Here is a 72,089-nt window from a genome sequence, read left to right on the forward strand (position 1 = left end):
ATATTGATCCAGAAAGTGTTTGGTTCCTCTCTGTATATTAGAGCCCTCCTTGTATATTATTTGATGCAATTTGAATTTTAGAAATCTCTATATCCAGATAATTTTTGCTCTTTTTCATAAGAAAAAACGATTAAAGTGTAAAGATGTGCAGAAAAAAAAGGATCTTTCACATAATGAACCATAAGTGTCCCTCTTTAAATGTCCAAAAACTTGTGAGGTATGCATAGGAGGTATCAAAGACTGAAGGTTAGCTGCATTGTGTATAGGAGGTCCTGTCTCCATATAAACTAGGTCTGCTGTTCTGTATCTTCCTCTTGCTTTACACTGCAGCACTGCCTATTCAATTTTGCTGCTGTGTGTAAGTGGAAGGTCAGTACGTGGAGAGATGATTAGGTTACAGTAAGGATAGAAGATTATAAACTACAGGGACCCAAACCCTCAGAGAGAAGAGGACTATCAGGAAACTGCTGCATGGAGGGGAGGAGCATTAATAAGGGGGAGGGGCCCTGGGGAGCTGCTTTCATCAGCCATTGATTAGTAATGGCTGAACGGTGCAGGACTCGCCGCGGGAGGAGAGGTTTTGGAGAAGTTGCTTGTGGTGTTTCCAAATTTTGCGCCTAGTTATGCCCTTGGCTACAGTAAGGCCCCATAGACTACTTTGGGGACTGTATTATGGCTGCGTACCACTTGCATATTACAATGGTGTCAATGGGTGGCTGAAATTAAATGGACTTTACAATTTGGACAACCCCTTCTTAATCACCAGTGTGGGCACAACACAAAAATACACATCTCATATACTGCAGACCTTCTTAGCTGCAGACCTTATCTAAGCAATCAACGGTGGACAGGAATCTCACTTTTCAGAAAAGAGGTTCTGCAGCATCTGCATCTCAAATTCTGTAATTTTATTTAATGGATTAGAGTGTTTTATATCATAAAAAGATCTGACCCGTACGTTTTGGAACTACTGTAAAGGTAAAAATCAATGCAATTTCGAAAACTGAAAATCTGCATCCACTAAACAAACAATATCTATATATCTTAGTTCATTAACATATTAGGGTACTTTCACACTTGCGGCAGGACGGATCCGACAGGCTGTTCACCCTGTTGTATCCGTCCTTCCGCTGTTTCGCCGTGCTGCCGGACCAGTACGGCAGTGCACGGCGAAAGGCCAATGGACTAAAAGTCCTGCATGTCCGACTTTTTAGTCCGACGGCCTCTGACCGCGAACTGCCGTACTGCGTCGGAGCGCCGCCCCGTCCCCATTATAGTCAATGGGGACAGAGGGCGGGCCGGCGGCACGGCGAAACAGTGGAAGGACGGATCCGACAGGGTGAACAGCTTGTCGGATCCGTCCTGCCGCAAGTGTGAAAGTAGCCTTAGATGCTCTGGTCATTAAGTGGTTAAAATAATCTGGCCTTCATCCTGAGTATTGTGATGTCACCACATTTGCATAGAATGTTCTAGAACTGGGCCTACAGCTGTGAAGTCACTGGATGACATCACAATGATGAATTTGTGAAGGTGTGACTCCATGTTGGATGCACACAACTTCAGAAAGAAGATTGGACGCCATCATGAGGATTCATAGGCGTCGGCGCTATGTTGATCGGCGGCTGCTGGTCAACTCTCTCTCATCCTGCATGTCGATTGGCTCATTCTTTCTGACCCGATTCAGGAAATTGAATCAAAAATGGAGAACTCTGATCAGGAACTCCAGCTTCCTGGCCAAGAAATCAACCATCATGACACAGGCCAGGAGCTTCTTCAGGTCAGTTGTCTTAAGACGTAAAAACCATGTCATCCGCCATGACACAGCTGAGAAGACACCAACCAATTTTATTGCTGATCCAAAAGTTGCACATGAGGGGCCCGTAATACCACAAGGCATGTCCCTGGGAGAAATACCAGAAAGGGGGGAACCCCCACAAAAAAGACCCCGGGACACTGATGCTGTGGAGCCATTCCTTGTCCACAAAGCACCACCTGCTAAAAAAACACCAAAGAGCTGTAAGCGACGATGTAATAGAAAGACTCGTCAAAAACAGGACAAGAAAATGGCTGAGTCTGCTGAAGACCTTTTGAAGGCATCTTGTGAAGCTTCCAAAGCCAGTCTTAAAAGGAAAGCACCAACCTCCAATGACAGTCAGTCCGGGACATTTCCACCAGCCAAAAGAGCTGCGGCAGAAAACATGTCCGCTCCATCTACCAATGATGTAGGAAGCCCGGAGCTGGGAACACCACAAGTGGAGATGGCCTATACCTGGAGAGCACTGAACAACTTGTCTCTAGAGCACTTATCAATCCTGAAGAGCAGCGGCCAGGAAGGCATGCTGGTTGATGACATCATTAACAAGGCCCAGGATCTCCTGCAGAATCAGTTTGGAGACGTTGATGGCCTGCAACCCGCAGCTGCTATTCTCTTTCCAGGATACAGTGTGCTAAAGAAGGCCGTACAAATCCACTACGACGAGGACAGGGTGCACTGGCTGACTACCTGCTTCAAAAATGGCGACATCCTAGTTGCCGACAGCATCAAGACCAGCAATTTGCCTCTATCTGTTTGCCAGCAGATTAATAACATCTACAGTGTAGTGGTCCATGAGCCCCTGAAACATCTAAAATTTCTCAACGTGGATCAGCAGAGAAACACCTATGACTGTGGGGTGTTCGCCATAGCATTTGCCTTTGAGTTTCTGGCAGATGACGGTGAACCCACGGCGATCTTCCAGCACAACGTGATGAGAGACCATCTAATATCCTGCCTGCAGAATGGCAGGATCACAGGCTTTCCCAAAAAGGTCAATTAGCGACTCCATGTCTTTCATGACATGTCGAGTCTATGATGGGCCAAGAGATCGCCCTGACCAGAAGCCTGATATTACTGAAACAGACCTGGATCCTCTACGTCACCAAAGCTGCAGTCTCTACCTGACCCCAGATTACAACCGCTGATCCATGGTACAGGTCTAGAACCCACAGACTTGTTGCCATCGGTAAGAAACCAGTGACTTTTCTAAGTTTATTCATATGCATCAGGGATGCTCAACCTGCAGCCCTCCAGCTGTTGTAAAACTACAACTCCCACCATGCCTTGCTGTAGGCTGATAGCTGTATGCTGTCTGGGAATGCTGGGAGTTGTAGTTTTGCCACACCTGCAGGGCCGCAAGTTGAGCATGCCTGATCTACATGTATTGATTGTAATAATGTCTTCTCATGTGATAATATATGTATGTGTAGTAAGTACTTAGACAACCACCAAAGGTCCTGGATAATCACACCCCAAAAACAATGGCCTTTTAACCTATGGGCCCCATAACTTTGCTTTGTCTGTAGTTATACCTATATTAATGAGGGGGGCATCCTAATTTATTATTTTAATTCGGTCATAGAGACCTGATTATCAGGCAGTTGTGTCCCGGGAATATACGTCAGACTATCAGATGATACGGACTGCATCCATGAGAAGACCTTGTATCTTTATTGGGTATATTGATGATTTGTGATTTTTCTGCTTCTTGATATTTATGGTGTTTTCTGTATAATTTGGACACAGCGGTATTCACTGGTCACCACTGGGGTTAAGAAGGCAATTGCAGCAGATCGGATCACCAGAGGTCTGAGACACAATGAAGTGCAGACTAAACCATCTCCTGATCTTCACCAGTGACCCCTGCTGGAAGGTATTGGTCTTAAGAACCAAAAAAAGCCATAAATAAGGTAAGATCCTTGTTACAGGAGTCATAAAATGTAATGTGATTTATGACAGGAGCTCATAATAATAACAAACATGATGCTAAGTTCTGGAGGCACTAGAGTTAGGGTTTAGATGCTCCACATAGATGAGCAGAGCAGGGGCCATTAGTGGAAAACCATCCAAATTGCCTGATACATGGCATATAAGTATAATAAAATTCTTTCTGCAGTCACCACTAGGGAGTGTAAGAAAGCAGGGGTTTCGGCTCCCAACCCTATAAAGATATATGAAAATAAATCAGCCCACAATTATAAGGTGTATTCTGTTTATGTTGGATACAGCAGTGGTTCCCAGAACAAGAATAACAGCTATAACAGTCAATGAAAATGATAAGCGTTGGTATCGCTGTTAGAAACACGGACCCAAGTTTAATACAGTTAACACAGAACATGGAGCAGCAGAAAAGTACATGTAATTTATTTCCGGTCACTGTCATAATTAGTTATATTTTTTGCATCTGCAGATCACTGTACCAGAGCGGGGGTCTCGCTGTGTCCTGGCAATGAATATTAGATACAGCTGTAGGTGATGACTCTACCACAAGTCAACGACATGGTGGCCACCATGTCAGGATCAGATGACCTGCGCTTCAGCAAGAGGCAGATTCCGGGCTCGGTCTCTGCACTCACCCACCGGACTTTCTGCAGTCAGATGTATTCACTAAATTAGTGAGTTTCCTGCTGCATCAAAGGCAGATTCCAGGCTTGGTCTCTGCAATAACCACTGGACTTGACATTCACTGGACTTTCCGCAGACAGATGTATTCACCAAAGAAGTGAGTTTCCTGCTGCATTAAGAGGCAGATTCCGGGCTCGGTCTCTGCATTCACCACTGGACTTGTCATTCACCGGACTTTCCGCAGACAGATGTATTCACCGAAGAAGTGAGTTTCCTGCTGCATTTAGAGGCAGATTCCGGGCTCGGTCTCTGCATTCACCACTGGACTTGTCATTCACCGGACTTTTCGCAGTCAGATGTATTCACAGAAGAAGTGAGTTTCCTGCTGCATCAAAAGGCAGATTCCAGGCTTGGTCTCTGCAGAAGTCAACATGCTTGACATTCACCATTGATTCAAGGAAAAATCTACCGTCCTTGTCATGTCACATAATTTTTCTCCACCGCCTAGGGGAAGGGCAGTCCTTCAGCCATGGTTCCCTAGAGGTTTCCTTCACTGGGGGTTTTTCCTCTCCTGAGTGCTGAAGGCCCGACTCTTCATGAGTCAAAGCCCCATCATCAACAGGGCCACATTGAAGAACAGTGCCCTGACTTCTAATGAGAACATCTATTACTGTACATTTGATACCTTGCAGTTAATAAAGAAGTCAGTGTATATTAAGTAGTGGTGTGTCTGAGCCTCTATATGAATCTTTATAGTCGACTGGATGGGGGTGCAGGGTGTCGGACCCTGCTGATCAGATAGTGATGGCCTTTCTTGGTTTTACAGCTCAGCCTATTTTTTTTTTTATCCCTACCGACAGGCTAGGGGATAAGTATCTGATCGCTAGGTACTGGTAGGTCAACCATGTTCCCTTCTGCTTCATTTAATGTCTATGGGACTTCTGTAAATAGCTGAGCATTGTACTCGGCAGTCCCAATAGTCCAATCTCCAGCAGTCCCATAGAGAGTGAACAGAGTAGCTATGTGCACGCTCGACCTGCCACTTCATTCATCAGGGGACACAGGATCCAGTTCTCATGATCAGTGGTGGTCCCAGATATTCTGTGGATAGGGGAAAGTTTTGTATTGACAAAAACTGTCTCTGGACCATATACACATTTGCAGACCTTAAAATGGATATGGTTGTTTGCATGGGGCCATATACAGATTCTACAGAAGAAAAAAAGTAAATTAATTAAGAGGTACAGTCAGCGGTGTACCTCCAATAGAGGCAGACCACACAGTTGCTATGTGGCCCCTGGAGGAGGGAGGCCCAGTCTTAGACAAATGGCCCCGCCTCCTAATTACACTTAATTCTCGCTCCTGTCTTAAGTCTCTGTCCGGGGCTCAGGCTCTGCTTCCCAACTCCCTGCTTCCTTTGTCCTGTCCTCGGGGCCTCCCTTTACTCAGCACATCATCAGTGGCTAGCGCTGCACCCGCAAGAGTCCCGACTAGCGCTCTATGTTGTCTCACTGCTGGGTGCTGGGCTGGCCAATCAGCATTAGCGGTGCTTGCAGAGCCTGCTGCTGATTGGCTTGCCTAACACCCATCAGATAAACTTTAGTGTCCTGTGCCACGGAACTCGGGATTTCATTCCTCTGTAAGCAACTTGCAAGTGACAGTGTAGAGGATGATGAGAGTGACTTCTGCGGAAACTATCACTTTAGGTGAGAAGTGACTGTGCTGTCAGTAATATGTGTTTTAGGTGTGAAGTGAACCCATAATTTCCAGTTTCCAGTTCTGAACCCCCAGTTCAGCTCTGCAGATAACCCTTAATCTTCACCCTCTCAGTCACTGACACAGTGTAACGCCGCCATGCTCTGCTCTGTGCACTCAGGTACAGTAAGTGTCTCTGTGTCAGCTTCATGCACTGATGTACAGAAACATTGTATGTCCTGCTTCACACCGCAGCTTCGCTCCTTAAGGGTATTACTGCCATCCTATGTTGGTGGCTGGAAGCTGGCACCACCTCCTCATTATTAGCATGCAGTGCAGCAAGTATAATGTCAATATATCTGATCTGGAGCAGTTTAGGCGGAAATATCAGCAGCTCCAGAGCAGTGAATGGACTAATATAATTAGTGGTCTAAGGGGTTGATTACAACATACCAGGTGGTCTAGGGCAGTGAGGGGGGTTAACTCAAGTGCCTCTGGTGGTCTAGGGCAGTGAATGGGGTCAATGTAAGAATCTCCGGTCATGCAGTAGAAAAGTTAATGTTAATATAGCTGGTGGAGGGCAGTGGAAGGGTTAATGCTGCATATTTAAGGTCCAGTGGTTCGTACAGGATCCAGCATTGCCCTGGCTGTAACTTCCTGTTCTGACCATAGAGATGAGTGCAAGGAGGAGATAAAGAGGCGCAGTTGTAAATGTATAGCTGCTCAGTGCTCTATATGATCAGGTAGAGTGATTCAGGAGAATGAGGGTAACAGGGGCCTGTGAGTCCCCTGACGATTGCAACTGCTGAAACCCCTATAGCTATGTTGCAGCGTCCCACTCGTATACGTGGGCACTGCATAGTTTGTCATATTATATGTTATATCATGCTGTATTTCACCCTTATGTAAAATCCCAGTTAACAGGCTGTCAGGTGCACTACACTTATTCCACAACTAGATGGGGATAGCACCATAGTCTATACATACCAGAGTTCAGGCCTAGTTACTGTAGGTTGTTGTTGGTTGAGGAGATGGAGTGAGGAGCAGGGGGAAGGAGAGGACCCCCTCCTCTCAGCTTTCTCTTGGGCTCCAAGGCCCAGAGGAGCCAATTTGTTGTCTCAGTTGTCAAGCCAAGAAACAGGCAGAGGTGAGACCCTTCTTCTACCGTCTACAAGTGCAAGATAATGCACCTGGGACGTAAAAACCCAAGAGCAGAATATAAAGTCAGTGATACAGTCCTAACCTCAGTATCTGAGGAAAGGGATTTAGGGGTCATTATTTCAGAAGACTTAAAGGCAGGCAGACAATGTCATAGAGCAGCAGGAAATGCTAGCAGAATGCTTGGGTGTATAGGGAGAGGCATTACCAGTAGAAATAGGGAGGTGCTCATGCCGCTCTACAGACCACTGGTGAGACCTCATTTGGAGTGTGCTCAGTACTGGAGACCATATCTCCAGAAGGATATTGATACTTTGGAGAGAGTTCAGAGAAGAGCTACTAAACTGGTACATGGATTGCAGGATAAAACTTACCAGGAAAGATTAAAGGACCTTAACATGTAGAGCTTGGAAGAAAGACGAGACAGAGGGGATATGATAGAAACTTTTAAATACATAAAGGGAATCAACAAGGTAAAAGAGGAAAGAATATTTAAAAGAAGAAAAACTGCTACAAGAGGACATAGTTTTAAATTAGAGGGGCAAAGGTTTAACAGTAATATCAGGAAGTATTACTTTACTGAGAGAGTAGTGGATGCATGGAATAGCCTCCCTGCAGAAGTGGCAGCTGCAAATACAGTGGAGGAGTTTAAGCGTGCATGGGATAGGCATAAGGCCATCCTTCATATAAGATAGGGCCAGGGGCTATCCATAGTATTTTGTATATTGGGCAGACTAGATGGGCCAAATGGTTCTTATCTGCCGACACATTCTATGTTTCTATGTTTTCTATGTTACTCTTCTGGAGTGCCAAGTGGATTTAATCATTTTCTATGCAAAAGACAAAGGAAGAACAATAGCCATTATACTATACTTTTAGGTGCCTTTGTACCAAGGTTAAGGTTTATTAGCTTCCGGCAGCCTCACCAATACTTCAAAGACAGATAGGCCATCTGTTGTAGCATTTGTGTGTAGAAGATAAGGACTTTAACTGTTACTGAGATTAGAACCAAGCAAAGAGCTAAGTACCAGTGAGAAGATACTTTTCATACTCTAAGAATACTTTAGCCTGATACAGGACCACATATAAAGCCTTTTATAATGGGATTTACAGTATTCAAGTTCCATAAACATGAGAGACTGTTTATATCTGGATGTAAATTGCTGTCAAGACCCTGCTTACAGTAAAGTTCTTAGTTGGATTCGAACCCTGTCTCATTCTTTCATTTCCATACTACAACCACTCTCATCATTTTGCACCACCAGGGTGCTGGCGTCACGATATGACCTAATTCAGGGGCCCAGCCGCACAAGCACTCAGAAATCCAATCACCATCAAGGGCACCTTAATCTCCACCTGGCCGATGTCCCCTGTAATAGAGCGTGCCCTGGAGAATTTGGTGCTATTCTCCCCTTCACTGCACTGCTGACCCAGGGAGGCAACTGCTAACCGTGAGTGCATGATCTATTGCTCCCATCGGCCCACCGTGAACATCACGTGTTTTCCCCTCCAATGTCACTGCACGTGAACATGCCAATAATGGTTGGATTATAATATAGATGATGGGATGTCAGAACTTCTAATGACCTACCTGCCCTGACTGAGTATGCTATTACCCACCACCAATGCACCATGGGCATCAGCAATCTGTGGACACAGAGGAATAAAATATGCACAGTTGGGAGTATATTTTTTAGTACTACTTCTAGTACAATACAACCAGTTTACATTTGATATATATAATATGAAATGTGCCTGTATCTGGGGTCTACTTTTGCAGACAAGGTCATCCAGGGATATGTTCTAGGCTTTAGAGGACTGGCCACCATCCTATCTTGCAGACGTCATTTGCATAAATGGTGTCAGTTCCTTGTTTTTAATACTGTAAAAGATTTATATTTCTTCTCCTTTTAAGATGAAAGGAATTCAATGTTCTCCCAAAAATCCCAAATCTGAACTTCACGTCAGCTCTGTGCAATAAAGCAAATGCAACATTGGCCAATTTCCCCTGGGAACGCCATATCTATAAGGAAATTTGCCAGGCAAAACTGCTAGTTTCAAGTTATGAAGATACCTCTGCTGCTTTCCAAGCATACAATGTTTCAGTAGTGGTGAGGGCATAAAAACAACCAGACCCATAGGCTTCTGGGGCTTAGGCAGGCCAGAGTGGCCAGAGACATTGGTGGCTTATTGCTTGTATAGGCCACCAATGTCTGAACATCTAGTTTGTAGAACTGGTGTTTTCCTGGGTGACCATGTTGACAGCCATTTACTTTAATAGTCCAACCCTGCAGGCTCTGAAGAAAGCAAAGCAGATATAAACAGGTACGGTGCTTTCCTAGTACTGCTACAACATCATTCTAGTGATTAGTCACAGTGGTTGGGCCCTGGTCACTGGTGGCATATCATAGACATAGGCGACCAATATCTACCCTGAGGTAATCTTCTAAGTTCTTGAGATTTCTATACCTTTTATTCATATGATGGAACTACTACAAATATGCCTTTGCACATAACTGCTGCAGCTAATGGCGGGCAACAACGGTGACTGTAGGTGGCCAGCTAAGACCCGTCCTAGGTTGCTACTATGGCTTATTTATGTATACACAGCTAGACCTGCCAATAACTTTAATAGAGTTTCTATGTTAAAGACAAAAGCAGAGTTATTTACTGTGACTTCATGTTTTGGATGTCATGTAACAGTTATATATTGTGTTCACAGAAGCAGAAAAGATAATATGCCTTTAAGATTCATTATATGAATGTAAGGTAAGCTCAATGACACAGCAGACACAACAGAAAGCATAGAGTTAAACTGTTGTTACTGAGCAGAAGTCTTGACCAATCACAGCAAGCCTCACAAACAGCCCGTGTGGGAAATCCCCTAGCTGGAATCATTATTCACCAAGAGAGGAGCTAAACACAGTTCCAATCAGAGATCAGTCTTATGGGAACAAGAGGCCAAAATAGGTATTTAGAACAGTTATATAAGTTCCTGTTGTTAATGTAGGGATTAGAACTGTATACTGAACTAGTTATGTGTTTACTTACAGTTCCACCAAATTGCAAATTACGAACTGCTCATGCCAGATTATACTGAGCCATAGAAAGCAAATTGCAACCAAATTGCATAAAAGCAATCTGCAAACTGCTCAAGCAATTGTATAGAGCAAACTGCAAACCAAGTAGAGCAAGTAGAACTATTAGTTGAACCTCAGATATACCTCTCAGAGAGATCATAAAGTGCTTAAATAACTTAAAGTGAGAGTACAGATACTGAAGAGAGAAATATATCCATTTTATGTTGAATGACAAGATTGAACAGTTGAACCACCATCTTATGCATACTGCCATTTTGTGATACTGTATTCAACACGTGTTATGTACATGGACTATCTGCGGAGGTGGCAGTGTTATATGAAGAAAAGTTGAAGTTAATAAAGAAGTTATTTCAAGCATTTGGTGTGCGCTTTAAACCTACTGTTTCCATAGAACGGAGCTAGAAGAATTACAGAGTAACAAACAGTCTGGTTGGATTAAAAAGTTAGAGATATCAAAATTCTTCTAATGCCACAGCGCAAAAACAGTTCATAGTGCTGCGCCTGCCACAGTGACCTACTCCCAATATGTTATGGGACTACTTGTCCCGACACAGGGGTCATCGCTGAAGCTCCCTTGTCAACAGGATGTTGAAATCAGCCCACTAGGGAGATGAAGCGCCGGCCAGTGAGCAATAGATGCGGAACCCAGAGGTGGGAACCAGGTAAGTATGATCACCACTGCAGACCGGCTACTCTGATAACATTTTGAATAACCCCTGTAATGCAAAAGCTAATGCATTTCCTATCTAATGCGGGTTAGTTATGTAGGGGCAAATTCCATATGACAAAGAGGAGCCAACACCTCTTCTGACATGTCTGTTTTAGGAATTACTTAAATTTCCCATGTAATAATAATTCTGGAACATCTATTCTTATGACTATTCTGTGTCATTCTTTCATTGTTCCTGCTAGACGTTTATGAATGAAGTGCAAGGAATCTGTTATAAAGATCCAACTAGATGTTACCAGTTGGGGGGGTGTCCCTGCACAGTCTGCTACTGGCAGTGCTGATTGGATAGTGTCAGACAATTGGTAACCCCCAACTGGTAACACCCAGTTGGACCTTTACTGCAGTCTGCTATCATGGTACAACATAGAGTTATAGGAATAGATGCTCCAGCATTGTTAATACATGGGAAAAGTACAGTAATTACTAAAACAGACATGTCAGTATTGGTGTCCGATCCCCTTACTAAGCCTCATTTCCTTCAATATATCTGTGTCACTTACCTAATAATCTCCCATTTCCCACATGTGGTGTAGTAATCATTCTGCCTTTTGTATAATGGAAATCAGTAGAGATGAGCAAAGTATTGGACAATTCTATTCGGCTGCATCACCGAATTTTGCAAAAAAAATCCGCTTTGTGACGAATTACTTCGTCACGAATCGCATTTCTTTGTAAGCAGTAGGTGCTAAGACGGGGAGCGGCTGGCATGGTGATGTCATACGTCACCGCACACGGGATCTTCAAGCAAGATGGTGGCGGCTGGCCCGTTGCGAACATTTCAGGTTAAATCAATTCGCTACCACGAGGCACTAGGAAATTCGGCTTTGTGGCAAATAACATTGATCCTGTAAGTCCATAGCACTTAGTAATAGGTAACCATGTCACTCAAGTGGATGTGATGCAAGAGGGAATTGCTTGATTAGAAAGCTCCCAATATGACCATAGTGTAGGCTGACCCTAGTGTTTCGGTCTGTCCCAGACCTTGGTTATGGCCAAAGATAAAAGCAGAAAGCACATGTATAGAGCGGGGAGAGCACACTATACACATTATACACATACTTTCTGCTTTCATCCTTGGCTGCGACCAAGGTCCGGGACAAACCGAAACACTAGGGTCATATTGGGAGCTTTCTAATCAAGGAATTCCCTCTTGCATCACATCTACATGGTTACCTATTAGGCTACTTTCACACTTGCGTTCGGGGTTCCGCTTGTGAGTTCCGTTTGAAGGCTCTCACAAGCGGGCCCGAACGGATCTGTACGGCCCCAATGCATTCTGAGTGGATGCGGATCCGCTCAGAATGCCTCAGTCTGGCACCGTTTGACCTCCGTTCCGCTCAGCAGGCGGACACCCGAACGCAGCTTGCAGCGTTCGGGTGTCCGCTTGGCCGCGCGGAGCCAAACGGATCCGTCCAGACTTACAATGTAAGTCAATGGGGACGGATCCGTTTGAAGTTGACACAATATGGTGCAATTTCAAATGGATCCGTCCCCCATTGACTTTCAATGTAAAGTCTGGACGGATCCGTCTGACTAACTTTCAGACTTAGAATTTTTTCTAAAAGATAATGCAGACGGATCCGTTCTGAACGGATCCCATTGTTTGCATTATAGGAGCGGATCCGTCTGTGCAGACACCAGACGGATACGCTCCGAACGCAATGTGAAAGTAGTCTTACTAAGTGCTATGGATCAGTCACCAGAATCAAAAGCAATGCTTTATTCTAAGAGCTGAGATATATTACCAAGGACCAATTATTACTTTTTTCTGTTCTTCCATGCTTTCCCACCTTCAGTGAAGTATTTTACCCAAAAAGTCTTCCTATCACACTTACCAAGTGCTGCCTGGCAAAATTGGGACTCAACATGTGCCATGAAACGTTAGCTATAAAAATGCATTCATTTTCCAGATTCCTGACAATACAAACAACTGGCAGAGCTAAATGAATTCAGACAGAAAACACAAAACAATAAAAGTCATCAGAATCCACATTTAAAATATAATTGTCGGACCACTTGGGTCTTTATTACTGTACCACTCCTACTTCTCCTCCAGTTAAGACACATAAACCAGCATGTTAATCTGAGAAGGGTGCATACCAGTGGTGGGATTGTGCAGATGCACAGACAGAGGGTTCTGTAATAAAAAAGCTAAAGGGGTCTTCTTGGATGAGGAGGGGTCACTAACTTTCAGTGCTTATACACAGTGTCCTCACAAGTGCAGAGTCATTGTTTGGATCTGTAGCATGGAAGATCTATGAAACCAGCTCATTCCTTCCATTATAAATCGATTTCTTTTGGTGTCACTGTGATGGCAATATCCTCATTCCCGCGGCGTACGACCAAACGTAGCGGTCCTTCCTGCTTAATGGCTTCACTGACATCACTGCTGGAAGTCACAGTCTGACTGCCGATGCTGATTATGACGTCACTTTCCTTCAGACCAGCCCTGAAATAAAAAAAAAAGGCCATGATGAAATGGCTTCATGGATGCTCCGACCGTCTGCCACGCTCGAGTTCAATGTAGCTGAGTGTAGCATGAAGGATGCATTCATGTATAATGGCGGTATTAAAGAGTAAACGTGTTGACATGCAATGACTGCCGTGGTGACACTGGACCATGTGTCGTCCCCTCCTATAATACTTCTGTGTCTTTATACAGCATCAGAAAAGGAAAGAGCGAGAGAACAAAAGATGTTGCTCCACAGGAGATCACCTGTATAAGACTACATGTCTACAATATGCCTCATGCACATAACAAAATCGTGGATCCGCAAAATATGGATGCAGTCCGTGTGCCGTCCGCTGACTTTAATGGTTCTGTGGTCTACATTTTGAAGACATATTTAATCTTTTTGAAGAACGGACATATAGATGACCCGTGTGCTTTCAGCATTTGTATGTCTGTTCTACGAAAGGATAGAACATGTCTTATACTTTGTAGGAAAATGCAGAACCCGGGCCCATTAAAGTCAATGGGTCCGGAAAAAAAAAGCAGATGCCAAAAGGACGGTATCTGTATTTTGCAGATCCACAATTTGCAGACAGCAAAATAAATAGTCATTTGCAGAAGGCCTAAGGTCAAGTTCGCATCAGCGTCAGAGCAGTTGCAGATTCCATCAGAAAACAAAACAAAAAAGTCCAGCATGCAGTACTTTTTTCCGGTAAAAAAAGCAGGATTCTGAATGGAAACTGAATGGAAACTGAACAGACTCCATTGTAGTCAATGGAGTCTGTTCAGTTCCATCTGGGTCAGTTATGTTCACTTCTCCTATATCCATTCTGCTCCTTTAACGGAGCATAAAAATATAATTGTCAGTAGAGTCGGAAAATACCTGGTGCACCATGGGGCATTGGTGGCAAAAGAAGAAGATACAATTGAATGCAGCCATCCTCAGGATGACTCTGGTGTTAGTGATGACTTCACAGGCAGTCACTATTTTGCACATAGTATTACTAGACTACTTTCTTAGAGAAAACATCTGAATTCATAGTTTCAAGTCTTCTATTTTCAAGAGGATAGTCCTGAATTCCAGGAACTATCCTTGTGTCCTCTTCTCTATCCAGAGAACTGGAAGTGATGTCAGGTTTTGTGCATGCAGCAGTCAATGTAGTTGTCTTCCCGTGTTTGGATACATAACTGACGTGGACAGAAGGTGACAACAGCGTACACAGACCCAAGAATAAACCCTTTAAGGCAGGGATTAGATCTTTGCATGCTTTTAAAGAAAAATCTGATTGAATGAGAAAAACAGACGCATATTGTTCTAATCCAGGTCTTCATTAATGTTTATGGTGACACCATCTATTGGAATGGGGTAGATTTATTATTATTGTCTTAAAGGGGCTTTCCAGGATCAGGGTATTGATGGCTTATCCTGAGTATAGGCCATCAATTTCAGATTGGGTTCAACTCTCGCCACTTGAACGGGACGAAGCTGCAATAACCAGCACCACTGCTTAGCTTAGTAGACAACATACAGGTAGAAGGACTCATGAAAACACTAAAGATGCAACAGTGTGACCATGAGCACCATGGCCCCTTCAAATAACCGATCAATGGGGTGCTGAGAGTAGGATCCTCAATGACCTGAGAATAAGCTTTAAATATCCTAATCCTGGAGAAACCTTTTAAATTGAAAAAAACTAAAACACTAGACCAGGTGGGCAGAAGACTAACCAAATTTATCATAGTAGCTCACAATGTCTGATCAGATTTTCTGCATCCTGATTGATATTTTTCCTTATGACTAGGGATGAGCAAATCGACTTCGGATGAAACATCTGAAGTCGATTCGCATAAAACTTTGTTCCAATACTGTACGGAGCAGGAGCTCTGTACAGTATTAGAATGTATTGGCTCCGATGAGCAGAAGTTATCGCTTCGTGAAGTCTCGTGAGACTTCGGGTCATAATAACTTCATAATATAATTTGTACTGTAAAAAAACATTTCCCAAACTCGGGTTCGGTTCCAAGGTACCACTTGGAACTGAACCCGAGTTCGGGAGATGTTTTTTTGCAGTACAAATTACGGCAATTTATGAAGTTATTACCAGAAGTCTCTCGAGACTTCGCGAAGCAATAACTTTGGCTCATCGGAGCTAATACATTCTAATACTGTACAGAGCTCCTGCTCCGTACAGTATTAGAACAAAGTTTTATGTAAATCAACTTCGGATGTTTCATCCATAGTTAATTCGCTCATCCTTACTTATGACACTTCTTGGTTGGCTCACTTTAGACCAATATTTTACGGCCATCATTTTGATGCAATTTCAAGACTCCCCCTTTTTTAGACACTTTTCAAAATGGTCTAGTGAGGTGAAAAGGTGCCTAGAATATACACCAATTTCTGTGGGTGAATTCTGGAGCCTTTAGCACAGTAAATCTCTCTCATAGTTTTTTTCTTTGCCAAAAGAATGGGACTGGGCAGCGCCAAGGCCATACGTCTGATGAACGTCACATGGCCAGGGAAGAGGCTTATGCACTCACAGCCTCTTTGAACAGCTGATTAGCGGGGTGCCTGAGGATAGGCCATAAAAAGAAACCCCCTTTAAGATAAGACACAGTACTGTAAAATGGGTTTGGCTGTAACAGAAACAATGGTGGAAAAAAATCTGAGGTGCAGTAGGTATAGACATTAGAATCCGTTTTAGCGTCACTTACTCTTCTGCTGGTGTATCTGGAAGCACTTCTACTATAAAAGCTCCAGAGGTCACATCAGGGAAATCCTTTAATTGTTCCCTCAGTTCTTTCACTTTGCTGCAATGATATAAAACAAATGTATTGGTACTAGATAAATAGGTGACATAGTAAAGGATTTTTTTTTACATATAGATTGCATAGAAGAATCTGATAATATAATCCGAAATGTTAAGGCCTTTAAAGGGAACCTGTCACCTCGATTTTGTGCATAAAGCTGAGGACATAGGTTGCTAGATGGCCGCTAGCACATCCTCAATATCCAGTCCCCAAAGCTCTGTGTGCTTTTATTGTGTAAAAAAAAAACAGATTTAATACATATGCAAATTAACCTGAGATGAGTCCTGTATGTGAGATGAGTCAGGGACAGGACTCAGCTCAGGTTAATTTGCATATGTATCAAATCGTTTTTATTACACAATAAAAGCACACAGAGCTATGGGGACTGGGTATTGCGGATGTGCTAGCGGCCATCTAGCAACCCATGTCCTCAGCTCTATACACAAAATCCAGGTGACAGGTTCCCTTTAAAGACTATGTACACTTTCAGGGGCAATTTTTATTATGATTGCATTTTACTTATTTTTGGCTAAAAATAATTTTTCATTTGGTCTTCATTAAAAAATAATCAGCTTTTCTGTTAAAGTGTAACTGTCATGTTTTCATAAAAAAACAAAAAACTGTTTTAGCATATGTTACTGCTGGTGGAGCATTATGCATAAAGCAATGTTTAGTTTCTTCACATACCACTGTTTTCCTTGAGCTTTTCCCTTATTTACGGCTGTTTTGAACCCTACAATATGAGTATGACTCCTCTGCCAGTTCTCTGAAGCCAAAACTGTCTTCCCTCACTTGACATACACACTTGCTTTAGCCAGCAGCTTCCTGCCAGCCAATCAGATTGGATTACTGAGAGACACGCCTCCTCACTCTGAAGCCTAATGCAGGCATGCAGTGTGGAAGACCGCCCCTCTGTCTTCTGTTTACACTAAATGGAAGACAGACAAGCCCTAGCAACAGTCTTTTAAGGGACCAGTGGAAAGGGACAGGGAACATTAATGAAAGCTGTTGTTATAAGGTAATTACAGATCTTTTAGCGACTAACTCAGGTATACATGCCTAGCTCTAACAAACTAGCAAATAAAAAAAATATGACAGCTACACTTTGTTTGTCTAGTACTTTCAAGTACATAATTTGCATGAACGCTTGTTAGCAATCATCTGGCAGTGTAATAATGCCTCTGATTGCCCGATGAACAAGCATACACTTGATCATTGGTCAATCCAAATCCAAATGTTTTGGCATGTTAAAAAATTATCATTTGCAGGTGGCAGATCGTGGTGTCTGATGACGATGTGCTGCCAGCAAACCATTATAGAGCATGGGGACGAGCACTGCATGTAATAGCAGCGGCCTTCTCTGCAAGTGTGAAGGCAATTGCTGGGAGGGAACACTTCCCTCCTGACAATGTCTGACACAGAGAAAAGGGCTCACATTTTTTAATAAAGACCAAACTGAGTACAATGCAATAAAGCTAAATTGCCCCCAAAGTTGTACATAGAGTTTAAATCATGTAGGAAATAAAGCAAGGTTCTTACCTTGGACTGAGTGACAGCATCCTTATTCCCAAGTACCTTTTCTTCTTAATTCCCTGGCCTATAAAAAATATACAAGTCAAAATTATTAATTACTAGAAACACATAAAAAACTGAGTACCAGTTACAATGGTAAATGTCTTCTTATGGGCAAGTAAGTTACATCATTGCATGAAGGATCATCCTCAAGTATAGCTTGTATAGAAATCTTCTGCCAGCTTCCAGACACATCTGAAATTCTGACTGGGCATTAGGATACCAACCAATGGCTATAACAAAGGGGCTGTGACACTCTGCAAAACTCCATGGCACTTCAGATCCGCTTTAAAACTGAAGACGACCCATAGTCTGTGGTGCAAGTCAAATGAATGTGAGAGAAGATAATGAGGGTAAAGCAATAGAGTGCAAAATGCCCCTTCCTTCTAGTTATTGGTCTCAGTGGGCATTCTCCAGCATCTTAGATGCATTATATAACTTGATGTCTTAATTCACAAATATTCACATTTTCATAGAGTTGTACTATTCATACTGGAATCCTGTTGGGTTGTCACGATACAAAAATGTTGATTTGATTTTGATACCACAAAAAAGTATTGCGATACTCGATACCATTCAATACCACGCAAAAAAATAAAACACCAAAAAAAGCTGTGTGCATTCTGCATTTTATGGAACGTCCGGCCCATAATAGAACAGTCCGATCCTTTTTTTTTGAGGGGACAAGGTGACAAAAAAATGGTGAATTGCACGGTTTTCTTTTTTTTTTTTTGTTACGGCGTTCACCGCATATGAGATATTTTTTTATATTTTGATTGTTTGGACTTTGGATCGATATGTAATATGTTTATTTTTTATTGTTTATATATTTTATATGTAAAATTGGGAAAGGGAGCGATTTAAACTTAATATTTTCTTGTTTTATAACCTTTTTTTTTTTTTTACTTAGGGGCTAGAATTTTGGATCTTTTCATCCCTTGTCCTATTCACCCTACTAGAGCTCTATTAGTGTGAATAGGATATTACACTCTCCCTGCTGCGCTGTGCATAGTACACACAGCAGCAGGGAGATTACCATGGCAGCCAGAGCTTCAGTAGAGTCCTGGCTGCCATGGTAACTGATCGGAACTCCGCAACTTCACTGCTGGGGCTCTGATCGGAAGCTGCCACTGCCACCAATAAGGAGGGGAGGGGACCCTGTTGCCACTTCCACCAATGATAATAATACTGGGGGGGCGCACTGCGCCACCAATGATTATAATTAACCTGTTAATACAAATGTAGGATGCAGGTGCCGGCAGTATCACATACCCGGCACCCGGCCTCTATGACAAGGTGCTGCAATCCCCGTCCATTAACCCCTCAGTTGCGGCGCAGAGGCCACAGCCTCTCCCCTCCTCCTCCCCTCTCTTCTCATTGGTGGCAGCAGAAGCACAGGGGGGAGCGAGAGAGAGACTGCTTCTCCACTGTGCTGCTGAGGAGAACATGGCACGTGAGAGCAGTGCGTGCCATGTTCTCTAACAGTTATATCGGTAAATAGCGAATCCAGGGCCGTTTCTAGGAGCGGGCGGCCGCCCGGGGCGCTGTCAGAAGGGGGGCGCCGGCAGCGCGCCCTCTTGTTGTTTCTCTGCCGTGCGCCTTGGCTCCCTCCCTCTGAGATCTCGCCTGCCCTGCGCCCGAGTGCCGAGTCCTCTTCAGACAGTGCCAGTACGTACGTGCGGACGGCACTTACTGACGTCACGCGCCTGCTCCTCCCACTAGGCGGCGCAGGCGCGTGACGTACAGTGAGTGAGTGAGCGCAGCACTGCCTGCCTGTTACCGTCCTCCCTGAGCCCCTGAGCAGTACTGATGCTGAAAAGAAGCCTGCTGTGAGGCGAGTGATGGTCGTGGGGGGGGGGGGGCATTAATTACAATGGGGGGTGGGGGCCACTGTGGGAGACATGAAAATGGGGGCCACTGTCACTGAGGGGGACATTAAGTTTAATAAGGATCACTATGGACATTATTTAGAATGGAGGCTGCTGTGGGTGTCATTACTCATTATAACTATAATGTCTGATAGGCCTAGTCCTGAGCTGAGTTATATTACTCTGCCCATGCCCTGTATAATAATGTACCCATCTCTGATACCCCTTAGTTATATTACCCCGCTGGGGTAATATAACTAAGGGGTATCAGGGTACATTATTATACAGGGCAGGGTAATATAACTCAGGACTAGGCCTATCAGACATTATAGTTATAATGACACCCACAGCAGCCTCCATTCTTAATAATGTCCATAGTGATCCTTATTAAAAATAATGTCCCCCCACAGGCAGGCAGTGCGGGCGGCGGCGCTCACTCACTGTACGTCATGCGCCGCGTGACGTACAGTGAGTGAGGTGAGCACCGCCGCCCACACTGCCTGCCTGTTACCGCCCGCCCGGAGCAGTGCTGATAAAGAAGCCTACTGTGAGTGAAAGCCTGAGTCTGTGGGTCACTGGGTGCGTCACTGTGAGTGCGAGCCTGAGTCTGTGGGTCACTGGGTGCGTCACTGTGAGTGCGAGCCTGAGTCTGTGGGTCACTGGGTGCGTCACTGTGACCGTCCGTGCAATGTGGTTACACATTTTTTACAATGTATTTCATCGAGCAGTTTTGAAGGGGGGGGGGGGGGTTTGACACTCGCCCTGAGAGAAATTTTACCTAGAAACTGCACTAAGCAAATGCAAATCCCAGTATCAAATCGATCCGGTTCTAAAAGTATCAATTGGGTATCAATACCCGGTGCAACTCTAGTAGTAAGTACTGTATAATTAGCTTCTAGCCTTCCTAAGAGAATCGGTCAGCATGAATGTCTTTTCCATTTGTCCTTGTGTAAAAGATATTCTATAAAAATCAGTGTCTGGACAGATCTATAGCTCAGTGTCAGTGTACATGAACGTCAACGGAGACCCTGCGGAGAAGTCAATGCAACCTGAGATGAATCCATAGTGCACACCCAGCTCCAGTTTTATGAATGTGCCTGATCAATGGCGGCCAATTTACAATATCCCAACAGATGTAGCAGAACTGAACGCATCATTACACTGTTTTTGCATTGTTTGGTTTGTAATAATGAGTGGATGGAGTTAAGTAGGTTTACTAATGCCCTCAATGAAAACCACCCCAATACAAAGTTAGCCAGTTTGCTAGATAGAATTGCATTCTTTGATCCACTGCAGTCATACCGTACATGAAAAATAAATCACTCAAGTACTGATATTTTTTCATATATCTATTTATGGTAGTAATCTACAGTATATGGCCAAACGTAGATGCACATCCCATATTAACTTTGGCTCCTTCAGCCACACCGAAAGCCAAGAAATGCAAGCACACAGCCCTGCAATCTGTATACTCAAACATTGGTATAAGTATGGGTCACTAGTCATTAATATGACTTAAAACATGGCGCTAGAGAAGAAATTGGTCGGCACCCCGGGAAAACTAGTTGGTGCTCAGTGGTAGAAGTACTCTGTCAATAAATAAAGCCAAGTGTTTCTTGGCTTTATTTAAAGGTGCTAAAATTACAAGTTAATGGCTGACACTAGTGTTTCAGTGGCAAGACATGGACCGTGGTCACAGCCAGTAGGAGCAGGCAGCGGCTAGTATGTAGTAAGGACAGATGTTCTATGGCATCTTAGAGCGTCTCTCTTAAAACATGGCGCTGTCATAGGGTGCCAACTTTGCCACAAGTCAGTTTTTGAAAAAACATTTTGCTAGAGTATCTAGGAGTAACAAAAGCTCAGACACAAAGGTGAAGACCACTCAATGTCACAGAGTGGGAATGCTCTCCACAGAGCTCCGGATTGCTGTCCATTACAAGCTTAATGAATTGGGTTTACGTAGTCGAGCAACTGCACACAAGATCAGCATGTAGAACGTTGACTGCGAGCCAGACCTACTTGTCTAACATCAGTGTCTGACCTCACAAAGGCTCTTGTGGATGAATGGTCGCAAATTTTCACAGATACACTCCAAAATCTCCCAGAAAAGTAGAGGCTGTTATAGTAGCCTACATAGGTTTTTGGAATGGGATGTCCAACAAGCTCATATAGGTGTGTTGATCTGTTGTCCACATACTTTGGGTCATATACTGTTGCCAGGAATGAGTGGCTCCAAATACCCACTGGGTGACCATGCTCTAACCTTCCCTATAAAGATGAATTGGAGAGTCAGAAACAGTCAAATGAGTGTGTAACCCTCATGATGTGATCATATAGAGACATACAGATCATTATGACTGCTATGATGCAAATAAAAGGACCCCATTTTCCTTCCAAAAGTGTGTGAACCGTAACCTTACAAATGCTTTTTGAACTTCAGTAGCACTCGTGAGGGCCCTATTTATAGCTTGGCTATGGAACCCCTCAACCCCCCCCTCAATGCAAGGTAGGATCTGTTTGTTTGGCACCGAAGTAAATAACTAAGTTTGTGCATTGGACCACACAGTTGTATCCAGGTTGGGCAATCCCTAATTAACATCTGGATTGGAATGTGTTCATGTGTGGGCTTTAACAACTTTATGTGTCATTACCTCTTCTTTCATCTGAAAACCCATATATCTTGTGTTTATTTTCCTTCGAACTACAGCCTCTTAAGTGTGTAGATTGCCAAATACTGCAGGTAGTTGTTATCACTGGTAATAAATGATGACTATTCATTGCAAGTTTACCCATGAAAGGACAGAGGTTGCAAAATCACCTGCGGACTGTCTGCTGTGTGACTCGGCAAGAAACTTGCGGATTTTATCTGATGGAATAGCAAAGGAGATGCCAGCAGTAACCTTTAGAGTGTTTATCCCGATCACTTCACCGTCCTGTGGTGAGAAAAAGAAAAATAGTTATGGTTAAAATAATGTGGTCAGCAAGTCCAACACAAATAATATACTGCGTGGCGGAAACAACATTTAGGTTTTATACATGAACATTTGCAAGCCTTCATCTTCTGAGGAACAAGCTATGAAGGCTTTGAGTGATGAGGTCTATTTTTCTCATGATGTTCACTTTTGGTTTATTAAAGGGGTTGTCCGAGTTATAAAAAAATAAATAGATAGCACTGAAAATCTGGTGGGCAGGAATATATAACTAAGCTAAGCTAGTTTTATGCAAAAAATAAATAAATATATATATATCCTCATTTCCCTGGTTCTCTTCTGGCCCTTTTTTTACATGCAATAAAAACAATCTCTGCCCCTCCCCCTGCACTGCTAAGGGAGTGGATACAAGAGCTGCCCTGAGTGACATGTCTGCCTGCTGGGAGACTCTGCAGCATGTTGTATGTGTAGGACTACAAGTCCCAGTTGTATAATGACACTGCTAATACACACAGGATCTTCCCCCTACCTTCTTGTACAATTCTTGTTGTTATATTTGCCTAGTTAGGAACAAAGATAGAACAAAAAGATTACTCGGACAACCCCTTTAAGTGTTTTACTTATTATTTAAAGAGGTTTTCCAGGAGTTCAGTATAGATGGCCTATAATAATGATCGGTCATTAACATCTGAGCAGTGAAGTTTTTACTCCTGGACCCTCAAGATCAGTTGTTTGAAGAACACAATGAGCGCTCTGGCATCCTCTTAGGCCGGTGATGTCACGTTAACCGGACACATGGCCCAGGTGCAGCTCAGTCCCATTCAAGTGAATAGGCTTAGGCTGCAATTCCAATCATAGCCACTATTCAATGTATGGCACAGTTCTTGGTATGCTGTGAGGAAGCCGCAGCGCTCACCGGCTGGGTGCTGGGAGTCGGTCCTTCACTGATGACATATTGATCACCTATCATGAGGACAGGTCATCAGTATACTATTTTTGGAAGGCCCTTTTAAAATGTACATCTAACAGAAGTTTTATTATTCTATTTTGTATGGAGAACATAGAGGTCTCCGACTTTTTGTATATGGGGAGCCTCCAGGTGTTGAGCGTCAGTGGTAAAAGGAAAAAGTGTTATCCTATTGTTAAAGGGATTGACCAAGATAATAAAAACATGGTTGCGTTCTTCCAAAAACAGTGCCACAACCATCCACATCTCAAGTCTGGTATTGAAGCCCAGTTCCTTTGAAGTTAATAGGGCTAAGCTGTAAAACCATATACACGCAGTAGAAGGAAGCTTTACTGTTTTCTGGAAGAAATGTCATGTTTTTCTAATCTTGGACACAGAGCTGCACTAGCCATAGACTCTTCAGGGAAACTTCTTGGTGGGCTGTATTTCCATCCTAAGGCAACTGGAGTAGGAGGACAGAATGTGTTGGCTGGCCCTGACCACCACAGGGGGGCAGTTTTTGAAGAGGTATTTTGTGATGCTCTGTGGTATTAGGCTCTGCTGGGGTGGTATAATGTGCCGCAATATGGTATTCCTGGCCCCACCTACTTGTGTTGACCCTGCTTTCTGTCAATTTGAGCCCTACTACAAAATAGGGCCACTTTTAGCTTTGTTCCACTTTAAGTTCCCAGTCCACTGTTGCTTGGACAATCTCTTTATTTACCAGTTGTATGTGTGTTACCTTAAGTTTAATGTGTGTTACCTTACGTTTTAGTAATGATATGACATCACTGGAGCCGTTGGTACAAAATAGACTGACCTGGAAAATGTGTCTGAATTGTAGTAATTCTATTATGGGCATTTTTTTCTACTGGTTTTATTATTATTTTTCTCTTTTATAATGTTTTTGTTTTTTTACAGTCTACTGAACTTTGTGCAAATATCAACCTGCTTACCTAATGCATTACTGTTTTCTATGACATATTCTCCTCCTTTTTATTGAGATACTTAATTTTTTTTTTTTTAAAAGCTATGGTTATTTGTGTACCTTAAAAATAGTCTGTAGATGGTTAGTCAGCCACTAACACCAACACCCTGTGTTTGTCTTGCCAAGCCTACATAATTGAGTCATGTCATCATGTAATGCCAATGCGCAAACCTCTTGCCAGGCTGCATCTGATAACATGTTCTTACAAGACCTTATGAACTCACATACATAACCACTACCTGAGGGCATGGAGGGCAGGTTCTCTTACCAAATTCACAAGTGGTCCTCCTGAGTTTCCATACTGAAAAGCAAGCAAACTCACAGTTACTTTAATCTTTATTGAAAGCAGCCAGAACAAATATGATACAGGACTTGCATTTACTGAGTTTCTTCTCAATGCGTGTTCCAGTCATTCGTTCCTCAGAGCTACACTGGTTAACATTAGAGGTGGCTAATTGTATAAATATTTCCCCTCCTTCCAGACACATACACACTTTATTCTGTGCCAAATCCACATCATAAGACCAGGGGACCATTTTGTGGGTGCAGAACCCACCATAGACTTAACCTTGGCTGGATATTTCAATGAGGACTCTGTCTGGTAACCCTCTAATTTGGGTAATTTATGGTTACATGTAATAAATATGACCAAGAATTAAGTATTTTTCTATTTTACCGGTCTGATTTGGTTTAACAATAAAAAATACATAATTTGCAGACCATAATTAAGTTAAAATTCTGATGGTTTATCCTTAGGATAGGTCATCACTATCGGATTGGTGGGGTTCTGACGCAAGGTTTAGCCACAGAACAGCTGATTCTGAGAACCATGGCCACCGCAACTAACACAGTAACTAACTAGTACAGGGCCAGAAGCACTGTGTAGTGGCCATGCAGGGTTAGTGCAACTCAGATCCCATGCACTTGAAAGCCAGCTGGCTTACTTTTATTATTTTTATACTTATCTTGTGAGTCACTGAACGTTTGGGGTCATTTATCAAACTGGTGTAAAGTAGAACTGGCCTAGTTGCCCATAGCAACCAATCAGATTCCACCTTTCATTTTCCGAAGGAGCTGTCAAAAATAAAAAGGTCGACTGTGATTGGTTGCTGTGGGCAACTAAGCCAGTTCTACTTTACACCAGTTTGATAAATGACCCCATTTGCTGGAAAACAGTTCAGTTGATCGCCCCAATCTTCTAATATGACTGCATACTTGAGTAGAAAGTCATCCCCGAAAAACATATTTTCCTTTAAAGGAGTTGTCCCATGAAAAATACTCTAAATTTTTTAAACCAGCACCAGGATCTGAATATTTTTGTAATTGCATGTAATTAAAAATGTTCTATACCCACTGAGTTATTCAATAAAATTCATATGTTTAGTGTCACCTGCTGTTTGTCCTTTTTCCTCATCTCTCTGTCTACCTCGCTGAGGTGGACACACATGCTCAGTTCCATCCTTTAACTGACACCAGCAACATCTACTGTTAGAAGATGTGACACATACAAGACATGACCCCTTGACAAAGGAAAAGCCTCCTGAGAAAGGACACACCCCTTGACCTGCCATCTTGAAATACATTTATAGGAGCAATTGAAGCAATGAGGGAGGAGATCTCGGGATCCATGTGAGGTACAGGGCTAGTTCTAGATTTGTTAGAACGTGATTGCCCTGTACTATATGGTGCCTGATTTTCATTTTTAACATGAACCATGGGATAACCCCTTTAAGCCATAAAAGTCCTTTAATAAACTCTTAGGTTCTAATGGAGGACCATAGTCCCTGTGCCAATCCTTTTCTGTTGAAATAAATGACAAAATCATGGGGAATTATGAGACTACTGTTACAGTACGGCCACACAATTTTCTGCAAAAAAATATATTCTTTGTGGCCATATTTTTAGGCAGATTCAGACTATAAGTTTGCATTCCTTGGATGTGTCACGGCTGACCACTGGCTTAGCTGACCTGGGTGTACAATCTCCCTGAGATGTGCCTCATACATAGAAATATTGTGCCGGACCAATATAATATTCAAGAAAACACTAGTTGAAAGGGTCAATCATATCATACAAACTGTCTTGATTTTCAGACCATGAAAGGAACAATTCTGTCATGAAATGGTCATGACCCCAAGGAAATACTTTTAAGCTGCTGAAACACAACACGACCAAGATATACTACTCCCACATGTCGCCCTCTGACGACCATTTTTTAAAACCATGCTGGTAGATGGTGACTTACATTAATGATGGCGTCTGTCTGTATGTATTCCATGTCAGAGTTTTTCAGGCCCAGTTCCTTCCCACCACGTTGTGCAGTGCTCACGATACCTGTTGTGACTGTATTCTGAAGTGAGAATGGACTTCCAATGGCGACGACAAACTCTCCGGGACGCAGGTCTTCAGACCGGCCCAAGAGCAGAACAGGCAACTTTCCCTGAAAAAAAACATGCAGATGGTGTTCCACATATTAAGCCATTATGTAATAACGCTTTATAAAATTTTTATATTTTCTCGGCGTACACATTGTAGGCAGACATGTGATTAGCGTACAAATGATAGGGTGCATTCACACGACCGTAAGTGGTTTGCAGTCCGCAAATTGCGGATCCAAAAAACACGGATACCGGCCGTGAGCATTCCTAATTTTGCGGACCGCACATGACTGGTGCTATATAGAGAAAGCCTATTCTTGTCCACAACTTCGGACAGGAATAGAACATGCTCCATATTTTTTGCGGGGCCGTGGAACGGAACAACGGATGCGGACAGCACATGGTGTGCTGTCCTCATCTTTTGCGGCCCCATTGAAATGAATGGCTCGGCACCCGTTCCGCAAAATTGCAGAACGGATGCGGATCTATTTATATGGTTGTGTGAATGCACCCTTAACGTAAGGACAGCAACAGAGACCAGCGAGAGTACAGGAGCGTCACTGGATTTTTCTGGAAAGTAATGCATATGGCAATATTTAAGTACATCTCCTGCTGTCTGCCATGTTTTCAAATGCCCTAGATAACATCATAGTTGCCAACAGTCCTGAATTTGCTAGGATCATCCTGAATTTTCAGAGATGGCAAATTTACTTTGATCCGAACTCAAAATGGGTGGGGCTTACAAAAAGCCTGCCCAAAAGTGGGTGTTATCAGTTGAGTTTAGGGCATGCCTAGGGTGGGGCTTAAAAGCCCAGAATTTACTGTTGGTCTGGTCTGGTACAGAGGTTGCTAAGATGCATTAAAGGGCAAAACATATATACTGTATAGGGCAAATTGTAGGCAGGACAGAAAGAGCTAATGCCCTATGGCTCCATTCATTTAGGGGCCTCCTTTACAATTCCCAGGATGATTCACTGCAGGGTTGGACCCGAGGGCTGTTATCGTGGCACTGTGTAGCACTTACATGTATTGTATAGTGGTACTATTATTTAGGCATAATGTATTTCTATGATATGGGCATTTTGATACTGTTATTTGGACACTGCATTACATTGATGTTTATGCACTTTATGGTAGTTTCTTAGAAGACTGCTGTGATTGTGCTGTTTGCACTATAAATTATATACATATATGGGGTCATTTATTAAGACCATCAATTTATACTCCATTCTTAATATCCCTGCGCTGGTGGTGGATGCACCTACGTTATGTAGAGGCACAGATTTGGCGTAGATTTAAGGCAGACATAGAAAATGATAAATGAGATGGGCCCGCTGAACTGCCCTCTTACTTGCCCACGCCATGCCCCCTTTTGGTGAAAAAGTCGCAGATTTTGCCACAAAACACCTTTGCGACAAAATCTGTGCCTAATATACACCAAGTGGCGTATATTGGTTGGTAAATGACCACCATTGCTTTCTTATTTTATGTGTCGTCTGGTTTTCTTGAGCTAGTCTCTCTTTTATTTTTTACAAAGCAGGGAGTTATCCCCCCCCATAAAATGTTTTGTCCAGAGGCCTCCATTTCGATCAATCCCTGGTCTCATGTCCCCTGCAGGTCCGGTGGGGATGGTGCATTACACAGAGCTCCACAGAACACCAAAAAGAGTCCTGCCCTGCCTCTATGTCCTTGCGATAGGAATAACACAGAGCATCAGCCTTGCCTGGAACAGGGATTACAAACTTGTGGCCCGCAAGCAGTTGCAAAACTACAACTTCCATCATGCCCAAACAGTCTATAGCTATCACGGCATGCTGAAAGTTGTAGTTTTGCAACAGCAGGAGGGCCGAGAGTTTGACATCCCTAGCCTAGAGTGTTTTTTTTTTTATGAAAAAACTATCAAAAAGTAGCACAGGGAGGAGTATAGAAAAGCGCTACATTAATGGGTCATACAACACTTCTAAGCGTCAACCAAGGATGGCCAGAGTTAAGGCTGATCGGACCGTGTTACAGTTTCTGTCAACTTTATAGGCTGCATTTGATTTCATACTGGCTTAAATGGCCAAATAGTTATTAGTGGGTGATGGGGAGCCCTGAAATAAATCAGAAAAATATGCTGTTTTATAACAATTCCCTATTGCTTGCCAGAAAACCTACAAAACTTAAGACATGCTGTTCTCATAACTCAGGACATGCCACATCTCTTTCCCTATTTTTCCCAAGAACAAGAGCGCAGTACTGTTCCAGACTGGGACGTGTAGTCTCTTCCCCGTCCTCCAAGTGCTGCTATTGTCCTCAGCCAAAAACAGCTGCACATGAGTCACCCGGCTATCAAGACGTCTAAATGAAGGGAAGATTTATTGAAGGCTACGTTTAGTCTTAATGGGCCGACACCTGGCTAGGACGTCGGCCGCCAGTCACGTCAGACATCAATAAGCAGTTTGCTTTTAGATTCTCATAGCTGATTTACTGTGGAGCCTACGGGGCGACGATTCCTCCTTATTCACGTGGGTGACTCTTTCAGGATCTCTTATCTGGACAGGCTCTGACAGGCCCGAATTGTAAGCGAGCCAGTCACCGCATCTTAGATTAGGTCTATTTACTGACAATAAGCCTTGATATGGAGACAGTCACATTTTTGGAATTCACCCATCAAAAACATGTGGATTAAGATTTCCCGGCTGGCACTGTATACTTCAATATGACTAATTGGGTTTATATACAGCACTGTACATGTCATTGGAACAAGAGCGTAGCGTATAACCTTTAAAGCAACCGCAACTATTTACTTAGTGGAAACTGTCAGATGGGGTCAAATTTACTTACAGCCCCCCCAACACTGAAATGAATAGATGTGCCCCACTATATTGGAGAATGCATACAAATTAAAGGGATTCCGTCACCAGGAAATTCTCTGTTAGGGCCCTTGCACACGACCGTATGCCCTCCGAGATATACGGTCCGTGAGCGGGCCATATGTCCCGGAGCAGCATTGATCGTGCGCACGGGAGCACACAGCATCATAGATTACAATGATGCTGTGCACATCGGGCCGCCCGCAGGGCTATTGTCCCGCACTCATATGATCTTATGAGTGCGGGACAATTGATGATGTCATGATTAAGTGATGGGGATTAGGTGGTTATATAAATGCTGTTATTCAGTATTATGTAGTCGAGGAAGACAGTGCAGAGACACAAATCTAAGACAAAGGGAATGGTAATGACCAGTTATAAATGTATTCTTAAATATTCAGGAGGAATAACAGAGGAACGGCACAAAACAAATGATTTATCCAGAATTGTTATTTCATAGGGAATGTAGTATTTCCTGAAAAAGACATATCAGGAGAGGTCAAAAGAAACGGGGACAGAAGTAGCACCCCACTTTGCTGCAAATAAATGCAACAGCGTTTGTCATTGCTTGAAAAAGGCTACATCAACTGAAATGTTGCATCTGGAATGAAGAGTAGCGTTTATTTGTAACCAATTGGGGTGCTGCCTCTGTCCCTGTTTCTTTTGCACTGTCACGTGTTGGGGTGAGTTGGACCAAATCCCTTGAGTCATGCGCCAGCACACTACAACTACTGGGAGTGCTGTCCGCTGTATACACTTTACTAATGTCAGGAGAGGTGAGAGCGATATTCCTAGATCATACAGTGATCAATCAATATCTGGGACCCCTGAAAATGAAGGGGTTGCAGCGCATCAAAGTTTCCTTTGCTTGGTGGTTCTCTAAAGGAAACTGCAGTGCAGCCCAATTCACTTGCTATATACTTTCACTGATAACATTGGAACAGTTTATCTCTCTTTAGCAGCGTTTTTTTTTTGTGTGCTGTCCACATCCGCATTTCCATTCTGCATCCCAGTAAAAAAAAAAATAGGAAAAGATAGGACAGTTTTATAGAGGTCAGAACGTTCTGTTCTGCAAAATGTAGAACACACACAGCTGGTATCCGTGATCCGTATTTTGTGGATCTGTAACTTGCGGACAGCAAAAACGGCAACAGTCGCATGCATGAGCCCTAACTGTCCCTTAGTGATGAGCGGCAGGGGCAATATTCAAATTCATGATATTTAGCAAATATTTGGGTGACTATTCGTCATTAACTCACAAATTCGAGAATTTGCCATTATTTTCTTGATTGCAAAAATCGGCAATGTAATATGTGCGTATTGCGGGCGCAATACAGGCGTGGGTCACTTTGCTACAATTATCAAGCTGCTAAAAGTTTCCTGAGACTGGAGAAAATGGTTGGCTCGGCAGAACATTACAATAGCTTTATATGCAGATAGAGTGCTCCAATATATTTGCGATAGCGCAAATCGTCAATTAATTATGCGCATGTTTTGGTGCACTAAGTATTGTTGTGAGCGTGTGACATCACAGCACTATGTCTGTAGCATGTATGTATGAACAGCAGACCCTCTCATACTGCCTAACACCCTGCACTGAAACCTATCAGCTGCACTATATCACTATCTACCACTAACTATCTGTATTATATATATAAGCTATCTAACTATCTATCTAATATAGTGTGGAAAGCACAGAGCACAGCAATGACACTGCTCTCTCTCTCAGAATTGCAAAAAACTGCAGAAAATGGCTGCTGGGGAGGTTCTTATATAGTAAGGGGCAGGCAACTTTCCTATTGGTTGCTAGGGATGTTGCTAAGCTCTGACAAAGACATTGCAGCCTTCTCATTGGCCCACAAAAGCAGGGAGGGATCATGGGTACAGATGGAAAAAAAATAAAAAATCAAGAATATTCGCGAATACGAATATATGGCACTATATTCAAAATCTTCGAGAATTCTGGAAGTGGCGATATTCGCGATTAAAATTTGAGATTCGAATATTCGTGCCCAACACTACTGTCCATTAAATGCACAACATAAGTATAGCGTAAGTGCTTCCTAGACGTGCCAGATACCTCTCTTCATGTACCCCAGGTTGAGAACCTAGGCTCTGGACAATCCCATGTACAATATGTGCATTACATGGACAGCCATTGACTTCAATGAAAACTGTACAATTGTATATTTCTCCTGTGGAGGCGCTACAGAGGAACTGAATGATTGCTGGTCACCGGAGGTCCCAGCAGTGGGAAACCGTGTGATCAGGTACTGTACAGGCTCGGACAGGCCCACAGGGGTACAGGTGAAACACCCGGTGGGTCTCTGAGCAAGGTTGGCCCCTAGTCTCCCACCCCCTGCACAAGTAGACTTACTGCACTACATACATACACTCACCTAAAGAATTATTAGGAACACCATACTAATACGGTGTTGGACCCCCTTTTGCCTTCAGAACTGCCTTAATTCTACGTGGCATTGATTCAACAAGGTGCTGATAGCATTCTTTAGAAATGTTGGCCCATATTGATAGGATAGCATCTTGCAGTTGATGGAGATTTGAGGGATGCACATCCAGGGCACGAAGCTCCCGTTCCACCACATCCCAAAGATGCTCGATTGGGTTGAGATCTGGTGACTGTGGGGGCCATTTTAGTACAGTGAACTCATTGTCATGTTGAAGACTGGAAAAATGGTTTCTTAAACAGTCCAATTTTGGTGAGGTCATGCAAATTGTAGCCTCTTTTTCCTATTTGTAGTGGAGATGAGTTGTACCCGGTGGGGTCTTCTGCTGTTGTAGCCCATCTGCCTCCAGGTTGGGCGTGTTGTGGCTTCACAAATGCTTTGCTGCATACCTCCGTTGTAACGAGTGGTTATTTCAGTCAACGTTGCTCTTCTATCAGCTTGAATCAGTCGGCCCATTCTCCTCTGACCTCTAGCATCAACAAGGCATTTTCGCCCACAGGACTGCCGCATACTGGATGTTTTTCCCTTTTCACACCATTCTTTGTAAACCCTAGAAATGGTTGTGCGTGAAAATCCCAGTAACTGAGCAGATTGTGAAATACTCAGACCGGCCCGTCTGGCACCAACAACCATGCCACGCTCAAAATTGCTTAAATCACCTTTCTTTCCCATTCTGACATTCAGTTTGGAGTTCAGGAGATTGTCTTGACCAGGACCACAACCCTACATGCATTGAAGCAACTGCCATGTAATTGGTTGACTAGATAATCGCATTAATGAGAAATAGAACAGGTGTTCCTAATAATTATTTAGGTGAGTGTATATTCAATGTACAGCACCTCAACCAGCCTGTGTTCATATTAAAGGCCTGATAGATTATTATAGAAACTCCCCAGTGTATTATTATAGACACGATCAGAGCTGAGATGACTTCTAGGTATAGAGGAAAGCTGCTAGTGTCCTCTTCTCCCCAGGACCTACCTTCTCAAAGTTACTGCAGGGACCCCCATATTCCATCATTTGGTAGCATCCTGCTGCTGTGTGAGCAGGTAATATTAGAATGTATCCGTACGATGGGCCCCCAAAATACATTTTCCTGGTGGGCCCTAGACACCCCAGTCAGACACTGCCCACATAAGTCATATAGCAGGAGAATGAGAAGTTACTCAATATCCTCAATGACATGTCCCTATTAATCGGATCCTGGCAGTGAGATGGACAATCATCCAGTACCAGCAGCTCTGGTTTCTGAAGGATCTGTATGGAAGGGGCTCGTTCTCAGATGAGACACGCAGAGCTCTGTAGTAGTCGGCGCTGTGTACAGCCGCAGGATTGTGCTGTCATTCATTCCTAGAGCGGTCGAGTGACTTCTACTCTCTGGCTGCAGTCCCATGTACACAGCTAACTATGTGTCACTGACATGTTTCAGGTGCACTAAACCCATAATCTCCCTGATGTGCTAGATACCGTCTCATCTAGGACTCGGCCCTCACTCTATGTATCCCGTCACAGCTTGACCCTAGCTTCCCTCCTTTGATCTGGCTGTAGTTGTATAAGAGTGTGTATTCATGACTTCTGGGTGGACAAAGTGAGATCTGCATGCACAGATATCTGAATGGTTTCAGTGTGGACCCTCAGAAAAATTGTCATGGAAAATCACGATGATCCGGACTCCAAAACCGAGTCTGACATCTAACATTGAAATATCGCACTTGCAAGCATGCCTTTACACAGACTGGAAGTGACTAAAAGGTGTTCTTATACAGTATATGGCCTCATGCACACCACCGTATGTAGTCTGCAAAACACGGATCCGCAAAGTAAGGATGTGACGTCCGTGATGCATCTGTTTTTATTTGTGGACCAATTGACTTCAATGGGTCCGTGGTCCGCATTTGCAGCCAAGAATACAACATGTTCTATCTTTTGTAGAACGGAAATACGGATGCAGAAAGCACACAGACGACATCTGCATCCGTACGTCTGTTCCGCAAAAGATAGAACATATCCTATACTTGAAGTCAATGGGTCTGCAAAAAAACGGATGCAATACGGTGGTCATCTGTATTTTGAGAACCACAAAATACATACTGTGGTATGTATCAGTGATGGTTAGTTCGCAGTGTTCGACAGCGAACACATGCGGGCTGCCATGTTGACTCACCTGTCCGGCGATGCACAGGTAAACCCTTACCTGTGCCTGTGCCGGGAGCCGGTCTGAAATCAAATGTGGTCACCGGGAGCAGGCAGTTCCTAGAACAGCCCAATGAACACCCCCGGCGGCTGTTCTCGGAACTGCCTGCTCCTGGTGACGGCATTTGATTTCAGACTGGCTCCCGACACAAGCACAGGTAAGGGCTTACCTGTGCATCGCCGGACGGGTGAGTCAAGATGGCAGCCGCATTAACACTGCGAACTGACCATCACTAGTATGTGTGCACCCTAAATGTGATTGCCCCAAGATGCTGAGAATCTTCCAAATTAGACTGATGCCAGACTTTAGAACCTGACAATGACTAAGGGTAGGTTCACACCTCCGTTTAACTGATCCGGGAGCCTGATACGGTTCACCGGATCCGGCTTAGCCGGATACTGCCGTCAACCACCAGATCCCATTGACTATAATAGGATTGGGTGGTGAATGGCAGTATCCAGCTATGCCAGATCTGGTGAACTTCGGCAAGATGTTCTCTGCCGGAACTGCCTGCCGGATCATTTAGACAGAGTGGTGAACCTACCCTTAGTAGGGCACTTCCACACAGGACACATATCGGTGCAGGAAATCCAACACACATGCGCTACAAATCCACAGCATAAGGGTGCATTTACACGACTGTAAGTGTTAAGTGGTCCGCAAATTGCGAATCCGCAAAACACGGATACCGGCCGTGTGCGTTCAGCATTTTGCGGACCGCAGATGGCCGGCGCTATATAGAGAATGCCTATTCTTGTCCGCGTTGGCGGAGAAGAATAGGACATGCTCTATAGTTTTTGGCGGGACCGAGGAACGGAATAACGCGTGCTGTACGCATCTTTTGCGACTCCACTGAAATGAATGGGTCCGCACCCGTTCTGCTAAATTGCGGAACGGATGCGGATCCATTTATACGGTCGTGTGAATGCACCCTAATCCACATGAATACAATGCAGTTTTAATGTACCTTTGCTGCGAATTTCACCCAACGTATTGCAAAGGGTGAAATCAACTATGGAAATCTGCGGCATAAAGTGACACACTGTGGATTTCATATCCATACCACAGGATTCTGTGTGGAAGTTTTCGGAAGGGTGAATGAGATTGTAAAAATCCCACCTACCTCACTGCCTCGGTATATGTTCCCGATTACCTCAAATATTCCTGCTGCAGAAAGTCTGCAGTGGATCTGCCCCGTGTATACATACCCTTATGGTATACTGGTACTGTTATAGGTGAAGTACCTTTTAAATAAGTATAGTATTTATTATAGTGTTATCATCACATATGTAAGCTCTTTTAAGAAAGTGGTCTCCGACTTGTGGCCCTCTAGTTGTTGCGAAGCTGCAACCACCGTCATGTCCAGGCAAACACAGGCTCTCATGGCATGATGGGAGTTGTAGTTTTGCAACATTTGGGGAGCCATAGGTTGGAGACCACTGTTATAGGACATAGACATTTGCTTTGTACCTTTGGTTTGATTTTGATTAAGGCAATGTCTGCTTTTTCATCCACATCTATGATTTTAGCATCATACGTGGACCCGTCACTGCGCTCCACTTTTAATCTTTGCTTGTTTGTGACCACGTGAGCATTAGTAAGAATCAAGCCGTCTTCTGAGACAATGAAACCAGAGCCACTGGCTGCGGGAATTTCACGTTTTCCAAAGAAAGAGAACCTAAAAAGAAGACATGGTTGTGAGATGGTCATGACAGGACACAGGAGTCTGAAGGAAAGGTACAAAACACAATATAACTTTTTTTTTCTTCTTTTGGACTGGTAATTTATATCTGATTCTTCTTGGTGAGTATTGATATTATGTTATATGAACTATCACAGTACAACTGAGTCAGAAAATAGCAAATCCTGGTAAAAAAAATACCCTGTGTTAGTACTAATTGTTACTACAGAAGGCACGGTGCCTAAAACATAACTTTAATTGAGATCATTCATAAAATACGTTCAATAGAAGAGACAAAGAAAGAATCCTACTATAGGGATTGTGTAGGGTGCAACTAGGGGTATGTTCCAATGTTGTAGGGTTGCACCCTGCATCATTAGGGTATTCTGGGTACAGTGTAGGATTAGGGGTCCTCTACCTTTCTCTTACCACAGGAGCCATTGGAATTTGGAATACTTATATTTTCTCCTTGTGGTACCTTTATGCAACCCTCGTTTTTTTTATGACCATATTTTGCACTTTCTGGTCTCCCCTGTTATATGTATTTTATTGAATTGTCTCAATTAAAGTTATGTTATGTTATACTAACCCTATTATGCATTCTGATCATTTAAAGGGATTTTACGGGAGGAAAATATTGATGACCTATACTCAGGATAGATCATCAGTATCTGATTTGTGGAATCCAAACACGAGACACCGCCACCGATTAGTTGTTTGAAGAGATCTCCTCGCAGCTCACCAAGCACAGCACCTTACATTGTATAGAGGCTGTACCTGGTATTGCAGCTCAGCCTCATTCACTTGAATAGTACTTGTAACGCCCCCGAGTGGCATTACCACTCCTTTGCCCTGCTTCTATCTGTGAATGCTAATATAATGTTACCTTATGCATTTATTTCCAGGTCCCTAGACACTATGCATTTATAATAATGTTATCTAATTGTTCATGTAATGTGCCTGGTTCACCAGCAGGTGGCAGCAACTTTGGCAGAGCTACACTTAGAGAGAATGGAACTCACCATTCCTTTCTTCCCTCCTTTGTTGGTCAGAAGTGGGCCAGTCCTGTTTGCTACCAGAAGAAGGTAGGGAGTTCTGGGGTGTTATGGTTGAGACTCCATGTTGGAGCTGCCAGGATTCTAACCTATTCCCTGGCATAATCCAGAGTCAGACTACAGAGAGAAATTGCAGCATCCTGCAGAAGCAGAGATTCCATTTAAGTCTGTTAGCACAGCAGAGCCAAAGAGAAAATGATGTAGCAGAGTTGAGATTGTTTGCCTGCAAGAGTTAATGCTAAAGCCTGCTGGAACCAAGATAAAGTCTGAAAACCGTTTGGAGAAACGTTTATGCAAAGTAAAGCTGCCATTGAACTTCATCACAAGGTCTGGACTCAAATATGTCTTCAAATCCCTCAATTGTTCACCCTATTTGTCTGCTTCAGAGCCAATGCCTAGGGTTCCAGCGTATCCAGGTAGGAGCACTATGACACGTGCACAAAACATTAAGGGACATTATAGACCACCCTATATCACTCGGCCATTTCTACACCTGGGTACCAACACAATTTCTCTGTCCTGTTGTTACTTCATTTTAACTGGCGTCACAAAACACTTATCCCCCTTGCAGACCACTGTTGTTGCAGTACTGAGCTGCATACAGGCCATGTGACTGATGAACGTGACGTCACTGGCCTAGGAAGAGGCTGCAGCAATCACTGGAGATCCTCGGCCTCTTCAAAAAGCCCGGGAGTCGGACCTCCACCAACGAGATACTGATGACCTACTCTGCAGATACGCCATGAATACTAAACTCCCCCAAAAGCCCTTTAAAGGAGACCTGTCATGCACTGGGATTGTCCGTGCTCATTGGACAGTATCAGAGCTTTCTAGGTGCACACCCTATTGAGAATCAGCATCGGGGACCGCACCTTTAATAGAGCCACAACTAACAGTACCATTGCTCAGTGAATAGAGGGAAGAGGCCTGAAGTGGCAGCTACAGGTACGTGAAGGCAGCTGTCGTTCTTGGAGGATATAACGGGTCCCCTTTAAAGTGTACCTCCAACTATAAACATCATTTCCAGGTCCAAAACTCTATGCTGATACGTTTCACAGCCATCACTAGGCATTCTTACACCATATGTATACAGTATATACTGCTTCCAGTGGTACAGAATAATGAATCTGCATGCAGTCACACCTAAGCTCTCTGTGATGGTGGCGGCTGCGGGAGGCCAGAATTTAAATAGGACCCTGGGTTTCCTATAAGCTACCAATTCTGCGGCATAGTATTCTGCATTGTGTCATTCCTCCTGCAAATGTAGGTATACCTGGACAACTGGGTGCTACCATTCCCCTTGTCAAAAGGTTATCTCATTACCTAGTTGTCAATTTATTCATACATTTCTAGGAGGATCAATAGAGGAACAGCACCTTGTAGAGCTCTAAAAAAGGATGCTCCAGCTTTGTTATCTTGTGGGGAATACAAGTATTTACTAAAACAGACCAGTCAGGAGAGCCGAGTAGTGTACACTGAATTAAGACTGACACCTCTGATGAGCAGCTCCGTCCTAGCGCCCACAGTCCCATCCCAGTTTATCCCAGTCCCCTGTGGACTAGACTTGTGATGTCTCCTCTGTTGTCATCATTCACTGGCCACAGTGGTCACATGCGGCATGGGGACACATCATCGCAGAGGTTTCTTGATTCACAGAAAAAACATAAACCGAAGACACAAAACCTCACAGATATAACTGCGCACAACACGGCAGAGGTCAACATGAACCATGCTGAAATGTGTATACTGTCATGTCAGACATACCGCACCCGCCTTGGCACATGAACTATGTCAGGCACCACCTGGAGACAAGCATGGATATATCCTGACTGTCAACGCTAATCATACGTCCCCATTTGAACCATATTTTCACTCATTACACTAGAGAAACTTTTTTTTCCCCCTCACTATTTCCCTTTTATTATCAAAATAGCAGACTTAGGCCGAATTAGCGGTCCGTGGTATCCCGGCCTGGCATCCTGCTGAGAGCAGGAGCGCACTGAGTCATTGGTTGCTATGACGCCGTGCGCTTCATGCCGCCGCTGCACTACTGTAATACACTGGTATAGATCATAAGTGAGTGAATTACTGTAGTGCAGCGGCAGCATGAAGAGCACGGCGTCATAGCAACCAATGACTCCGCGCTCTCCTGCTCTCAGCGGGATGCCAGGCCGGGATACCACGGACCGCTCACGGTGATAAATATAGCCAATGTACAAAGTGAAATTGTATTACAGTATAATTAGTACTCACTAGACAACTGCTCATGTTTCTATAAATCTTATCCCAATCCACATGTACTAATCCAGGAACCCCACGTCTCCATCTCACCCATCTGGGAAATGACACCCTACCTGCCATGCCATGGAGCAATCCCCTGTATATATGTGATATCTTAAAGGGGTTATCCGGGTTCAGAGCAGCCCCCCTGACAGGAGCATCGGAGCAGTTCATGCTCCGATGCTCTCCTTTGCCCTGCGCTAAATTGCACAGGGCAAAGGCATTTTTAGGAGTTCCGGTGACGTATAGGGGCTCTCCATGGGGCTAACAAGAACCCTGGTGACGTCACCGGCACTGATGGGCGGGATTTAGCTCTGCCCTAGCCAGTAAAACGGCTAGGGCAGAGCTAAAGCCCGCCCCTCAGAGTCGGTGACGTCATCGAACACACTGCCGGGCGGAAGTTACTGCCCGGCAGTGTGTTATTGAAAACAAAAGAGCCCGTGCCCTGCGCGATCTAGCGCAGGGCACGGGAGCGCATCGGAGCGCATCGGAGCATGAGGGGTGAAAATAAGGGTATGTCCGGGTTCAGCTCTGAACCCAGACAACCCCTTTAAAATTCCCCCCCTGTTCCTTAGTCAAAATATCTATTAATCTATTATGTTCTACTGTAAATAACGGAGATTGACCTGTGGTAATGTAAGCCGAATACAATTGTCTATAACTAAACCAATGAATATTGCAAATACCTTCTAAGTGTAATATCTCATCTAAAAAAGTTGAGAGTTATAATTAATATCTGAATTTATTCAAAACTTATCTTGTGACATATTCAAAAAATCACCTAAGTGAACATTGCCCCAGAGTGGCGTGAAGTCTAAACCTTACTGCTTTGGAGGCGGACACTAAAATGCTGCCTGCAGCGTTTTTCTATCTGCTATGTGGTGTGAAGCGAGACGGATCCGTCCTGACACACAATGTAAGTCAATGGGGACAGATCTGTTTTCTCTGACACATCAGAAAATGGATCCGTCCCCCATTGACTTTCAATAGTATTCATGACGGATCAGTCATGGCTAAAGAAGACATAATACAACCTGATCCGTTCATGACGGATGCATGCGGTTGTATTATTATAACGGAAGCGTTTTTGCAGATCTATGACGGATCCGCAAAAAACACCAGTGTAAAAGTAGCCTAAGTAAGAAGATTCAGGATGGCATGACAAGTAGGTGCCTTCATTTGCTTCAGTTGTCCAGATTCCACCAGCACAAATATACTTTTATATCCTGAGTTATAACCAGGTCATTTAACACGGGGTCAGACTGCCATTCCCTTATCCTTTGTAGCTGGGCTGCCAAAAAATAACCTCTAAAATAAGGTGCACCCAGTCCTCCTGAACTGACAGGATAATATAGATATTTTATTTTCATTCTAACATGTTTTCTCCCCCAGATCAGATCATTTAATAACTTATCAATAAGTGAAAACATGCTATTATCAATCCAGACTGGTGCAGCCGTGAACAGGTACAGAAATTGAGGGAGGACAATCATTTTAATAAGTGAAATTCTATCAGCCATCGATAGTGGTAATTTAGACCAGATCACAATTTAAGGGTATTTTCACACTAAAGTAGAAACTAGTAGAAAAACGGCTCCAGAAAGCAATTTTCGTCCTCTTAAAAACTTCTCCTTTGATTCAGAATATTCAACAGCAGATACAGTCACTTCATATGCAGTGCTCGTTTATGCGCTCGTTTAACGCGTAAACGAGCACTGCATATGAAGTGACTGTATCTGCTGTTGAATATTATGAATTAAAGGAGAAGTTTTTAAGAGGACGAAAATTGCTTTCTGGAGCCGTTTTTCTACTATTTTCTACTTTACCGTACCTGGGGACTCACCCAAAGGCTCCTGAATACAGGTATAAAGGCCAGATACAAGGTGAGCTGGAAAAAAGTGTGCTTATTTTCACACTAGCGTTTTTCTTTCCCGGCATTGAGTTCCGTCCTAGGGGCTCAATACCAGAAAAGAACTGATCCGGCATATCCCCATGCATTCTGAATGGAGAGTAATCCGTTCAGGATGCATCAGGATGTCTTCAGTTCAGTCTTTTTGACTTTTCAGGGCGGAGATAATACCGCAGCATGCTATGGTTTTATCTCTGGCCAAAAAAACTGAACACTTGCCTGAATGCCGTATTTTTTTCCATAGGAATGTATTAGTGCCGCTTTGACGGATCTGGTATTCACATGCGCAGACCTTTAAAAATGCGAAAAAAATAAATACCAGATCCATTTTGCCAGATGACACCGGAAAACGGATCCGGTATTGCAATGCATTTTTCTGACTGATCAGGCATTTTTCAGACTGATCAGGATCCTGATCAGTCTGAAAAATGCCTGATCAGTCAGAAAAAATGACATGCGTTTGAAACAAAACTGCCTGCCGGAATCAAACAACGCGTGTGAAATTCCCCTTATAGCTTTAATTTTTTTATTAGCGGGTGGATATTAAGTGGGATAAAACCATTTATAGAGGCAGAGACTCTAATCCCAAAATACTCAAAGAATTCCTGTGGTCCCAATATCCTCACTCCCCCTGTGTTAACCAGCATCATATCCTCTAGGGGTAGCATGATAGTTTTATTCCAGTTAATCTCTAACCGCGACATACTCCCAAACTCCTCCACACTGTGAGTAATGTTCAGTAAGGTATTCGGAGTATAACCCAAACAAAATAGAATATCGTCAGCACATAAAGACACTTTTGCTACACTCCGATCTTCTCCAAAACCTCTTATTAAACCATCTTTCCTGATCTTTAAGGCCAAAGGTTCTAGGAAGAGGTTAAAAAAAAGATAAAAGGGGAGACAGGGGCATCCCTTACGCATACTTCTTGATAACAAGACAGAAGAAGTCAGCACGCCGTTGGCGCTTATTCGAGCCGTCAGATTTGTGTATAACATTCGGGTGAAATTAATGAAATGGTCCCCAATTCTAAAATACGTCATTCTTGTCCAGATGAAGCCCCACTCCACCAAAGGCCAGTGGCATCCAATGACAGGATGGAACGAAGGTCCCCCCCCCCCCCCATTACCTGCATACTAGAATAGAGGCAATTTATATTATAGTGAGTACTCTTTCTTAAGTCTAATAGACAATACCTTGGCAATAATTTTAATATCTGTGTTAAGCAGAGATATAGGTCTGTATGCACCAACCTCCAGCAGATCTTTCCCCTTTTTTCCTATTATCACAAAAATTCCCTCTCCAAGGCTGAGTCATGAATAACCTCTGCCAAGCAGGGGAGCAAAACATCCCTGTACCTCCTATATACACTAGAGAAACTTACATGCGAAACAGCTCAATGTGCACAACAGCTGGTGCAATCTTCTCCACCACATCAGCAATAAAGTTGTATTTATAGCGAGGACTGTCTGGGTCCTTCTGTCCTGTAAGAGAGAGATGTAGTGGGTTTAATGGTTGAACCTGGAGAACTGTTTCCTTCACAAGGTATAGATGATCTTTTGGAAACTCTAGGACCTTCCATGGTTATCATCAGCTTTCATGTGGCCCACATATTCCTTTTCCTCTATAAATACCATCTGCTCTACCATCATGTGCTCACAACATCAGGCCCCTGACACCTGGAAAGGCTGAAAAACTTATTCCAGGCAAAACTCATAACTGACTGTGGGGGATCTCCAGAACATTGTACCATTACTCGGAATGTTGACTTTGTTCACTGCCAGTTCAGTCCTTCATATTCACTTTCCAGGGACCTTGGCAAGGTCTTTGCAAACATCCTACTCTATCCAAAGTAGTACCGGAGTGAGATGTGGGGGTCTTTAAAGGAAAAGGGGTCCTCAGACATCTCTGTCAGTCCTGTAGACATTAAATGGAGAGCAGGGTGCCTGCGTGACACCCGCTCCCTACAAACTCCTCTGGAACGCAGGAGCTTGGAATCCCCATTCCAGTGATTGTGAGGTTTCCAATAGTGGGGCCCCCAGCAATTATACATTTACCAGCTGTCCAATGTTTTTCTTAGGATAACCCCTCTAACACGCTGCCATTAGACCTGGAAGAATGATTGGGATAGCAGTCCAGGGAAAACTCCAAGAATATGGAGATTACCCCAAGTACCAGTTTGATGGGGTTGTCTCTGATCAGCTTGGCCACTGAAGGAAAAATGTAGTAGAACATGCCAGCCATTCAATTGAATGGTGGACCATGCAATACATGGGATACGCTGGTTCTTGTGTGAGTGGCTTCTGGCTAATACAGAAGTTCCCTAAGCAAGGAACCATCCTCTGTGATGTCCATATTGCCTGTGATTGCATATATAATTGTCTTCATGAAATAATCCCTTCAACATTTACTCATTTCTGACTTCTTTTATTGGTGGCTAAAGCCATGAAGCTACATCTGACAATCCAAGAATGTTTTAGCAGTCAGATCTATACTATCTTAGCATTTATGAGGACAATCATATCTTGGCATATGTTTATAGAGAACCTGTCGCCAAAATGCAGTACAATCTGCGGGCAGCATGTTATAGAGCAGGAGGAGCTGAGCAGATTGGTATATACTGTAGTTTTATGGAAAACGAGTAAAAAAAAAACAACATGTAATTTATTAATTTAGCCCTCTGCTCTTTCTATGGGTGGTCCTACCAGTGATGGACAGCTAACTCTTCATGACTAAGCATACAGGGAAGACTGTCAATCACTGATAGGACCGCCCACATGACTCCTAAGAGAGAAAGAGCAGAGGTTTAAATTAATAAAATACAAGTTCAAGGTTCACAACTATGTCAAGTAACTCCGGTGGTCTGTTCTGGCAGACTAACAGACTACCCAAGTTTTCTTATCCAGCCCAACCAGACACCTCCAGATCCCCTTTGGCTATAGTGGGATGTAACACTATTTGTCTGGCAGAATGCCGCCATTTATGCCGGGAACCCACTGCAACCCTGTTGGATCTCATTGTAGCCAATGGGGATCTGGAGGTGCCCGGTGGTGTGCGGTGTTTCTGGATATGGTAAAATATGGAATCGTTCTCTGCTACTACTACCAGAGTTATGCACCACTAATGTGAATCTGGCCTTACTGGGTCTTTTCCCACAACAGTATATCAGTCTGCTCAGCTCCTCCTGCTCTATAACCCACTGCTGGGGCCCTAGCAGTCGGACCCCTAGTGATCAAACACTTATCCCCGTCCTGTGAACAGGGGATAAGTGTTATTCGTGGCACAACCCCTTTGCCATAACCCTGAGCAACCACTGTACGTGAAGGAGATATAGAAGGCACGTACAAGTGACAACCAGGATAACTGGTTGTCACTTACCTCCCACAGTGTCACCTAGCTTTCCTAGAAACAATAAAATTCAGAAACAGCTAAAGAGAATTCGTAAAACTGTAAGAGAACAGCATAAGTGCAGTTATCCTTACCCTGCTGGCAGTCTCCCCTCTGGATGGGGATGATGGCTGTGTAACCCTGACTCTGCTCTCTTTTGCTCTCCGCCCGCAGCTTGCAGAGGCTGCTGTATGTCTTGCCATCACTTCCACAGATGGGCTGGGGCGATGAGCACTGACAGGTTCGGGCACCCCCGAATGCACTCTTTACACAGCTTAGGGAAGAGGCACAAATAGGGTCCGCAGGTCCTTCCCCGCATCTCTCCCCTTCATCAGCAGCGCACACTGTGCAGCAGCCACAGCGCAGAGAAGTCTCTCCAGATGGGCAGTTTGTGGGTGCTGGCGGACATGAGGATGGGTCACAGCGTGAAGGGCATCGGGGTGAGGGGAGCAAAGCAGCAGGGACCCCACAAGACAAGAACAGCACTATCCAGAGCATTGTAATACTGGTACACTGCAATAGAGGGTGTACCTCTAAATATCCCCAATTACTCCTACAGGAAGACAAAAAAAAAGTATTTATTGACAGTTATACAAATGACACTGAGTAACATTATGGTTATATAAAGCACTAATGAGACCTGAACACATTTAACACAGAGGTCCTACAATGTATGCACACATATAGTAAGAGCCCCCCTTTATACACATTCATTTAGTACTATCCTCACTTAATGCACCCTTATTTAATAATATCCCCACCATATAGACATTTAGTACTACTCCCTGCTTATATAAACTTATGGAGTCATTTATCAAACTGGTGTAAAGTAGAACTGGCTTAGTTGCCCATAGCAACCAATCAGATTCCACCTTTCATTTTCCAAAGGAGCTGTCAAAAATGAAAGGAGGAATCTGATTGGTTGCTTTGGGCAACTAAGCCAGTTATACTTTACGCCAGTTTGATAAAGGACCCCATTAGTACTATCCCCATTGTATACACACTTACTAATATGCCCAGCTTATATACACTTAGTACTATCCCCCATTGTATACACAGGAGGTACTAGTACTACTTCATGCACTCGTATATAGCAGAATTCCCACTTCGTGCTCCCTTATTTAATGGGTTCACTATTACATACCCATTTATAATCCAATCACTTAATATGACCCCAGTTTTCCACACGATTTTGGGGTCTTCGAAGTACTAGTATTATCATATACAGTAAAACTTCACCAAGAGACACGTCTCTTTAAGAAGATCTCCCCCCATTAAGGCCAGAGTTTTCTATGACTTTTAAATGTTTAGGTATTTTGTGTATAATATCCTTTTCGTTAGGAGGTGATCCTTATTCACTGCAGTTTTGGGTGGTAGTCTCAAAGAGGTGTCACTGTATCTAGCATAGCCCCACTACCCTGTATATAGAGTATACACACCCTGTGTATCCAGTAGCAGAGTCCCGGAGATGCTGCTCCCTGTACAGCCCGTGTTCTCTGTGGTCCAGCTGTGATCTCCTCCCTGGTCCCTGGAGCTCGGATGTCTGCTGTTTCCTATACCGGCCCGGCTCTCTGTCCTCACAGCCCTGCACTGATTCAGCTTCTTTTATCTGGAAAAGCCCCAAAACAGAGAATTACTCCACCCCCGCATCTCATGTGAGAGAGCAGGGCAGCCAACCAGAGCACAGCGCAGAGTACAGCAGCACCACCTGCATTACAGCACTGGATACTGTACAGCACCGGGTACAACGCTTCACACCACTCAGTACATAGAGCACAGTGTACATACGGTATAGCACTGGGTATAACACCAGAGCACAGCGCAGAGTACAGCATGCAGCACCACATGCATTGCAGCACTGGGTACAACGCTTCACACCACTCAGTACATACACCACAGTGTACATACGGTACAGCACTGGGTATAACACCAGAGCACAGCGCAGAGTATAGCATGCAGCACCACATACATTACAGCACTGGGTACAACGCTTCACACCACTCAATACATACAGCACAGCGTACAAACGGTACAGCACTGGGTATAACACCAGAGCACCGCGCAGAGTACAGCAGCACCACATACATTACAGCACTGGATACTGTACAGCACTGGGTACAACGCTTCACACCACTCAGTACATACACCACAGTGTACATACGGTACAGCACTGGGTATAACACCAGAGCACAGCGCAGAGTATAGCATGCAGCACCACATACATTACAGCACTGGATACTGTACAGCACTGGGTACAACGCTTCACACCACTCAGTACATACACCACAGTGTACATACGGTACAGCACTGGGTATAACACCAGAGCACAGCGCAGAGTATAGCATGCAGCACCACATACATTACAGCACTGGGTGCAACGCTTCACACCACTCAATACATACAGCACAGCGTACATACGGTAAAGCACTGGGTATAACACCAGAGCACAGCGCAGAGTATAGCATGCAGCACCCATACATTACAGCACTGGATACTGTACAGCACTGGGTACAACGCTTCACACTACTCAGTACATACAGCACAGTGTACATACGGTACAGCACTGGGTATAACACCAGAGTACAGTGCGGAGTACAGCATGCAGCACCACATACATTACAGCACTGGATACTGTACAGCACTGGGTACAATGCTTCACACCACTCATTACAGCACAGTGTACATACGGTACAGCACTGGGTATAACACCAGAGTACAGCACTCAGTACATACAGCACTGCATACTTTACAGCACTGGATACTGTACAGCATTGGGTACAACACTTCACAACACTCAGTACATACAGCACAGCGTACATACGGTACAGCACTGGGTATAGCACGTCACACCACTCAGTACATACAGCACAGTGTACATACGGTACAGCACTGGGTATAACACCAGAGCACAACACTCAGTACATACAGCATGCAGCACCACATACATTACAGCACCGGGTACAACGCTTCACACCACTCAGTACATACAGCACAGTGTACATACGGTACAGCACTGGGTATAACACCAGAGCACAGCGCAGAGTATAGCATGCAGCACCACATACATTACAGCACTGGATACTGTACAGCACCGGGTACAACACTTCACAACACTCAGTACATACAGCACAGTGTACATACGGTACAGCACTGGGTATAACACCAGAGTACAGCACTCAGTACATACAGCACCGCATACTTTACAGCACTGGATACTGTACAGCACCGGGTACAACACTTCACAACACTCAGTACATACAGCACAGCATACATACAGTACAGCAGTGGGTATAACACCAGAGTACATACAGCATCGCATAAATTACAGCACTTGGTACAATACTTAACAACATACATACAGTACAGCACTGAGTATAACACCAGAGTACAGCACCTCATGCATTATAGCACTCGATACAACACATCAAAACACTCAGTACATACAGCACAGTTACATAAAGTACAGCACTGGGTATAACACCACATACATTACAGCACTGGATACAACGCTTCACAGCACAGCGTACATACGGTACAGCACTGGGTACTAGGGATTAGCGAATTTCATATTTTGAAATTCATTTTCGGTTCGTGTTGTGGTACTTACTGAATGCATGGAATGCATAATGGAATGCCTTTATAGGCATTCTATTATTCATTCTGTCATAATAGAAGTCTATGGTCTGCATAACGGATCCGTCCGGTTTCCGTTATGCTGGAGTCCTCTCCTGCATAAAGTAAACCGGACGAACCCATTATGCAGACCATAGACTTCTATCATGACGGAATGAATAACGGAATGCATCTAAAGGCATTCCGTTATGCATTCCGTCATGGTCCGTGGTAACGCAATCCATAACGCAATTCAGTAACTACCACAACTCATCCCTTGGGGAAGGATTTACAGTTAATGGCACCTTTCACACTTACAGTATATAACCGTTCGACAGTCCGCATTCCTTAGTCCAGGAATTTTACAGCTGATTGTGATACTTTTTGCATGTGGATGGTTTGTAGTCTCTGGTGCTTACCATACTTTCTTGCTATGTGTGTGGATGGTTTGTAGACTGAGACGCCTACCACATTTTTTTAGAGCTTTCCACGCCTGTGATCATCTTGCAAAGGTTGCAAAGTGTTTAGAAAGAGCTTAGGGACCACTACTCCTATTATCATCACTGTTGCCGTTTGCCTATATACAGCTATTGGGAAGAGACTGCACTGTGACTTGCCTTGGAAGGATGTACTACAACTACCATTCTGCCCTTCGGTAAAGAGAAACTTGTTTATTTTTTACAATCGGCCTTGGTTACGGATTCCAGCTCCATTCCCTTGTAGCATACCAAACCACAGGGGAAACACGCGAGGCTCACGGTGGGCCGATGGGTGCAAAAGTTCATGTACTCACGGTTAGCAGATGCCTCCCTGGGCTGGCGTACAGTGGAATGGAAGTCAGCATGAAATCCTCCAGGGCACTCGGTCGCAGGGAACACCAGCCAGATGGAAGTTGAGGTGCCCTTGGTGGTAAGTGGTGTTAGATGCTTTTGCGGCTGGGCCCCTGGTTCGTGATGCCAGCACCGCTAGAAACAAATGTTGGTGGTAGTAGTTGAAATGATAATATAGAATAAGGGAGACTAGAGCTTTTAACAAACTCCCAGTACTTTACTGAAGCTGTTCCACAGATCATCAAGGTATGCATCAGTCATTTACATAAAGGCAGCTTTCACAGGGATTCACATTAGTTTCCAGAAGTTGCATAAAGAATCGTCCTCTATGACAATCAGTCTTTCTCTCTCTTGTTTCTCCAGGCTGGAGGGACAAACTATCTCTGCTGTCCTGTATCCTCCTCTAGGAATACTATACTCTGACAAATCGCCTTTTTGTCTTTAATTATGGTGGATAGCTTGTAGCTTGAGATCTCTCCACCTAATGCAAAGGAGTCTAGAGTCTGATAAATGACAGTTACCTTCCTTCGCCAATATCCTCATCCCCTCTCTGGGTTGCCTGGAGATACTGTGATCTTTTCCCTTCTATGGGCTGGTACATGGAACTAAGTATGGAGTTTGGATAACTCACAAAAATGGCTGCTGAGGTTCAGCTTGTCCTCAGACATGACACACTGACCTTCTTCTTCCTGCACTGTGCTGTGAGTGTGTAGGGCAGAGTTAGCCCTGGGAGGCTTGTTAGAATCTCCCCCTCCCTATGCAACTTTATGAGAACACATTTCTAAACGCAATCACAACAATAAAGGGGTTCTGCAGTTTGTTTAAACTGATGATCTATCCTCTAGATAGATCATCAGCATCTGATCGGCGGGGTCCGACACCCAGGACCCCCGCCGATCAGCGGTTTGAGAAAGCAGCGGTGCTCCAGCAGCGCCGCGGCCTTCTCACTGTTTACCGCTGACTCAGTGATGTCACGACTAGTATCACTGGCCTGGGCGCGGCTAAGCTCCATTCAAGTGAACGGAGCTTAGCCGCAATGTCACTGGGCCTGCGGTAAACAGTGAGAAGGCCGCGGCGCTGCTGGAGCGCCGCTGCCTTCTCAAACAGCTGATTGCAACATGCCAGACCTGCAGGGTATGACGAAGTGAGGTCACAGTTATGGGCAATTGAGGGTACTCACTATATTTGAAGAACCCTGGGCAGGCGCGTGGCAGTGAAGGAGAGGTAGACACAGTTCCTCTGGGGCACGCTCTGTAGATAGGGACCAGGCCTGATGGTAGTTGAGGTGCCCTGGATGTTACAGGTATTTTGTGTGCCTGGGGCAAGGTCCCTGTGGTATTCGTGACGCCAGTGCCTTTGGCCGGTGGCACGCCGGTTGATGGTTGGAAAGATGAAGGTACACAAGTATGCAGTGAACCAAACGGAAACTTTACTGGACAATCCAACTTTGTACAGCAGGGAGTAGTATAGTCTCTGTATTACAGTTCCACAAAAGGGGCTTATTCACAAATATGGCAGGCAATAGTCATGCAAGTTACACTGAGGGTAAATTCCACAAGCACTCAGCAGCAGGTTGTACTTTTCCCAGAATCACTGTACCGTGTCCTCTATAGAACTCCTGCTCTGGCTTTATATCTCCCAAGGCCCGGATGCCTAAAAGGGTGGCTTATATCCTTGGTTACTTTCTTCCTCAGGTATTATACTGCTTGCTATGATTCCTAAGTTCCTCTGCCTATCAGGGTCACTTTGCTTACCCTGGGTCGCCTCCTCCTATCAGGTGGGTAACTGTTGGTTTCTCCCAGGAGGTTGAATCCTGCAACTGGGGTATCTCTTCAGAGCTAACTTAGGCTCTCTTGTTCTCAGGCAGGCTGGAGTTTCTCAACAGCCTCCTGGACATCACTAGCAGCCAGGGCTATCCAGCTGCATGTCAGGAGCAGGCTTCTTAACCTGTGTCTTCTCAGACTCCTGACTCTGCACTAACTCTCCCTGTCTGGGCCTGGACATTTATACTAGGGGCTCCCTATCTCCCTCTAGTGTCTGGGATGTCTAACTACACCCAACTAGGCCTGCTGCTGCATTAGACAGGGGTACATTGCATATAACAACACATTAAAACACACATTAAATGCAGAATTAAACATGACATTTCTGTTCCTTGTGAGTAGGAGTAACGCGCACACCAATTGACCCTTGTGTAGTGCCCACCCATACCTAGTGGGACACTACATACCCCCACGCTATAACGTTGCCCGTCCTCGGCGCAACATGGAGGGTACCTGCACAGCTGGATACTGCACCTGTAATGAGGACAATAAAGCAAAGCAGGAAAACACATCTACATTTGCAAAATATACATTATATGTATACATATATTAGGCAGTTCCACTGGAATAGGAGCAAGTAATGGTGAAAAGGGGCGTCGTTCTCTTCTCTCAGGATAAAACAATGGGAACAGGGGCGCTGACCTGGCACAGCGTAACAATATATACCAGGATAGTCCATATAATACTTTTTAAGTGCAAATTGTCCATGATATAACAGTTGTAGTCCATGGAAAATGTAAAACATTAAATAACAGTTCTTTGGAGGCTCAAAGCATCTAAAATGAGTCCGTACCCAGGTTCTTTTCTTTTCGTTCATTCCACAGCTAAGTAGAGATATAGGCAGAGGCGACCATAAAGGGCAGTAAGAATCACAGAGGCTCGCACGGGGTGGAGTCCATCTCTGGGCACAATACTTTAAAACAGTAGCAAAATCTCAGAGGCTCATGTGCTTTTGAGTCTATCCCTGGGCCCAATTCCTTTAAATTTCAGTTGCATAATAAAATAACAGCACATAAAATAGTCCACATTATTTAAATGGCATACACATCAAAGTAGTGCTGTAATACCCTTAATCAACCTGAAAAGGGGTTAAAGGGTTAAAAGGTGCAACATGGAAACAGGCACAACTGGGTTTTCACTCTGAGAAAGCAGGCAGGAGGTCCTGTAAACAAGATGGCCTTGCTGCGTGTGGTATTTCAGTGGCTTGCCGCCTTCCACTGAGCCGTGGGCAACTGGCAGCAGCAACAGAGGGCCAAAACAACGAAGGACTCCTGTCCTGAAAGAGTTAAATCTTCTTTAGGATCCCTTGGCAAAATAAGCAAACATCAAGGGCCTAGCAGGCCAATTCACAGGGGCATATCATATCCACTTTGCATTTCAGTGGTGCTCCCTGGCTCCATTTGTATATTGGGCCTGTACTGAGGTTCAATAGATGGATGTGCCCACAACACAGTATTGGGGGGGCAACTGTAGCATAAATGGACCCCTAATAGGTATTGGCCCCATAGGCCTAGGGGTAATCACAGTCGCTGACCTCACCGGAGCAGGCATCACAATCGTAGGCTGCTGCACTGGCCTGGGTACCGCTGCTGCAAGCGGTCCGGTGGGTTCTGGGACGACTGGCTCTGTGCGCCGGTGCACAGCGTAAGAGGATCCCACCGCAGGTGCCGGTACTAAGGAGGGACGACTGGCAGGGACAGGTACTCTCACCTTAGACCCGGAGACGTCCGAGTCCTTACGTTGTAGGCCAGGTGGAGTCCGGATCCTGGTCAAAGGCCACAACCAACCCCATTCTCCTTTCCAGGCGGGGTTGTGTGTCAGTGTGGCACTCGTGAACGGTCTTTGCCAGTTCTTCGTAGTAAATCTTGGTTTTGGTTGTCTTCTTTATGGCGGCCTCCCGGATCTCTGCCATCAATGCGGACCACTTGAACGAGGGCTGGAAGAAGTCTCTCCAGGAGCCATAATAGGTCTCCGGTTGCGTCCTCGGTGGCGGGCAGGCGGGTCTCTCCGGTCCCGGAGAGTAGGGCGGTGGAGCGTCCTCTCGCTCAACACCAGTCACATTCATGTTTAATAAGTCAGGCTCGGACATATCATCAGAAAAGTCCTCACTCCTCAACATGCTCGATCCTTCTCTGGAGAGCGACAGGGTGGCGCCAACAAGTTCAGACAGATCCTCCCATTGCACTGGGAGGCTGCCCCCCAGGTACTCCAGTATTGGGGAGGCGGAGTCCATCACAGCAGACATGCAAATGTCCAGACAGGGCGGTGGCGCCAGCATACAGCCTTCCCGCACTTTTAGCAGAAGGCGCCAATTTTTACCGCCAATTTATGGTGAAGATGACGCAGCAAACAATTTCAAGCAAGCTCAGCGGCCATCTTTGAGCAAAATAGCTGTCTAGTCACTGACAGCAAGCGGTGGCTTAAATAAGCAGAAAACAGTCCATACAATGCAATCTTCACACCGCAAATATTACAGTTCACTTTGGCCCAGCAATTTTCAATAAAACAATTGGGGCATGTCACTTTAAGACAATTTTCAGCACACAGTTTTTAAATCCGCTATGGCGCAGGAATATTCGGATCCTGTTCGTGACGCCAATTTATGCAACACGCCAGACCTGCAGGGTATGACGAAGTGAGGTCACAGTTATGGGCAATCGAGGGTACTCACTATATTTGAAGAACCCTGGGCAGGCGCGTGGCAGTGAAGGAGAGGTAGACACAGTTCCTCTGGGGCACGCTCTGTAGATAGGGACCAGGCCTGATGGTAGTTGAGGTGCCCTGGATGTTACAGGTATTTTGTGTGCCTGGGGCAAGGTCCCTGTGGTATTCGTGACGCCAGTGCCTTTGGCCGGTGGCACGCCGGTTGATGGTTGGAAAGATGAAGGTACACAAGTATGCAGTGAACCAAACGGAAACTTTACTGGACAATCCAACTTTGTACAGCAGGGAGTAGTATAGTCTCTGTATTACAGTTCCACAAAAGGGGCTTATTCACAAATATGGCAGGCAATAGTCATGCAAGTTACACTGAGGGTAAATTCCACAAGCACTCAGCAGCAGGTTGTACTTTTCCCAGAATCACTGTACCGTGTCCTCTATAGAACTCCTGCTCTGGCTTTATATCTCCCAAGGCCCGGATGCCTAAAAGGGTGGCTTATATCCTTGGTTACTTTCTTCCTCAGGTATTATACTGCTTGCTATGGTTCCTAAGTTCCTCTGCCTATCAGGGTCACTTTGCTTACCCTGGGTCGCCTCCTCCTATCAGGTGGGTAACTGTTGGTTTCTCCCAGGAGGTTGAATCCTGCAACTGGGGTATCTCTTCAGAGCTAACTTAGGCTCTCTTGTTCTCAGGCAGGCTGGAGCTTCTCAACAGCCTCCTGGACATCACTAGCAGCCAGGGCTATCCAGCTGCATGTCAGGAGCAGGCTTCTTAACCTGTGTCTTCTCAGACTCCTGACTCTGCACTAACTCTCCCTGTCTGGGCCTGGACATTTATACTAGGGGCTCCCTATCTCCCTCTAGTGTCTGGGATGTCTAACTACACCCAACTAGGCCTGCTGCTGCATTAGACAGGGGTACATTGCATATAACAACACATTAAAACATACATTAAATGCAGAATTAAATATGACATTTCTGTTCCTTGTGAGTAGGAGTAACGCGCACACCAATTGACCCTTGTGTAGTGCCCACCCATACCTAGTGGGACACTACATACCCCCACGCTATAACGTTGCCCGTCCTCGGCGCAACATGGAGGGTACCTGCACAGCTGGATACTGCACCTGTAATGAGGACAATAAAGCAAAGCAGGAAAACACATCTACATTTGCAAAATATACATTATATGTATACATATATTAGGCAGTTCCACTGGAATAGGAGCAAGTAATGGTGAAAAGGGGCGTCGTTCTCTTCTCTCAGGATAAAACAATGGGAACAGGGGCGCTGACCTGGCACAGCGTAACAATATATACCAGGATAGTCCATATAATACTTTTTAAGTGCAAATTGTCCATGATATAACAGTTGTAGTCCATGGAAAATGTAAAACATTAAATAACAGTTCTTTGGAGGCTCAAAGCATCTAAAATGAGTCCGTACCCAGGTTCTTTTCTTTTCGTTCATTCCACAGCTAAGTAGAGATATAGGCAGAGGCGACCATAAAGGGCAGTAAGAATCACAGAGGCTCGCACGGGGTGGAGTCCATCTCTGGGCACAATACTTTAAAACAGTAGCAAAATCTCAGAGGCTCATGTGCTTTTGAGTCTATCCCTGGGCCCAATTCCTTTAAATTTCAGTTGCATAATAAAATAACAGCACATAAAATAGTCCACATTATTTAAATGGCATACACATCAAAGTAGTGCTGTAATACCCTTAATCAACCTGAAAAGGGGTTAAAGGGTTAAAAGGTGCAACATGGAAACAGGCACAACTGGGTTTTCACTCTGAGAAAGCAGGCAGGAGGTCCTGTAAACAAGATGGCCTTGCTGCGTGTGGTATTTCAGTGGCTTGCCGCCTTCCACTGAGCCGTGGGCAACTGGCAGCAGCAACAGAGGGCCAAAACAACGAAGGACTCCTGTCCTGAAAGAGTTAAATCTTCTTTAGGATCCCTTGGCAAAATAAGCAAACATCAAGGGCCTAGCAGGCCAATTCACAGGGGCATATCATATCCACTTTGCATTTCAGTGGTGCTCCCTGGCTCCATTTGTATATTGGGCCTGTACTGAGGTTCAATAGATGGATGTGCCCACAACACAGTATTGGGGGGGCAACTGTAGCATAAATGGACCCCTAATAGGTATTGGCCCCATAGGCCTAGGGGTAATCACAGTCGCTGACCTCACCGGAGCAGGCATCACAATCGTAGGCTGCTGCACTGGCCTGGGTACCGCTGCTGCAAGCGGTCCGGTGGGTTCTGGGACGACTGGCTCTGTGCGCCGGTGCACAGCGTAAGAGGATCCCACCGCAGGTGCCGGTACTAAGGAGGGACGACTGGCAGGGACAGGTACTCTCACCTTAGACCCGGAGACGTCCGAGTCCTTACGTTGTAGGCCAGGTGGAGTCCGGATCCTGGTCAAAGGCCACAACCAACCCCATTCTCCTTTCCAGGCGGGGTTGTGTGTCAGTGTGGCACTCGTGAACGGTCTTTGCCAGTTCTTCGTAGTAAATCTTGGTTTTGGTTGTCTTCTTTATGGCGGCCTCCCGGATCTCTGCCATCAATGCGGACCACTTGAACGAGGGCTGGAAGAAGTCTCTCCAGGAGCCATAATAGGTCTCCGGTTGCGTCCTCGGTGGCGGGCAGGCGGGTCTCTCCGGTCCCGGAGAGTAGGGCGGTGGAGCGTCCTCTCGCTCAACACCAGTCACATTCATGTTTAATAAGTCAGGCTCGGACATATCATCAGAAAAGTCCTCACTCCTCAACATGCTCGATCCTTCTCTGGAGAGCGACAGGGTGGCGCCAACAAGTTCAGACAGATCCTCCCATTGCACTGGGAGGCTGCCCCCCAGGTACTCCAGTATTGGGGAGGCGGAGTCCATCACAGCAGACATGCAAATGTCCAGACAGGGCGGTGGCGCCAGCATACAGCCTTCCCGCACTTTTAGCAGAAGGCGCCAATTTTTACCGCCAATTTATGGTGAAGATGACGCAGCAAACAATTTCAAGCAAGCTCAGCGGCCATCTTTGAGCAAAATAGCTGTCTAGTCACTGACAGCAAGCGGTGGCTTAAATAAGCAGAAAACAGTCCATACAATGCAATCTTCACACCGCAAATATTACAGTTCACTTTGGCCCAGCAATTTTCAATAAAACAATTGGGGCATGTCACTTTAAGACAATTTTCAGCACACAGTTTTTAAATCCGCTATGGCGCAGGAATATTCGGATCCTGTTCGTGACGCCAATTTATGCAACACGCCAGACCTGCAGGGTATGACGAAGTGAGGTCACAGTTATGGGCAATCGAGGGTACTCACTATATTTGAAGAACCCTGGGCAGGCGCGTGGCAGTGAAGGAGAGGTAGACACAGTTCCTCTGGGGCACGCTCTGTAGATAGGGACCAGGCCTGATGGTAGTTGAGGTGCCCTGGATGTTACAGGTATTTTGTGTGCCTGGGGCAAGGTCCCTGTGGTATTCGTGACGCCAGTGCCTTTGGCCGGTGGCACGCCGGTTGATGGTTGGAAAGATGAAGGTACACAAGTATGCAGTGAACCAAACGGAAACTTTACTGGACAATCCAACTTTGTACAGCAGGGAGTAGTATAGTCTCTGTATTACAGTTCCACAAAAGGGGCTTATTCACAAATATGGCAGGCAATAGTCATGCAAGTTACACTGAGGGTAAATTCCACAAGCACTCAGCAGCAGGTTGTACTTTTCCCAGAATCACTGTACCGTGTCCTCTATAGAACTCCTGCTCTGGCTTTATATCTCCCAAGGCCCGGATGCCTAAAAGGGTGGCTTATATCCTTGGTTACTTTCTTCCTCAGGTATTATACTGCTTGCTATGATTCCTAAGTTCCTCTGCCTATCAGGGTCACTTTGCTTACCCTGGGTCGCCTCCTCCTATCAGGTGGGTAACTGTTGGTTTCTCCCAGGAGGTTGAATCCTGCAACTGGGGTATCTCTTCAGAGCTAACTTAGGCTCTCTTGTTCTCAGGCAGGCTGGAGTTTCTCAACAGCCTCCTGGACATCACTAGCAGCCAGGGCTATCCAGCTGCATGTCAGGAGCAGGCTTCTTAACCTGTGTCTTCTCAGACTCCTGACTCTGCACTAACTCTCCCTGTCTGGGCCTGGACATTTATACTAGGGGCTCCCTATCTCCCTCTAGTGTCTGGGATGTCTAACTACACCCAACTAGGCCTGCTGCTGCATTAGACAGGGGTACATTGCATATAACAACACATTAAAACACACATTAAATGCAGAATTAAACATGACATTTCTGTTCCTTGTGAGTAGGAGTAACGCGCACACCAATTGACCCTTGTGTAGTGCCCACCCATACCTAGTGGGACACTACATGATCAGCGGGGGTCCCGGGTGTCGGACCCCCGCCGATCAGATGCTGATGATCTATCTATCTAGAGGATAGATCATCAGTTTAAACAAACTGCAAAACCCCTTTAAGCAGTGTGTTTCAGGACACGGTACCCTGCCCACAGAACCTATAGCTCCTGCTCTGCACCTGTACAACACTTCTAACACCAAGGGCCCCCCAACTACCATCAGGAAGGAGCCCCAACGTTAGAGTTTGCCCCAAGGGAAGAAAAGGTTTGCCCTCCTATCACTGCCCAGGTGTGCCCTCCTATCAGTGTGAGGATTGCCACCGTGAATAAGTATTGCAACCAGAGCCACTACAACTCCTATTCTCCACTCCTCTTGGGCTTGCAACACAGCCCTGAGTATAGTACAGCAGGGAATACATTCTTCACAGTACAGCTTTAAAGGGGGTTTGACTTCTGGCACTTCCACAATTCAGGAAACGGTTGTGACGCTCAGGCAAACAATGTGCCCCCTCCCTCAACCTGTGACATCATGTCCATGGGTCACATGGCCTTTGTGCAGCTCAGTCCTGTACAAGTGAATGGTATTGAGCTGCCAATACGGAATGCACACGGATGTCATCCGTATTTATTGCAGATCCGTTTTTTAGCGAACCGCAAAATAAATACGGTCGTGTGCAAGAGGCCTTACTCACACGTCCGTGGTCAATGTTTCGTCCTTGACAATATCCATAAAAAGTCTGTGTTTGGTCCGTGTGTCCGTTTTTTTTTACCTCTGTGTGTCATCTGTTTACCACATGCACTGCTAGGATGCTAAATCGATTTCCAGAGCATCTCCTATCAATGACTAGAGAAAACCATTGATAGAACACGTATACTATTCATGTTCAGTCAGTGGTTTTCGTGGGTCCATAGAATTCAGTGTATTTGGTCTACATCAGGGACCACAGTACTGCATGTTTGCATTGTTTCTCCACTGATCCACGAGCAGTAGAAGACAAGATGTGTGAATAAACATTATTAAGATCAATGGCTATGTGAGCTGTCCGTGGAGAATCCATGAATAACTGATGAACTGTGAATAAGCCCTTAGGCAAGATAATATCTCCTGGAGATTTTCCTTCACACATTAAATAGCTTGTTTGGAAATATTAACAGGCGCTCAATCATCTGGAACTGCCCTGAAGATGCATACTTTAATATACCCCATACATAAAGCAAACAATAACAATATAAAAATAAAAAAAATTACAGTTAAAGTACAATATAAGCAGCAATCATAGCCAAAAAAACAAATGCGTATTGTGTGCATTAATACATGATCGAAAATATATCTATTGTATAGACCACTGATCAATAGACCACTGATCCAGAGAATTGTTAATGGTATTACTTGATTCAAATAATTAGTTGATTATTGTCCATAATTACATTAATTCACTTTAGAATAACAATGTTGATGGTAATATTTAATCCAAATGACTAATTAGCTGTTATTCCTAATTCATCCAATGAACACTGTTCATGATTGCATTAGATTAAAATATTATTAGATCATCGGTGTTGTTAGTTAATCCAGATATTATTTGTATTCTTAATTCAGGAATCAGTGTTTATAATTATGATAGTATCAAGTAGTCCCCTCATTAGTCCACTATTCAAGTTCATGTAGATATCTCATCTATCTAACATCATGGATAGAATTTTCCCCGGGTTAAATGTCATCTATGCAGTATCAATGCGTATATGTATTAATGCAAACTGTCTTTTGCTGCTGGCAGCTCTACGTTACCACTTAGATATCTTCCCAGGAGGGGTTAGGTCAACTCATGTCCCATTTGAAGCCCCCTGTTGCACCCTTACAGTAGAAACTCCCCAAAAAAGTGACCCCATTTTGGAAACTAGGGGATAAGGTGCCAGTTTTATTGGTACTATTTTGGGGTACATATGATTTTTAATTGCTCTATATTACGTTTTTTTGTGAGGCAAGGTAACCAAAAAATGGCACAGTTTTTATTTTTTTGTTTTTACAACATTCATCTGACTGGGTAGATCATGTGCTATTTTTATAGAGCAATGATGTCAAATATGTCTACTTTCTTTGTTTGTTTGTTTCAGTTTTACATAATAAAGCATTTTTGAAAAAAATTATGTTTTTGTGTCTCAGTTTTCTGAACGCCATATTTTTTCATTTTTCTGCCAATCGACTTGTGCAGGGGCTCGTTTTTTGAAGGAAGAGTTGACGTTTTTATTGGCACCATTTTTGGGTACATGTGATTTTTTTATCATTCATTATTACATTTTATGGGGCAAGGTGACAAAAAAATTGGTTGTTTTGGCACAGTTTATTTTTACAGCGTTCACCTGAGGGGTTAGGTCATGTGACATTTTTAAAGAGAAGATTGTTAAGAACATAGCAATACCTAATATGTATACTTTTTATTATTTATTTAAGTTTTACATAATAGCATTTTCAAAACAAAAAAAATGATGTTTTAGTGTCTCCATAGTCTGACAGTCATAGCTTTTTTATTTTTTGACCGATTGTCTCAGGTAGGGTCTAACTTTTTGCGGGATGAGGTGATGGTTTGATTGGTACTATCTTGGGGGGCATACGCCTTTTTGATCGCTTAGTGTTGCACTTTATGTTATGTTAGGTGACAAAAAAAAATTTGGCACTGTTTTTATTTTAATTTTTTTACGGTGTTCACCTGAAGGGATAGGTAGTGTGATATTTTTATAGATCAGGTTGTTACGGACGTGGCAATACCAATATTTTTTATTCACTTTAACACAATAATTGCAGTTTTTAAGCAAAATAAATCATATTTTAGTGTAACATTGTCTGAGAGTCATAGTTTTTTTATTTTTTAATCGATTGTCATAAATAGGCTCTCATTTTTTGCGGGATAAGGTGATGCTTGATTAGTACTATTTTGGGGGTATACGCCTTTTTGATCGCTTGGTGTTTTGTGATGTAAGGTGACAAAAAATGTTTTTTTTTGGCACTGTTTTTATTTTTATTTTTTTACGGTGTTCAGATGAGAGGTTAGGTCATGTGATATTTTTATAGAGCTGGTTGTTACGGACACGGTGATACCTAATATGTATACTTTTTTTTATTTATTTCACTTTAACACAATAATAGCATTTTTGAAACAAGAAAATTATGTTTTCATGTCTTTTTTTATTTAGCGATTTTCTTATGTAGGAGCTCACTTTTTGAAGGATGAGGTGCCGGTTTTATTGGTACCATTTTGTGGGCCATAGGTCTTTTTGATCACTTGATGTAATGTGACAAAAAAAAAATAAATTTTACACAGTTGTTTTTTTTTATGGTGTTTATCTGATGAGGTGGATCATGTGATATATTTATATAGCTGGGCATTACGGATGCGGTGATACCTAATATGTGTGTTCTTTCCTTTTTTTTCTATTTTTTATTATAAAATCAGGGGAAAGGGGCTTTTTTTTCTTTTTTTTATTAAAAACACTTTTTTGCTTTTTTTTTAACTTTATTTTTGTCCCTCTCTGGGACTTCAACTTTTGAGGGTCTGATCCCCTCTGCAATGCATTACAATACATCTGTACACTGAGTAATACGCTAACAGGTTGCCTAGGAGACGCAGCCTGGGGCTGGATCTCCTCGGCCCCTGTAGAAGGCAGGTCCCGATGCCATGCAAGGCATCGGGCAGCCTGTGCATGGCATCGAGCTGCCTTGTCACCCATCGGGTCCCCGCCACAGCAGCGCGGGGACCCAATGGGCTCCCTCATCTGCAGCATGCATCTATGCAGCGGTCAGCTCTGACAGTGGCATAGAAGGGGTTAATCTGCCAGCATCGGCTTTTACAGCGATGCCGGCGGATACAGCAGGAGCCCGGCTATCAGGGACTGCCGGGCCCCTGCAGTGATCGGGTGCGCACCACTCCGATGCCCGCCCGATTACCATGACGTAATAGTATGTCAAAATGCGGCAAGTGACTTGCCGCCATGACATATGCAGCGTCCCACTACGTGTGTGTGGGCGGACTATAGACTTGCATCCCTGACCAGTAGGAGAAGAGTTTGCCTCCCTGGAAAAGAAACAAGCATTCCTAGGAATTCATCGGTGATAAGAGCCATTATTAAGGGCCACAGACACCTTTGCATGGTGGAGGTTTTATAGCTTCAGGCAGCCACACCAACCTTCTAAGAGACAGTTGAGTTTTCCTGTCTTAAAATATTCAGCTTGTAGGGAAAGTCAAGGAATAGGATCCAACACATCTAAGGCTCCTTTCACACTAGCGTTCGCTGGTCCGCTCGTGAGCTCCGTTTGAAGGAGCTCACGAGCGGACCCGAACGCAGCCGTCCAGCCCTGATGCAGTCTGAATGGAGCGGATCCGCTCAGACTGCATCAGTCTGGCGGCGTTCAGCCTCCGCTCCGCTCACCTCCGCACGGACAGGCGGACAGCTGAACGCTGCTTGCCGCGTTCGGGTGTCCGCCTGGCCGTGCGGAGGCGTGCGGATCCGTGCGGATCCGTCCAGACTTACAATGTAAGTCAATGGGGACGGATCCGTTTGAAGATGTCACCCTGTGGCTCAATCTTCAGGCGGATCCGTCCCCCATTGACTTTACATTGAAAGTCTGGACGGATCCGTACGAGGCTATTTTCACACTTAGCTTTTATATGCTAAAATAATGCAGACGGATCCGTTCTGAACGGAGCCTCCGTCTGCATTATTATGAGCGGATCCGTTCAGAACGGATCCGCCCGAACGCTAGTGTGAAAGTAGCCTAAAGGAACCAGGTTCACCTAACCCACTGCTCCAAAGCCACAAAACCTAAACAGCCTAAAACAGTGGATTTGCAGAATTAACTCTCTACCATCTAGAGGCTGCATATTTGTACTGCTGCAACTAAGAGACATCCGAAGTAAAAGTTGTGAGTTGCATCTTACCTCTGTCTACCTCATTATTACTACCTATGGTTGTACCACCATTAACGGTACTGGCGTCATGACAAAAACCATCAAGGGACTCAGCCACAACAAGCACCCTAAGCACCCTTAACATCAAGGGCACCTCAACCACCATCTTGGCTGATGCTTCCTACCACAGAGTGTGCCCCGGAGGATTTCGTGCTGTCCACCTCAACACTGTGCTGCCAGCCCAGGGAGGCTTTCTGCTAACTGTGAGTAAACTGATGAACTGGGTGTTATATTATATGACCCCTCATCGGTCCACCGCCACCGTGCACCTCACGTGTTCCCCCTGCGACTGGCTGGCTGCACATACTATTGCATCATATGTCGGGAAGGGATTAAAGTATGAATTTTCAGAGCAGTTCCAGATGATTGAGTGCCTGTTAATATTTCCAAGCATAAAATATAGTACTAAAAGGCTGTGGGGTAGGCCTATAACAGTGCACCTATATCCATAAATTGAGATGGGGGAGCCACTATATCAATTTTTTCTATTATTAAATAGTTAGTTGCAGAAAGCAAGGAGGTGGCATTCCTTTTTTGCGTGCCTCTGCTCTACGGGTAAATGGCCCGGCAGCCCGGCTTATATGTAGGGCAGGGGTTTCCTGCCAAAGGAAAGGTGAAGCAGGACTTTGGCATGTGTGTAATTGTGAGCTGTGACTGTTGTGGTGAAAGCAGAGTCTGAGACAGCCGGCCGGTTAACTGCTAAACTATTAGAATGATGTGATGATAACTATGTTCCTATGCACTGTGTATTCTGAATAACTATCCATAGGTAGGAAATTGTTAACTAGCAGTCCTTAGTAATAGTTGCTGGGTCCCTGGCTAGTGAAGAGTTGCTAGTAAGCAAGCCAAGAGGAAAGACGTTTATACTGCCAGATAAGCTACAGCAAGGGAAAAGAATCCTTCTTCAGGGAGACACCATGTCTGTGAGTGGAAAACTGTCAGAAAAGCAACTTTGCTAAGAACCAACCTGTGAGGAAAAGCATTGAGTTTTTACAGAAGGTCGTGGACCAATAGGCTAGTTTCACACCCGTGATATCTGCCATACTGCTGCGTTCACCGCTGGAGCATGTTGACTATAATGGGAACTGCCTGGCTTCTGTCATGAGCAGTAGATTTTGTCCAGGCAAAACCCGGTGCTCATGCTGGAAACTGGCCAAATCCCTGTCAGTTCCCAGTCAATGGGGACTGGCGGTGCATGGCCCTATTCGGCTATGCTGGATACAGTGAACTTACCTTACCACAGCTGTGCAAGTTGTGCAGCTTATCTTTTACCTGATGAAGGGGAGTAAATCCCCGAAACGTTGTACTGCTGCAATAATAATTAAACTAATCCTGAACCAAGATCCGCTTTGAATTCTGGCTGGTCCTTTGCGCTGTGGGATGCTCTCTTCTCTGGAACAGCTGTGCAAGTAGCCTTAAAGATACAGTGCTTGGACAAAATCAGTAAAGGTAATGCACGCCTTCGGTTTTAGACTTGCACCCCTTTGGTCATTTTGAAAGATTGCTTGTATCTATAGAAATAGACCCAGGGAGGACCATAGTAGCCCCTCTTATACACAGCCTTTGGAATTAACCTACTCTGTGGAAATACTTAAGAACTGTGCCTACTGCTTTTATTTGAACTGTGACACCCATCCTCTATTCCGTAAAAGAGAGACTTTATTTTTCTATAACCAAGGTCATTGGGTTCCACATCTGATCTGGCCCCCCCTGCTCTCCCGCTACCCATTTACCCAAAATCAAGGGCATCCCAGCCACCACCAGGCAGGAGACCCCAAGGCTCATGGTGTGCCCCAAGGGGAAGAAGGGTTGCACTAATCCAACCACTGAACTAGGGTTGCCACCCGTATGGGATTGACCCGGACAGTCCGGGTTTGTAATCCTGTGTCCAGGTACAAGCCTTTCTCAGACCCGGACACAGGATCAATTTCAAACTGCAGTGCAGACTGTCTGACTTGCTCGCTCACGGTCCTGACAGCTGGCGGTGAGTGAGCGACGGCAAGCTGTGAGCGGCCGGCACTCCGGGACCATCTCGAACCTGAAGAGGACGGTTGGAAGCCGGAGAGCTGGGGGCTGCGGGTGGTCAGGAGCAGGAGCACGAAGACGCTGCTGAAGGAGAGCAGCAAACCTTCGCCACACAGCATGGCGGCCGCGCCGGGACTGAGCTGCTCTCACTCCCAGATCAGGCAGGATAACAATGAGACGAGCCGCGGGCCTGGGCTCCTCCTGTCCCTGACTCTTCTGCTGCGCTCCTTTCCTATCACGACACCTCCCCTCTTCCCCGGGCTCCGTTACCGGGCCCAGGAAAGCTGCCCGATTCTCACACAACACTCCGAGTGATGGTTCCCAGGGGATGAGGGCCACATTACTCTAACTGGGGGTCACTAATGTGGGCATTACTCTTACTGAGGGCATTATTCTTACTAGGGGGCACTAATAGGGGGCATTATTCATTCTGGGGCGCACGAATAGGGCCATTACTCTTATTGGGGCACACTAATGGGGGCATTACTATTACTGAGGGGGCATTACTATTACTGAGGGGGCATTACTATTACTGGGTGCATTACTATTACTGGGGGTGCTAATGGGGGCTTTAATATTCCTGGGGAGCCACAGTATGACAGTGACTTCACACCCCGTGTTAGGCCACTCCCCCACAACCACACCCCCTTTGGGGTGTGGCTTAACTTGCCCTTTTTTTTATGGGAAAGGTGGCAACCCTACACTGAACGCTCGAACTGGGAGAGCACTGAAGCAGGGTTATCCAGCATGAGGACTACAACCACCCTCATCTTTACTGTCACCACTCCAATTGTCTCACTCTCCACTGCCCTCACGCCTCCCCCTGTGGGTCAGCGCAGTGCAGAAGCATTGACTGAGAAACATAATTCTTGTACCACGACATCACTACTGTGACACTGTACTGAGCTGTAACATTACTGAGTGGATTAACCTTGTGCTGTAGCATCACTGTGTGCCTTCTGCTGGCACTGTGATATCACTGATCTCACAATAGGCCTAATTTATGAAAACTGTCTATAAGTAAAATTGTCTTTGTTGCCAGTAACAACCAGAGCTCAGTTTTCATTTCTGAAAATGCTTTGGCAAAATGAAAGCTGAGCTGTGATTAGATGCTATGAGCAACAGACAGCTTTTCTGTTTTGATAAATGTGATTTTTGTGCATTATCCCACTACTGTGACATCCTGCAAGATTGATTAGATATAGCTATGGTGGAGTATCCCTGTACTGTGACATCACAGTGTGCAATAGGTCTATGCTGTAATATCACCAAGGCCAGGTACTGTGACATCACTGTGTGCAATATGTCTATGATGTGACATCACCGTGGTCTGGTACTGTGACATCACTGTGTGCAATATGTCTATGATGTGACATCACCGAGGTCTGGTACTGTGACATCACTGTGTGCAATATGTCTATGCTGTGATATCACTGTGTGCATTATTCTGGTACTGTGACATCAATGTAAAAATAATGCCGGTAAAATTAGATATTATGATTACAGATTGTACAGCAAAATAATTGGAATTGCCTTTTCCTCAACTTTTATGTAGCATTTATGTGGCTTCATCGGTGGATCACTTTAACAAACAACATAAAAGTCCTATAGAAAGGAGCAAAGTTCCATTATAAAGGAGAATACGCAGCTACTATAATGCGCAGTGATTACAGTAAAGGAGATTTGGGTACAAGAGCAAAGTGCAGACTAGGATACATACAATGCTGTGTATTATTGAGCACACAAGAATACAGCATAAAGAGCCATTGAGATCAGAGCACAAAGAGCATCACTCACAAAGAAGAGCACACTGCCGGGAACAGACAGCATCACAAAATATGCAGGACCGTCCAGGAAGCAGAGTATGGGTCAGAGCCCAGCTAAAGGGATGACCCAGAGATACAGACCACAATGCACAGTGCCCACAATACACTGTAATAGCTTTACTGCTGTAGCAGCCAACTCATGAATGTGCAGCTGTCACTGGCACTTTAAATGATGTACATCTGGAATATACCCTTCAAGGGCTCAAACTGTTGGTGCTAAGTGCACCCAGTAAATCTCTCCTCCAAACTGCAAAACAGGTGGATGCACACAGTTGGTCAAGTAGGTAGGTCCCCTCGGGCATCAGGACCTGACTGCGGTTGCTACCTCTGCACCCCTTATAAATATGTCTCTGATTCCTTCACACTAAACCTTTGCCTTAAAGGGGATGTCGGGTACTTAGCTATTCTGCAGATTTCCCACTTGAATGGTAAGTGAGCTGCAGTACCCTGAGATGCCACTACACAGAGGATGGAGCCTGGTTATCATGGTCCGGTGTGTGGTAAATCTGGCCCAATGTCTATAACTGGAGAGAGAAAATACACATTAACTCATAACTTGTTAAACAACATAAAGTAACGGTGCAATAACCTATCACTCCACCACCACCACCTTCATATCTGCATATTCAGTCCACTGCAGTGTCTGTCGCCAACACTATAAAACTTCTAGAACGTCCACTGAAGAGGACACCTCCCTCCTGTTTGCTCATAACGGCTGAAATTATGGTGGGTCAGTGAACAATTCAGAGATTACGCTACTTTTATAACTTTTGTGTCCCATAACGTTTCGTTTTGCTGTGGCATTGTGTGCCATTTTCAGAACACTGTAAAAGTAATTGACCTAGATATGTTTTCCACTTGTATTAAAAGGAAAGAATGTTGGAAAAGCCAGACTTGAGCAGCTTGTAAAGTTTATTACGCGATGAAACTCACTTTATTCATAAAACTAATAACTACAGTGTAAACAGGATCGCTGGTATCGCCCAGGGGCGAATTGGCCATAGACCCTACAGGGAAATTTCCTGGTGGGCTGAAGCCCAGAGGGCCACCCAAGCCCTCCTTTCAGCCACTACCGAGAAACACAAATATCTGATGCTCAGCATTAATCAATGTAGGCAGTATTTTGTTCTGCACTGTGGTGTTTGGTTCTGCTGAGGCAGTATTTTATATTGCACTGTGGTGTTCGGTTCTGCTGAGGCAGTATTTTATGCTGCACTGTGGTATTTGGTTCTGCTGGGGTGGTCTTTTGTTCTGTACTACTGTAATGCTGGCCCCGCCTACTTCTGTTGTCCCTCCTTCTGTCAATTTGGACCAGCCTACAACATGGGGACACTCTTAGTTTATTTTTTTCCAGGGCCATAATAAGTTCCCTGTCCACCCCTGGTACCACCAAGGGATCCTCTAGTAGGACACAATAGAAGGCTCTAAAGGTCCAGCAGAGGACATCCCCATTTTCAGACCACTTTGGAAACAATCACTTCTTATCCGATGATTCACAGATAATTTACAGTATTAGCCCTCAATAATGATACGTCCTGTGTGTAAAATGGTAACAACAGAGATTACAATGCCGAAAGATTTCCATATGTTCTGTATAGATGGTGTTGAAAACAGCCTTGCCCCTCTTACAAAAAAAAAAAAAAATCTATCCTTTTCAGTATTATATTGCTGTAAGTTACCGTTGACCCTGTTGTGGTATCGGTAACAATACCGACTAAGTTGAACTGTTTGTGACTGTTGATGAGGACACGCATGCATTGCAAATGGTATGCATGTTGGCCTCACACAAGTACATTTTTAACCATTAAGTTACAGATGAACTGTTGGACTGTTATTGTTGATATACCTGATCATACCTCCAGCCATGGCCAACCCACAGTGGTGATGATACTCACCTGGTCCCCGTCGCAGGATTTGATCTGTGTGGCTCCCGGAACTGCACTTCCACTCCCCTCTGCACACATATCAATAGCCACAAGAGGAGCACCCCCATTGATGGATGTTGATATTGATGCAGAGGGGAGTGAAAGTGCCACTCCGGGAACCACACAGATCGAATCCTGTGGTGGGTACCTAGTCAGTATCAGCACCCCCACAGGTCTGCCATGTCTGGAGGTCTTTTAGTCTTGGTTAAACCTTTAAATGTGAAATACACAATTTTTCTATGTAATATGATATGTTTCATATGTGCTCAGTGGGTCTTGAACTTCTAGGAAGCGCCAGTTAGCATACTGCAAGGGAAAGTACTGAACTAATTGGGGTTCTAACAGTAGAAATATAACACCCCAGAGTTGTGTTACTATCTGTTAAGAGCCTTTACCTTGTCATCTGATGTGATTTTACTCATGTCTTCACAACTGTGCATTTAAAACTATGTTAAATGTAAATTTCCTTGTAATTTTCAATGTTCACCAGCAGGTGGCAGCAATGCGTTGGTAAGGAGCTAGTTACAGTTTAGTATAGCTAGGCTGGAATGGATTATTCCAGCTTAGCTCCCCCTCTGTGGAGGTGTGGACTGTTCCAACATCCTGCACCTTGGGTGGAGAAGGAAGTTAGATGTAGTGTAGCCCACCTCCTGCTAGGGGTAGGGTGTGTGTGTCAGGAGTCCTCCTGTATAGGGAAGAAAGCCAGGATCTTGTCTCGGCTGAGACATTGATCACATACCCAGACTGAGCCGTGCGTTATAAAACCTTGGGAGGGCCCTGTGATAGTACCCTGCGCACGCTGCAATTGGCGTCACGAACAAACTACAGACTATTAACCACCCATATCCTGACCCACTGCATAAGTGGCGTCAGCGTAACTGTTCCTGGTCACTGCAGATACAGCTGGTAGCAGTTGAAGGATGGAACTGATGTGCAACCCCCACAGTGAGGTGGACAGAGAAATAGGAAGAAGTACAAACAGCAGGTGGCGCTATACAGATACATTCAAAGAGGCTATACCAAATTCCAAAGAGATTAGAGGTAAACTCCAAGGTCAAGGTACATCAGTGTCAGATCCCACCATCCATCGCTGTCTTAGCTAAAGTGGACTTAATGGAAGACGACCAAGAAAGAAACTACTGTTGAAAGCAAATCATAAAAAAGCAAGAGGGGAAGTAGCTAAAATACATATTGACAAGCTTTTTAGCAAGTCGCGTCAGCGTTCACAGATGCAAAAATGAAGCATACAAAGCAAAGAACTTTGGGAGAGATTTATGAAACTGGTGTAAAGTAGAACTGGCTTAGTTGCCCATAGCAACCAATCAGATTCCACTTTACATTTTTCAAAGGAGATGTGAAAAATGAAAGGTGGAATCTGATTGGTTGCTATGGGCATTTGTGTCACTTCCGTCAGAGATCAGTAAGGCTACTTTCACACTTGCGTTTTTGCCTCCCTCACTGATCAGCAAAAACAGTTCAGTTAGGCCCCTTGCAGACGAGCGTGTGCAAATTAGGTCCGGATGCGTTGCGAATGCGTTCAGTGAAAAATGCACGATTTCGCAAACAAATTCATTCAGTTTTGTCTGCAATCGCGTTCAGTTGTTTATCACACGGGTGCAATGCAAACAACATCTCTTAGCAACCATCAGTGAAAAACACATCCGCACTTGCTTGCGGATGCTTGCGATTTTCACGCAGCCCCATTCACTACTATGGGGCCAACGTTGCGTGAAAATCGCAGAATATAGAACATGCTGCGATTTTCACGCAACGCACAAGTGATGCGTGAAAACCAACGCACATGTACACAACCCCATTGAAATGAATGGGTCCGGATTCCGTGCTGGCGCAATGCGTTCGCATCATGCATTGCACCCGCGCGGAATACTCGCTCATGTGAAAGGGGCCTTAGGATAATACATCCGGCTGCATCTGTTATGAACGGATCCGGTTGTATTATCTCTAAAATAGCCATGACTGATCCGGCCCTACAACCATTGTAAGTCAATGGGCCCTGGATCCGTTTTGTTTTGTGTCCGAGAAAACTTGATCCGGCACTATTGACTTACATTGTGTTTCATGCCAGATCCGTCTTGCTCAGCATCCCACACCGGACAGAAAAACGCTGCTTGTGGCGTTTTTCTGTCCGGCATGGGAACGCAACCAAACGGAATGGAATGCATTCTGGTGCATTCCGTGCCGTTTTGTCCCCATTGACAATGAATGGGGAGAAAACGGAAGCGTTTATCTCTGGTATTGAGATCCTATGATGGATCTCAAAACCGGAAAGGAAAAACCGCAGATGTGAAAGTAGCCTAAGGCCGGTTGGTAAGTGATCCGGAAGGCTGTTCCAGCCCAGAACAGCCTGCCGGATCTCTCTGCATTCCGGCATTGCTGGGAGCAACCGCATCGCCGTCTGGCCCCATTCACTGTAATGGAGAATGGTCTAGATCCGTCCACACCCCGGCAAATACTCCACCTGGGCTGTATGCTGTGTATGATCAGAGCTCTGCCTGGACGGGATGCAATCATTGGGGGAGCTCTGTCTGTGTTATCTAACATTTCAGGCTGCTGTTTCATAAGAATGAATCATAGAGCTGTCCGTCAAGCTGTAGGAATAAAACATACTTGTATAAGTTCACACTGAAACATTGCACAAGATTGTTGTGTAAGGTTCTAGTCCCAGAAAGCTCCAAAAATAAGACTTATTTCCAATGATTTTTCTGCTAGCTTGGCACACGCTGCCCAGCTGAAAACAGGTTAATGCGTATTCCTGCCCTGAGGCAGTAACACGCTGGAACAGGCTGCGCAGGCCGGAGCCAACCTGCTGCTCCGGGATGAGAAAGGTTGCATTTCCATTTTCTTTCTATTTATTTATCAAATTAGGTAAGACGAGAGCAGCATATGCTGCGCCATCCTCTGTATGTTTTCTGTATAGTGTCTTTGTGCCTCATAGGTATTTCTATTTATCAGCAATATCACTGAGGGAAAAGGTGCCAAAGCAGCCCACCTAAAAAATAGTGATGTAACCTGGCAGCTTGCAACATGTTTGTAGGCGGTCGGTCTGCCAGGCCTCTTTCACATGAACGTGTTTGTTCCGTTCCGTGACCACAATTGTCTGTCCCCAATGCACAGGCGGCGTCCGGGACGGATCCAGACCCATTTAACTTGAATGGGTCCGTGCTCCGTCCGTTCCGCAAAAAGGAGTTCTATTTTTTTGTGGAATGG

The 72,089-nt window shown here is 44.6% G+C and overlaps 1 protein-coding gene across 1 annotated transcript; it reads right to left on the reverse strand.

Moving 5' to 3' along the window:
- Positions 1–13,057: 13,057 nt before the first annotated feature.
- HTRA1 (HtrA serine peptidase 1) lies at positions 13,058–46,434 on the reverse strand. The gene is made up of 10 exons (XM_044298608.1): positions 46,279–46,434; positions 44,935–45,392; positions 42,837–42,936; positions 35,998–36,205; positions 26,878–27,072; positions 24,901–24,933; positions 22,587–22,701; positions 17,868–17,925; positions 16,233–16,328; positions 13,058–13,514 (listed from the first exon to the last, which is right to left on the reverse strand). The coding sequence occupies exons 2-10, from the start codon at positions 45,335–45,337 to the stop codon at positions 13,346–13,348; spliced, it is 1,377 nt and encodes a 458-aa protein (XP_044154543.1). The 5' UTR covers positions 45,338–45,392; positions 46,279–46,434; the 3' UTR covers positions 13,058–13,345.
- Between the last annotated feature and the right edge of the window lie 25,655 nt (positions 46,435–72,089).

Source organism: Bufo gargarizans, chromosome 6 (genome assembly GCF_014858855.1).
Source record: "Bufo gargarizans isolate SCDJY-AF-19 chromosome 6, ASM1485885v1, whole genome shotgun sequence".
Lineage (NCBI taxonomy): Eukaryota > Metazoa > Chordata > Amphibia > Anura > Bufonidae > Bufo > Bufo gargarizans.

What these genes read in the sequence shown, in the direction of transcription:
- HTRA1 (XM_044298608.1), bottom strand. Translation starts at nt 45,337, where the DNA reads ATGCTCTGGATAGTGCTGTTCTTGTCTTGTGGGGTCCCTGCTGCTTTG. An exon ending in TAATCAAAATCAAACCAAAG is followed by an intron (nt 27,073 to 35,997) that starts GTACAAAGCAAA and finishes GTTTTTTTTCAG; the next exon opens with GGAAAGTTGCCTGTTCTGCT. An exon ending in ACACAGCAGACAGTCCGCAG is followed by an intron (nt 17,926 to 22,586) that starts GTGATTTTGCAA and finishes TATTTTTTATAG; the next exon opens with GCCAGGGAATTAAGAAGAAA.